General features: G+C 34.4%; 1 non-coding gene and 2 pseudogenes across 1 annotated transcript; 2 read left to right on the forward strand and 1 right to left on the reverse strand.

The window, feature by feature from the left end:
* Positions 1–20,979: 20,979 nt before the first annotated feature.
* Positions 20,980–23,203, forward strand: LOC139849514 (senescence-specific cysteine protease SAG39-like; annotated as a pseudogene).
* A 1,584-nt stretch (positions 23,204–24,787) lies between these two features.
* Positions 24,788–38,108, reverse strand: LOC139849515 (pentatricopeptide repeat-containing protein At3g12770-like; annotated as a pseudogene).
* A 15,058-nt stretch (positions 38,109–53,166) lies between these two features.
* LOC139850932 (small nucleolar RNA R71) lies at positions 53,167–53,273 on the forward strand. Its single transcript, XR_011760305.1, has one exon. It is a non-coding gene; the product is annotated as a small nucleolar RNA R71 (small nucleolar RNA).
* The last annotated feature ends 18,816 nt before the right edge of the window (positions 53,274–72,089 follow it).

A 72,089-nucleotide genomic window follows, 5' to 3' on the forward strand; every position in this document is an offset into this window, starting at 1 on the left:
ACATCTGTTTAAAAGTTGTCCCGATGGAATAATACGCCGATGTGTATTTGGAGATGAAGCTAGTAAAATTTTAAACCATTGTCACACAGGACTAACAGGAGGGCATTATGGGCCTCAACTAACAGCAAGAAAAGTTTATGATGCTGGATTCTATTGGCCTACAATTTACAAAGACGCACACCTTCTTTGCAAATCCTGTGATGCTTGTCAAAGGGCCGGAAAAATAAGTCAACGTGATGAAATGCCACAAAATGTCATCCAAGTATGTGAAGTATTTGACATTTGGGGTATTGATTTTATGGGTCCATTTCCAAAATCTCATAATAATCTATATATACTCGTAGCCATTGATTATGTATCTAAATGGGCGGAAGCACAAGCTCTCCCAACTAACGATGCACGAGTTGTAGTCAACTTTTTAAAACGTCTTTTTGCAAGGTTTGGAACACCGAAAGCTTTAATAAGTGATCGGGGTACTCATTTCTGTAATAATCAACTTGAGAAAGTTCTTAAAAGATATGGAGTAACACATAAAATCTCCACCGCATATCATCCACAAACAAGTGGACAAGTTGAAAATACCAACCGAGCTTTAAAACGTATTCTAGAGAAAACCGTAGGATCAAATCCGAAGGAATGGTCCATTAAATTGGAGGATGCACTATGGGCTTTTAGAACAGCCTACAAAACTCCAATTGGAACCACACCTTTTAGACTTGTTTATGGAAAAGCATGTCATCTTCCAGTAGAAATTGAACACAAAGCATTTTGGGCTTTGAAGACATGTAATCTTGATTTACATGAAGCCGGACGTCTACGGTTAAGTCAACTAAACGAATTAGAAGAATTAAGACATGAAGCATACGATAATTCGTTAATCTATAAGGAAAGAACGAAGAAATGGCATGATAAAAGAATCAGAAGTTCAAAAGAATTTAAGGAAGGAGACAGAGTTCTTCTTTTCAATTCACGATTCAAGCTATTTCCTGGAAAATTGAAATCAAGATGGTCCGGACCATTCATAGTCAAAAGAGTTTTCCCATACGGAACAGTAGAATTGATAAATTCAAATGGGATTGAATTTAAAGTTAATGGTCACAGAGTTAAACACTACATAGATAGTCCGATGGAAGTCGACAACGAAGTTAATCACAATTTCGACACCACAGCTAACTAAGTGTGGGGAGAATCAAGTCTTTAAAGGATAATATGTATTTCTGTTAGAGTTAGATTGTCTGTTTTCGTGTAGTTCTCGAAAATGGAACCCGAATGGTCTTTCCCTAGCAGACCCTAAAGAACTAGTCTTCTCCCCCCATTCTGAATTTTTATTTTTTTAGGAAATGAAGACTGCCTGTGAACTAAACCATGGTCTAATGCTACACGCTTTGATCACTAAACGTAATAATGACACACTACTTAGTGAAATAGTATCAGTAATCAGAGAAAGATTGGACGGAGTTAGAAAAGAATCCAGATGCGAAGATAATAAGTTACAATTTGGTAAAGGAAAATCAAAATCCGCAGCGAAAAGAAGAGCACGACACCTAGAAAGATGTCACAAATGCGGAAAATGGTCACATGGAGGTAAATGTTCAAATAATCAAACCTATTCAAATACCGAATTTGTTACTTTATGCAGAGACGTACCGTTCATATGTTTAGAAGAAAAGACACTGAATGCTCGAGGTTACGCCTATGTAGCCATGGAAAACCAATTAAACCGACTATCTTATGAATGGGATAGATCATATAACTAAGAAATCTATTTCACAGGTAAGTCTGTACAGTCTTTATTTTTATTTTTATTTTTAACCTTTTGATAATAAACGCTAATTTGTTCGCTATAAAGTATTAAATTGGTATTGAATAAAATTAGGTTTGGCGACCGAAATTATTGATATCATTCAAAAATTTATTACATCACTGCGAAATTTAACGTTTATTCTTAAGGTATAAATATCTTTAATCAATCAACCCAAAATATTTCAAAAATTCGTCATGAGTTAAATTAGGTCTTGGAACCGAAATTACTTTACCGAAAAGAGGGGCGCATATTTTTGATAATATTTGATTGATTAAAGTGGGATAAAAAGCCAAAAAGATTTTTAATTTTATTTTTACCATGTTTTTAAAATTAATATTTAAATCTTAAATTAATATTGTAAACTTTGTAAAAACAATATATTTAAAATTGTAAATATTTGAAAATTTTATATAAGTTTGGTGTGAATTTATAATATGAATTTTTAAATTAAGTTTGCTGTGAATCTTTAATTTTTAAAAATATGAATTTTTAATTTTTTTATGCATTTCAAATTTTAAAGTTTGGTGTGAATTTTTAATATTAATTTTGAATTTTATATTTAAATTGTGTGAATTTAAAAACAAAAATTTACTTTATTTCATTAAGTTAAAAATATGATTTTTAAACTTCGTCGTAAGTTGAAGACTAGGTCTTTGAACCGAAATTGCTTTACCCGAGGGAGGGACGAGAACTTTTATTATCATTATTTTTAATCTTATTGAATTAAAGTATGCCAAAAACATTAAAAAAACCCAAAAATCTTAGCTTTTAAAACAATCGCTACAAAAAGACAAATTTTAAAATTTTGTCGAAGGACGGACTAGGACATCGATCCGAAACGACCTCGTCCTAAATAACAAGGGAAACAAAATTTTAAAATTAATTACTTAATTGTTTTAATTAGTATAAGATGTTATAAAAAAAAAAAAAAAAAAACTTCGCGAGTCGCGGAGTTTGAAGGGTAATATACCGCGACTCGCGGAGTTCTAAAAATACCGAAAAAAAATAAAAGGAGCTGGAACAGCTCAGTTGCAACCCACAAACAAGAAAAATACTGCGAAAATACTCCGCAAAAACACCCCCAAAATCACAATTTTTAACCGTTAATCATCAAATCTTTTACTAAAATCATGTTGAGAAGGATGCTATCAAGGAATTACTCAAGAAAAACGGTAAATTTCTACACCTAAACACCATTTAATCCGAAAATTAGTGTTCTTGAGCAATTTTTTCCCCAATTTGATTTTGATGCTTTTTAGTGTAATTATGCTTAAATTGCTTATGTATTATACTTGTATAACCTAGATTGATGCTATTTAACATGATTAGAAGCCTTAAACTTCAAATTTTGAGTAATCTAGGGTTTGTGTTCTTGAGCAAATTTGGGGCTTTTTGATATAAACAGGTTATGGCCGATTTTTGTCATGAATTGTTGCTAAATTAAGTAGTGTAACATGTTTAGGTAGTTAAATGATCCAAACTTTGAGCCTAAACATGATTTTGAGAATTAAAGTGGACTTTTTCAAGTCTAAAATTCATGAACTTGATTTTTGAAAGATAATGCCATTTGAAACTTGTTTAATTGCTAGTAATGATTATTTTGACATGTTATTTGAGTTGAATGCTTATGAACTTGGCGAACATTTTCGTATATGCTTATTTGAAAAAGTGTAGATTTGATGAAAATATGAAAATGAGCTTAAGTTTGATATAAATTGATCATGTCATTGTAATTATTTTGATTGATGATTTTGCTGACACTAATGCATATTTGAATGCACAAAAATTGTGTTTGATGTGTTTTGCAGACTGAAAGGGGTGAATCTTCATCCCAAGCTCGCAATGCTCCTGCTGAGAATGTGGAACAACGGGAGGTGGATAACTACTACAAGCAAGATATACCTCATCCAGTCATGACATTTTCTGATATGCACTTGGAAGATTTGCACCTGAACCTGAGATTTGACAGACTTTGGATAGATTATCCAAAATACCAAAGGGGTTTGCATACTCTTCATTCTAAAGTTGTTGAGGTACCTAGGGTCATAGAATGGGGACCATTAGAAGCTGTAGAATTGGCCGGGCCAATTAGAGAATTACTTGCACAGAGGTATGGTAATTCTACTTTTAACGACTGGGTACGTTTATTCACCATGCGTAGACCTGTATATAAAGTATGGTGTGAAGAATTGTTGTGTAGTATAGAATTAAATGATCGGGTAGCTAGTTTAACCGATCGATCTTTTATTAGATTTTTGTTAGGAGGTTCGATGCGCCACATGTCTTTACTAGACATGGCTCAGGCTTTACGTATATATACGCCTGAGGAGTTAGCATCTGCCGATTGTAGAGGGTTGATACTAAATGGTAGAAAGATAGATGAAAATTTTGATACACATGGTGTATGGAGTCAAATGACAAGCCATCACCGATTCAAAGGGGGAAATTACTCTTATTTGGATATAGATAGAGCTGAATTAAGAGTGATTCATAGGTTTTTAGCTAATTCGATTACACAAAGAGGTAAGAACAAGGAAAAGGTAAATGAACAGGATTTGTTTTACCATATGTGTATTCGAGACCCACAAAGCGCTGTAAGTATACCTTATTGTGTGGGTTATTATTTATCAGCTATGGTTAGGGGGATGAGACCGCATAGCATAATAGGAGGTGGTATTTTTATTACTTTGATTGCTGAATATCTCGGTGTGGATATAAGTCGGGGGGGATTATTAGTCGAAGAACCAGAACCCCGCGATACTATAGGTTTAAATGTATACCATGGTGCGAAAATTTTGAAGAGGCAAAATAACGCCGCAGTACAATACCATGGTAGACATCCACAGGTTGAGAGAAACCAACAGCAAGGTAATGTAGGAGGGGGAAATGAAATGCAAGAAATGCAAAGGTTTATAGCTTCACAGGAGTACGAAAATGCTAGACAGAGAGCATTTGAAGATTGGCAAGTTCATCAAAACCAAATCATAGCTCATTGCCAACATATAGGTAGAAACTATATTCCTACTCCAAAACCCATATTCCCTCCCTGGTCTATAGAGATGCAACCACCGCATCCTACGTATAACCCTGCCGAAGCATTTTATAGCACCTATGGTTATGCATGGAACCCCTATTGGTATCAGTATCATCCCTAGTCTACTTAGTTTTATTTATTTTGTAATTTGTAATGTTGATACGTTTAATACTTATGTTAATATTGTAATAGTTTTTATAATTTTCTAACTTTTATTCTTAGATTTTAATAATTTTTGAATGTGGGGTAATATACCAAACTTCAAAAATATGTATATATGTTTGCAGTTTATCTTATGTACACAACAGGGTAAAACAACGCATTTTCAAAGACTGGCATTAAGTTCAGCAAAAGCAACTAATTTTGACGACAAGATGCAAAATATATGTGAAATAACAACAAGACGGAATGAACAAATGATGTGCACCATTTATCATTCAGCAAACAAACGCCAATATGTTTGGAAACTTTGGTAAAATTTAATCATTTTCACACAAATCACCCTCAATAATTTAAATTGTTACTGATTTCTTGCAAATGAGGGCATTGCAAGATCTTAAGTGTGGGAAGGGGTTAAATTCTTTCGGATTTTAAAATTTTTATCTTAAACACTGGGTTACCATTAAAAATACTAGTAAAGCAGTAGTTGTATTAGAATCTAGTGCTCTCTGATAATAAAGAACAACCCTAGTCTTATATACTGACTACCCAATTCTAGTAAAATTTTTCAAAATTTTCAATTAAATGAACTCAAAATCATGTTTATACATATTTATGAACGATAAAACTAGGTTTTAACACCGAAATTATTGTAACCTCGGAAAGGACATAAATTGAGAAACAAACCAAAATGTTAAAATTCATTTAAAATGGAATAAAGGACAATAGAAAGGAAAATAAAAGCCAAGTGTGGGAAAATTCTCCAAGTTATTCAAAACATATATCACATATTTTTGTACAAATAACTGAAAATACTTTTGCTTTGGACTAAACTAAAAAGTTTTACCTGATTTACTGTAAGAAAGATGGATCTACACGATGAATCAATTCCATCATTAAAAGGAAGTAAAGTCTTCCGAAAAAGACACGCGCTTCTTGATTTAGGTCAAGAAGTTGTCGTCCAGACCAGCTGTAGGTTGACGAAAAATCTAGAAAAGTCATCACTAAAATCAGCAGGAAATCCACGGACCTCAGCATTAAACAAGGTCGCCAAGTGGTCAGATTTATCCTAACCATGAGAAGGATTTATCTCGTACAATGGGGGGGCACCATGCAAATTAGCTGGATAAGACTAATGAATCAGATCCCCAGAGAGGATAATCTCCTTAAAAGATCAAAAATCAGCTTTTAAGCCTGATATTACTCAATCCTTGAGATTGACCTTAAAGATTGAGAATTACAAACTCATGGAATTCAATGATATCTAAACTCGAGCTTGAACGAGAAAATATTTTGATCAAAATTACAAACCGATTTGTTTTCTGAAAACCCTATTTTCAATGTGTTCATTACCATTGAACGTAAAATCCTAAGAATTCACCTGGAATTCATTAGGTCACCTGAACTAAATCGGGTGTCAACCGTAAGAACGGTGGTTGCATAGTGGTCAAAGACAGGACCTTGTGCCAGACCGAAAAATCATAAGGGTGAGCTTTACTATTGCTCCTACCAAGGATAGTAATTGCGTCCGACACGTTATAGACCATAATTAAAAGTATGTCAGGGGACATTGCCTTAACAGTTGCTTGTTCAACGCCTTCCTTTACAACCGGACGGTAGTTTACCGAAAGGTAATATACGGGACAAGTAAACTGGACGTGTTGCTTTCCAAATACAAGGTTAGCAAGTGGGTGACACAAAACCGCAAGTTTTGAGCTAAAATTTTCAAATCTGAAACCCACCAAACCCACAAAAATATTTTGCAAACACCGGTAAAGGGTTATTTCGGAAAACTTATCTAGGGTAAAAACTAGATTTAATTTTCAAAAGATCAAATATTTTCATAAAGATCCAATTTCCTTAATGGATCTAAATTTTTATAGTCATGTGGGACTGTAAACCATATCGTTACTACCATTGTTCATACCGCCGTATAGAAATCACTGATGTACAAAGTGTGAAGAATAAAGAAGTGATTCTAGTATTTCAAGACGATATTGCTTGAGGACAAGCAACGCTTAAGTGTGGGAATATTTGATAATGCTAAAAACGAACATATATTTCATAGCATTATTCCTCAAGAGAGACAAGCTTTTAGTTGCAACTGTTCTATTTAAAAGTGATATTCGTTTAAATAATAAAAGGTGAAGACAAAAGACAGATTCGACGAATTGAAGACGCAAACGACCAAAAAGCTCAAAAGTACAAAATACAATCAAAGAGGTTCCAATTATTGATAAGAAACGTCTCGAAATTACAAGAGTACAAGATTCAAAACGCAAAGTACAAGATATTAAATTGTACGCAAGGACGTTCGAAAATCCGGAACCGGGACATGAGTCAAATCTCAACGCTCGACGCAACGGACTAAAAATTACAAGTCAACTATGCACATAAATATAATATAATATTTAAATAATTTTTATAATTATTTATATATTATATAATATATTATAAACCGTCGGCAAGAAAGGCTCCAAACTTGTGTGAGCTGTAAAAGCAAACTCCGCGAGTTGCGGAGTTTGCAGTGCAAAAACTACGCAAGTCGCGGAGCCCCTAATTTTGAAACTGCCTATAAAGCTCGCGCATTCTGACCGTAAAAATCATCCAAGATATATCCATCCTCTCTATATCTATACGTAATATTTATATTTATAATTTATATTTTAATTTTAATTTTAATTATAATTCTAATAATAAGGGTATGTTAGCGAATGTTGTAAGGGTGTAAGTCGAAATTATGTCCGTGTAACGCTACGCTATTTTTAATCATTGTAAGTTATGTTCAACCTTTTTAATTTAATGTCTCGTAGCTAAGTTATTATTATGTTTATTTAATCCGAAGTAATCATGATGTTGGGCTAATTACTAAAATTGGGTAATTGGGCTTTGTACCATAATTGGGGTTTGGACAAAAGAACGACACTTGTGAAAATTAGACTATGGGCTATTAATGGGCTTTATATTTGTTTAACTAAATGATAGTTTGTTAATGTTAATATAAAGATTTACAATTGGGCGTCCCTATAAATTACCATATATACTCGATCGGACATGATGGGCGAGGTATTTATATGTACGAATAATCGTTCATTTAACCGGACACGGGAATGGATTAATAGCCACTAGAATAATTAAAACAGGGGTGAAATTATGTAAAAGGACACTTGGCATAATTGATAACAAAATATTAAAATCTTGGGTTACACTCAGTCGACATCCTGGTATAATTATTAAACAAAGTATTAAAATCTTGTTATAGTTTAAGTCCCCAATTAGTTGGAATATTTAACTTCGGGTATAAGGATAATTTGACGAGGATACTCGCACTTTATATTTATGACTGATGGACTGTTATGGACAAAAACCAGACGGACATATTAAATAATCCAGGACAAAGGACAATTAACCCATGGACATAAAACTAAAATCAACACGTCAAACATCATGATTACGGAAGTTTAAATAAGCATAATTCTTTTATTTCATATTTAATTTCCTTTATTTTATATTTAATTGCACTTCTAATTATCGCATTTTTATTGTTATTGTATTTAATTGCACTTTTAATTATCGTACTTTTTAATTATCGCAAGTTTATTTTATCGCACTTTTATTATTCGCAATTTCATTATCGTTATTTACGTTACGCTTTAATTTAAGTCTTGTATTTATTTTTAATATTTTACATTTGGTTTTAACTGCGACTAAAGTTTTAAAATCGACAAACCGGTCATTAAACGGTAAAAACCCCCCTTTATAATAATAATATTACTTATATATATATTTGTATTTTTATAAAAGTAAACTAATATAGCGTTAAGCTTTGTTTAAAGATTTTCCCTGTGGAAGAATAGAGTATAAGTGTTGTAGCAAGGTTTAAGTATATCCATTCTCTAAATAAATAAATATCTTGTGTAAAATTGTATCGTATTTAATAGTATTTCCTGCTAAAATTAATAGCTATTTTATATACACCTCACATAAACATCAAGTGTTCACATATTGAATCGGGCCTCGTCGATTGCAGGTTTTTCTGGTCACGAAACATGATTACTACAAAGCGTATGCATAATCTTCTTCCTCAAATATGGTTGAGCATAAAAAATGGTTACTGACCTAATTGCATATGAAACCTACATGCGATGATACAAAAAAAATGGTGAGATCATGGCAACAAACCGTAATATCTTAAATACTGAGCCAACCTTGTAAGTAGCAAACAAAAAAAATATGAAACTTCGATTAGAGCAAATTTGATTGCGTTTTGATCCATTTGCAATTAATAGATGATCCTTTCTGATGTTAATTTCGATTAATACACAACAAAATCAGAAAAAGAAAGATATACAAATTGAACTTACGATTAATGGATAAAAATCATATATACGACTGGTTGATTTCAAAACGATGTATAAAAAATGGAAAAAAAATATAGATAATGAAGTACCTAACATGAAATCCTAATTAACCAGCATATGTTCTCATTGTTAAAACCCTAATTATGAATCCATGAATATGTACGACCTGGTTACCGTTTGAAGACGTATGAAGCGATGTATGATTACCTGTTGGATCCCAAAAATTGAAACCCTAGTTGTGCAAGGTTGGCGAATTTGTGAATCGTTAAACAAATTGATATGTAGCATGATTAATTACTGTGTTAACTGTAATAAGGATAACTGAATTTTATGAAGAATAGGCGGATTTATAAATGGGGAGTTAAAAAATGAGAAGTTTGGAAGAGAAACCTCCCTACTCCGTGTGTGCTTTTGATGAACTTGTAAGGGTAAAATATGTTAGTTCAATTAATCTTAGCATGAAAGAGAGTAATCTAAGTTAAGACAAATCCTAGCCATTAGATCAAAAATTTTAAGGGAGGAGATTTAATTTAGAAGGAACTTTTTGAAAGTATTAACTAATTACATCTTTGTTTTAATATATAGAGAGGATTGAATATTTATTTATTTTAATTTTAATCTACGTCCCAAATTAGTACTTCGATTTCCTTTTTGGGTTGGCTGAAACTAATAATACGATTTCACAAATGACATATAGATAACAATAATGAGATAACATTATACCCTTAATTTTACGTAAAACAAAAAGGTATGTATAAAGTATGAATCAGGGTCGTGGATGAGTCGGTCAAGACGGGGACGCGGCGGGGGACGAGTCAGGAGTTGTCCAACGTTGACTTTTAAATATAAATGCATTAAATATACATACTATATTTCAGACATAAATACTTTAAATATGGATATATTAAAAATAAATAATTTACAAATAAGACGACGTGATTGTCATTTACGTAATATAGGATTTTTATCATGTTTTCTAGGATTATAATTTATCTATTAATTTAACTATAAGAGATACTATGTAATTTGGTGTCTTTCTCATCGAATTCTAAATGGGTTGGGATTTTTATTAAGACTAAGACAAGGCTCGACAAAAAGTTTACTTTTAACTGACGTTGGCATGACTTTTCCTGTGACTATTAGACCGACTTATTGGATGTTTTTCTTCGAGTCGGGACGGACTAGTCACAAAAATGTCGCACCGGCTGCCGCAACGGCTGAGGCGGCCGCCGTTTACAACACTGGACAAAGTTAGTGAAAGAAAAGTCCAACACTTTGACTAGCTATGGTAAAACGATATCCTCACTGCACAATAAGAACTTGAAAGATGGAGATACAGGGGAGTTCACACTAAGTTCAAATAGCACCAACATTTGTGAATACAGTAGTAGCCAGAGAAATCTCAATGGGTACATTGTTATTAACCGAACCCATGTGTCACAAGACATCATATGGCAAGCATCATATAGTAAAACGATGACCAAGTACAGCCGACAGACGTAATTATTATAAATGAGTTTATAATTGACTGCTTACAAAGAGAAGATAAAGGTTTTTTTTTTTTTTTTTTTTTTTTTTTTTTTGGCAAAAAGATTCATTTAAAAGCTTCACACATAGCCATCAAAGAGATGACTTGGCCCATTACAAAAAATAGCCCACTAACATAGAGGGAGCCAATAGAGTGGCCGAAGGTGGCAATGCCACCCTCAACAATTTAGTAAGCCCATTAACATATATAATAAATTTTGTATTTATACTATGTCCATTAAAACTAACAAGCCTTCCTCAATTGGCTCATCTTAATTTAAGTCTATATAAACCTTATCAACAAGTTAATTAAATAAAAAGTACCAAAATCCGATCCAGTTACTTAATTACAGAGTATAATTTAAATCCACATTCATTCAAACCTCACATTTATTAAATTAAATCGTCTAACGTCTCATGCGAATCTCAAGTGCACTGTGCAAGGTTAGATTTTATTTTTTATTTTCTTTAAAGTTTAAGTTCAACCCTATTTATCATATCAATATTAACTTTAACTATTACGGAGTATGATAATAACTAGTATAATTAAGATTGTATTTATCTTTCTGATTCATTTAGTTTTATGTGTTTAATACTACTATTTTGTAGTTATTATTATTTATAATATGATATGATATGATTGAGAATTTAAATTTTAATGAACGAATTGTTTTAATCCTTAATTATGTTGGATTGATTGATAATAAATTTTATTTTAATTAATCACCAATCACGATAGAAGGAGATAATATTATGGAAGACCTGGTTAATAATCCACAATCATATGTTGATGATGAAATTATGAAGGAATCCCCTAGAGTTGAAACTGAGAAAAATAATACATCAAATTCAAATTCAGGGGAGTTAAATGTGGATTCAATCATGGATTACCCTGTTAACCAACGTGACAAGATATGACGAAAATATATTAAACTCGGACCTTATCAACTTCGTAAGTCGAAGTATGTTCGAAATCCTAGTGGGTAAAAATGTCAAATAGTCGTAATCAAAGCTTTCAAGAAGATTGATTTGGTAATTTCTGGTGGTTAGAGTATTCTGAGAAAACAGATGTTGCATATTGTTTTCCATGTTACCTGTTTAATAAGAAGCCTATTGAGCGCATTGACTATGAAAAGTTTACCAGGTAAGGGTTTAGATTTTGGAAAAAAGTTTATTGTGGCAAAGATTATTCTTTCGTCAAATATGAAGATAAAACTCCGGCTTCAGGTCACAATTATTTTGTGAGATGTTATAAAGATTTTAAATGAAAATTTTTATTACTATATTTAAACTGTGACGACCCGAAAATCTTCGACCAAATTTAAACTTGAATCTTATATGGTTTCGACACGATAAGCAAAGTCTGTTATCATGAATCACAAAATTTTTGAACTGTTCATTTGACTTTCGACTATTCCCGACGATTCACGAACAATTGTTTGTAAACAAAAATGTATATATAAAATGTAAGTATATATAATAATTTGAAATAACAAAATACAAATTAATCATTAGAATTAAATATGTAATATTAATATATTAAATTTAAAACAAGTTAAAATATAGTTATTATATTAATGAATATTATTGTTATTATTAATATTGATATCCATATTATTAATATTATTAATTTAATATATAATATATAGATATGAGAGTTGATAAACAAAAGTTGTTATATCAATATTATTAGTATTACTTCCATTATTATTATTATTAATATTAATAATAATATCAATATCTGTATTATTAATATTTAATATTATATAATATATATCGACATAAAAATTTAAAAATGTAACTTGTTATATCCTAATTAGTATTTGTATTATCATTAGATATTATTACCATTAAAAATCATTATTTTTATTATTATCATTAATAATATTATCATTATCATTTTTATAATTATTATTATAATTATTATTAATATTAGTATTATTATTATTAATAAAATTATTAGTATTATTAGTATTATTGAAATTATTATTATTTCTATTATTATTATTATTAGTACTTTGATTATTCTAAACAAAATTAAAAGTATTATTATTATTAATATTAATATAATTATTAGATGTATTATTAAGATTAATATATCTATCAATTAGTAACAGTGATTTTATATGAAGACAATAACATCTAACAGAATTTGATTCTCTTTATCTATCTGTTTTATTTTAAATTTTTTCTGTCCTTCATGTCTGCCATCAATTACCAGTCGACTCCAATTCTCAGATACAAGCCAAAACCATTAGCTATCGATATCAACCTTTATTTTTTTTGTATTATTCTTCCTTGTCTGATTCAAAAATATTGTCGACCTCTTCCCTACTACTCCCTCCGTCCCGGATTAATTGTCCAGTATTCCTTTTTGAACGTCCCAAATTAATTGTCCACTTCCAAATATGAAAAGTAAATTTGATGATCTTTACAACATTGTCCCTATTGAATTAATTAAATTACAAAGGTGAGAGAGATTTCTAATTAATTAGTTGAGAGTAAAACAGTAAAGTAAGGAAAAAGTACAGAAAAAATACAGTGTAATGACATTTCTTAAACTGTGTATTTTTTGTCTGGAGACAATTGATCTGAGACGGAGGGAGTATAAACTAAACGAATCATTCACCATCTTATTGAATTACATTACATCTAGTTAATATTACTTGAGTGAATCAGAAAAGATAAAGAAACATTCTTCTCTCTCTGTTTCTTGTTCTTGACAACCAAAACAACACAAACCTTATGCAACTTTTCGGGTGATTGCTAATTGTTATTCAAGGAACACCACAACATAACTCACCATCTTCTCAAGTTTGTTTCGATTATTGCTTCCTTAGATTCACGGGTGATGTTCGACTGCAATTTCCTTCAACCTTCCTCCACCTTAATCCGTCACCCACAACCATTGATCACCTTCTAAATATTAATCTGCTTCGTTTTCTTTATGTTTCCGAAGACCATGTACCCTTTTGTTACTTGTTCGATTGTAACCCAAAACATAAAATCAAAACCAAATCGTTGGGAGGATATTCGGTCCCTACTACTGTTGTGACCACCTTTAAACGCCACACTATTCGAACCCAATTAACCACCCCAGCCGGTTGTTGTTACAACTGCTCGAAAGGCTCACATACAAACCATCGTCAACCCTAAACCACCTTTATACATTACGTTACTACTACTGCAGTTTCTGTTTACACTCATAACAACCACAATCGAGTAATTTTTCCTGTTTGCAAACCGTCAACCAAACACCAACCTTCAGCTCTCGATCAACGATTACTAAAATAGGTGAGCAAATTGTTGCCTTTCAGTTTATTTATATTACAACTTGAACAATTTTTTTTTAAAGTGAATGTGATGTTGCCATTAATAAAGTAGTACTACTTCACCTTTTCGGCCGAAAGTATCCATACATAGAACCCCACTTGTATTAAAGAAAAAGAAACTGTGAGTGATTGATGATTGTAGTAATTCGTGGGTGATGATAATGATGAGTAATGAAGAGGTTATAGTGTTAAAGATGGTACTTAAGATCATATTTAGCTATTTATTACTTATACAAAGTTCTATTAATTAAATTACGGTAATTAACCTGTCATGATTGGGGATAATGGAAAGTGACGAGGTGATGATCACATAAAAATAATGATGAACGAATTACAGCGAGGTAGTACTTTCTTCTGTTGGGCCGAGTCTTTTGTTTCGGTTAAGCCTTAACTCGTTTTAAGAATTGGGCTGAAAAGTTGTTTTAGCTATTGGGCCTAGCTGTTGTGGGCTTGTACATGATACTGTTTGCTCGCTTGCTGCTGCAGTCTTATCTTTCTGTATTTGTTTCCACTTCTACTAGAGAATGATGATGATGTACATAATAAAACGAGTATATTGATGATGATGGGATGATATAAGGATCTTGATGATTAGATAATGATTGATGATCATAACGATAGTTGATGAGGTGACAATTGTATTAATGGTAAACGTGATTTAGTGTGATAGTAAGAAGATAACGAATAAAGTTAGTAATGATACATAAAATTATGATTTCGATATGATATAAATAAAGATGATGATTAAGTCAATGTTAAGATGATGATGGCAAGGTTATGATATTAATGGTTAGCTGTAGAAATGATGTTGATTAGTGATGATAACCAGAAGATTAACAAGAATGATGAGGTGATTATATGAGATGTTGTGCTTAAGTTTCAATGATGATGAAGAGGAGAAAAAGTTTATTCATATTAAATAATTAAGAAGGCGAATTATTAACAATATAATCTAACAGTTCAATGGTGTGAGGGTGTTGGTTTGAACGAGAGAGGTCGCGGGTCCTAACCGGGACTTGTGCATTTTTCTTTTAAGAGCTATTTCTTTGAGGTAGTTTACTTATTATTATTATTATTATTATTATTATTATTAAGGTTACTAAAATCATTATTTTCAATATTAACATATAACTATTATTATAATTATTAAATGATAAGTATTAGTATTATTATTAAAAATTATTGTCATTTTTATTATTACTAGAATCATTATTATTATTATTATTATCAATAGTAATGTTTTTATAACAAACTATTGATTTTTGATATAATACTAATTACAATATATATATATATATATATATATATATATATATATATATATATATATATATATATATATATATATATATATATATATATATATATTTTAATATAACTAAATGTATGAATATTGATTATTTTACAAAATAACCATATATAAAATATAACTGAAGATATAAAACATAAATAAAGTATATATATTTATAACTACAACACTTAATATACATATATATTATATAGAAGGAATTATGTGATTATATGTGTTAATATATATACTTGATATAGGTTCGTGAATCCGAAGCCAACCTTGCATTGTTCAGTTCCGTCGTATGCATATTTTTACTACAAAATATCGTATTGTGAGTTCATTTGATTCCCTTTTACTCTTTACATTTTTGGAACTGAGAATACATGCGGTGCTTTATAACTGATTTACAAATGTTTTATTCGATGCTTTTACAATCTTTATTTTTGGAATACATGAGATGCTTTTATAAACGTTTGACGAGATAGACACAAGCAAAACATTCCTCGAATGAATTATTATGTAGACAGAAGTTCTGTGGATTATTATTGAAATAGTTGGGAGTGATAATTGCCACTAATTGTTGTGAATATTTTCCCCTGATTATTATTGCTTGGTAACCTAAGAATTAGAATCAGGTATGGCCCTAATTCACGCGAATCCTAAAGGTAGCTACCGGGTTTAACACCCCACCCAGAATGTTCACTAGACGAAAGATCTAGTGGGCGTGGTGTTTAGTACTTCGAAGTTTATATATTATACAGACGAGATGTTCTGTTTTGGGGATATTATTGATGCGCATTATATGTTAAGGTCGGTTACCATGTTGAGCAATGAAATCAAAGTGAATGTTATGTATCGAGAGAATGATTTTTATACACATGTTATGTGTATTAGTTTTGTGCACGAGATATGTGTACGATTATTAAAATCGCGAGGCAACCTACGGGGGAGAAAATGATACGAACCTACTCTGCCAAGCATTATGAAAAATGGTTTCATACACGAGATAGGTGTACTGTATTTAAAATCTTGCGGTCTATCAAAATGATGAATTTAATTGTTTATGATAAACCTATGAACTCACCAACCTTTTGGTTGACACTTTTAAGCATGTTTATTCTCAGGTATGAAAGAAATCTTTCGCTGTGCATTTGCTCATTTTAGAGATATTACTTGGAGTCATTCATGACATATTTCAAAAGACGTCGCATTCGAGTCATTGAGTTCATCAAGATTATTATTAAGTCAATTATAGTTGGATGTATTAGGAAATGGTATGCATGCCGTCAACTTTCGATGTGATCAAAGTTTGTCTTTTAAAAACGAATGCAATGTTTGTAAAATGTATCATTTAGAGGTCAAATACCTCGCAATGAAATCAACTATCGTGAATCGTTTATAATCGGTATGAACGGGTCCTTTCAAAAACCTGCAAATTGTCACCTTTAACGTTAAATCCAGGCTCCATCATTGACTATTAATCCATTATACATTTGGATGTGAGGCTAAAATACAAAGTACAAATTAAAATTTGTGCAACAAAACTTACAACTAAAATAGCAAAGCTAGAAGGTGTTTGGGAAGCTAGATACTTGAATGCTTATAGTAACAATAGTGGGTTTTAATCTCATATGTAAATTGATGAGAATAACATAAGTTCGCGTTTGTTGTCCATTCGAACGATTTAATTTTAACCTTCTTTAATATTGTCGACCAACATCTAAACTCATTAATAAAAAGGGCGTTGTTTCTTGCTAACCATATGAACGAAATTGTTACCGAGCCAATTAAACGCCATAATTTCCCCGCTTAGAAAACCATTCCCGAGCTCCATGCGTGTGGAAATGAGACAGGGAAGAAGGCATGACTCATGTAATGTTCTACCAACAAAAATGTCCGCCCAAATCAAAGTAGCCCAAGAACAATGTAAAAGCAAGTGATCGACCATTTCAGTCGAATTGAAACACCAAAAGCAATCCACACTTTGGCCTTCTTGAAGGATTCCTCTTCGGAAGAGGATGTTTTTAAGCGGTATGCTTTTTTGAATGGCGAGCCAATGAAAAATTAAAACTTTAGAAGGTATAGGGTTGTACCATAAGGAGATTGCCCATTTCGGAATAGAGTCTATGCTATCATTAACGAGTAAACGAACACCAAATAGGACCCGTCCAAAGAGAGTACCCACACCAATGAGTCTTCTTTATCTTCTACTAACGTGATATTGGACAAATCACTCAAAAGTAACTCGAACTCGGCTGCATAGAAGGCTTGAAGAGGGAAATCTAGTAACAAAATCCACCTATACCTACTGTTTGCATGATTAAAACATTCGCCAACGAAGGCATTTTTTGACTGGCATAAACGGAACAGAGACGAATACAAAAAGCTTAAAGTCGTCGATGATAACTAAAAATCATGCCAAAACAATATTTTTGACCTGTTACCAACCGAACATTATCCAACGATCATTGCCCAAAACCAATGACAAACTTTCATTATCCTTTACAGAAACAATATCTTTCCACATAGGGGACAAATTACGATAATTCAAATTAGCCGTGTCATACATTAACTAGCCTCTAAAAGAAGGACCAAAAGAATTAAGGACTTGGTCACCATACGGCCAACCATTTGACCTCGTTCCTTTGAACTGAGGCCTCTAGTGTTCCATGATGCCAATCTCATTGGCGCCTTTTGTGGGGTGGGTTGGAGGTTCACCGTATTGACTCATATTACTAAAAAATTCGGTATACTTTTTCATGTGAACCACTTCTCAGTGTTGTAAATCTCCCGAGATCTCCCCGAGATCTCACAGAGATCTCGTTTTTAAAAGGCAACCGAGACGAGATGTTCATCTCCTGAGATTTCTCGGTCAACAGGGTCAAACTTAGTCAAAGCCACGATTTCTCGAATTTTCTTGCTAATTTGTAAGATTTTCTTGTAAAATTCGTAATTTCTAAGATTTTCTTGCTCATTTCTCGGATATTTTTGTATAGTCTCGTAAAAACGTATATAAATATACATATATATATGTTTTTATGTATATTTTTATTAAAAAAATATAAAGTCAACGTAAGTCAACGTCCGAGATCTCCCCGAGATTATTCTGAGATGCCGAGATCTCCCTAAACAAGTCCAAACGAGATCTTCCCGAGATCCGAATTCTCCAACCTTGCCACTTCTTTATTAGGATTAACAAGTTTGGCATTTAGATTGGAATGACTAGTATGATTTGAAAGACTTCTTAGATTCGAGATTTCATCAGTGAGCCCATCTAACCCTTCGTCCTCGGAATATTTTTATAAGAAATGTCGAACGGTTCTTTATCTAAGTTTCCATCATTATTCTTCAATGCATTCTTTTTTCAGATTTTGACAGTTTGTTTTTGGACAGTTTGGTATAAATGACAGCTTCTTGAGCTTGCAAACCTTTGAATTTTTGAAAGTTGTCATTAAAATTAGAACAAGGTTTTTTACATTGTGGAGTGGGGCAAGGTAAATCTTTGTTGATTGATTTGGTAGGAAAAGGGGTATCAACTGGGGTACTCTTGTGTACTTGAGGAAGTGAAGTTTCTGTAGACGATGTTTCTATGGATCTTAGGCCGCTTGCAAACCGATCTAGTGGCGAAAATCACTCAACGATGTTAAATAGAGAATTGGGTCGTATCGGGGTCGAATTGGTCGAACCTAGGATTGAATCTAGATTAGAACGACTCCTAAACGTAGTAATTCGGTGGTATATGGTATTGGGGTCGACTGAGACGAAAGACAAACAGATTAGGGTTAATGGAATGTGTAACCTCATCAAGGTGTCTGCAGTTGTACTATTTTTTAAAGTGGCAACCCTTTTGTCCCCTTTAGAAACCTTAGTTGGAATTGAATCACAGTTTTGGAAGTTGTTGAAAATTTGGAATACATTGTTGTACAAATCATTTGTAAACTCCTCTTCATTTAAAGAAGCAGGTAAGAAGTCTTTCTTGTTCCCACCTTTTTCACAAAGCATGTTGCCATATTTCCATGCAATAGCTATAACAATATCGACCGTTCCACTTTCAAAAGGTAAACCTTGTAACATTAGCCAAGTGAATCTAGAAAAGGAGCCTTTTCTATCCTCCATCGATTGAACGGTTAAGAATTCATCATCACTCATACCCGGAACTTTCAAAGCAAAGCTTTAGTAAAACCATCGGCATCAAGACACTGTATAATACACCCATATATGCCCCACACACTGATTGAGGAAATAAGAATATTTCTGTTTTTCAACCACCGAAGGAACTTAACTTTGCATATGGGTTTTCGATCGATGAGCATAACGGATCTAGCCAAAGATTTGACTAGATCTTCATCATGCTCGTAAAACCTATCTGATTGTACCCTGTTTGCTTACCTTTTTTATTCTGTAAAGAAATGTTTGATAACCTCATTTCTGTTTTAGCGTAACCCACCATCAATCTTTACCATGAAACGCGCGACCATTCATTTCTATTTTAGCTTTGTCAGCTTAATCCGAGTTCATAAATCTGATGAACGCATAAGTTGTATTTCTCAACCATGAAATTCGTTGAATTGAGCCAAATTTACGAAAAGAAGATGATAGCAATGTCGGGTTAACTTTAGAAGTTAAACCACCGACGTAAATCGTCTTAATAATGTTGCCGGAAGCTTGACCTGAATTAGAAGGAGGAGGTGGAGGAAAGGGTTGGGAAGGTGGCGGTGGCAGTGGAGGTGGTGGTGGAGGAGGTGGAAGGGTTGAGGGTGAGGTTTAGGAAGGTGAACGGATTGGGAGCATGTTAGATGACGAAAAAACCCGGTGGTAAGTTGTTGGGTAGACTATGATTCTACGAAACGAGTCAAGTTGTTATACCGAATCAAAGATTCATAAAGGGGCCTCATTTTTATTCAAGATGAAAAAGGGTAGCAAGGAAAGTGCAATTTTGAAGCTACGTCGTTGCTTAGGCTATTCTAAGCTAAAGGTGATGATAAACATCTTGCAAACAAAAGTTAATATGTGCATATGTATCTGTATTTGGAACATTAAAGAACCAAACAAAAAGATGAATAAATACAAAACCTACAAATGAAATATTTTTTTTATCTTACGATAGCTTAGAAAATTTCTCAGATACAAGAGGAAACTAAATTCCAAAATAAGAGCACAATTATTCTTTCAAATATTGTCACATAGCCTACGTATATGCTTAAGATAAAACAAATTACGAGTACACAACAATTTTACTATTCAACAATAAGGGAAGCAACTTACATTAATTAATCAACAGTCTAAACAGCATCTACTCTACGTTAACTGATATATCATATTTAGAACATATTATCTTCCACGAACTTGAAGAGAACTATTCTAACTTCTATAACTATGACAAAACAAGTTCATCATATATATAAACTTGCTCTGGGTGAATGAAACAATTCAAATCATTCAATTCCATTGTTTTTTATACCTCCAACACTATGTCATCCATAACCCGAGCCACTTTCACTTGTCTGATTCTACTATTCCTCTCAGCTTATTTGGTTTCACAAGTTGTATGCCGGTTGTTACCTGAAACTACAATTTACGAGAACCATGAGCAATGGATGGCTCGTTATGGACGTGTATACCAGAACGCTACAGAAAAAGAACAACGATCTAAAATATATCAAGACAACGTTAAGTACATACAGTCATTCAACAATGACATCAACAAAACTTACAAACTAGCAGTCAACAAATTTTCAGACCTCACAAATGAAGAGTTCAGGACTGAAAGGAACCGATTCTTGGCACACGAATGCACCCCATTAAACTCTGGTTTCAGGTATGAAAATGTAACCGCAGTTCCATCATCAATGGATTGGAGAAAGAAAGGTGCAGTAACACCTATCAAAGACCAAGGCCAATGAGGTAATCAACATTAAGTATATAAATCAAACATGAAAATGTAAATGATTAATGATCGGACCGTTTACATTAATTTTTCATTATAATATGCAGGTTGCTGCTGGGCATTTTCAGCAGTGGCAGCAATGGAAGGAATAACCCAACTGAAAACAGGAAAATTAGTTTCTTTATCTGAACAAGAGCTTGTCGATTGTGACACTAGCGGCAAAGATCAGGGATGCGAGGGTGGTCTTATGGACAACGCCTTTGAATTCATAATAAGCAATAAAGGCCTTACTACGGAGAGTAACTACCAGTACAAAGGAGTTGACGGGACCTGCAACAACAACGAGGAATCTAACAACGCTGCAACAATCACCGGTTATGAAGATGTTCCTGCTAATAGTGAAAGTGCATTGTTGAAAGCTGTAGCCAGTCAGCCCGTATCTGTAGCCATTGATGCTAGTGGGTCCGACTTTCAGTTCTACTCGACTGGTGTATTTACTGGAGAGTGTGGTACGGAACTGGACCATGGTGTTACAGCAGTTGGTTATGGAACGAGTGCTGACGGGATTAAGTATTGGCTGGTGAAGAACTCATGGGGAACAAGTGTTGAGGTGTGGAGACATTTAAACAAAAGCTGGAAAAAAAAAGTGTCACTAAAAACTGTGTAAGGAGATATGTGTCAAATCCAAAGAGTTGTTGTTGTTTGTGTTTTATTTTCCCAAGCAAGTAACATGGTGATCAAATTATAGCTCAACGGAAGGAGGTGTAATTAGTAGGTCAAAGTTGTTATTGTGGGATAATAATGTTTGAAGTCTAACAAGTAGCATTGAAGACCTTTATATCGAAAGTCTACTCATCCGTGAGTTGAGGTGCGTGTTCTAAACGGTAATTGGAGGACCCAAATGGCGTTTGGCGGTGTGTAAATGGTATTTAATGTTCTTGGTTAGATTAGGCGAGTTTACGAAGATTGAGTTTGTTAAAAGTCTCCAAGTGGGAGATTTGTTGAGGTGTGGAGACATTTAAACAAAAGCTGAAAAAAAAAGTGTCACTAAAAACTGTTTAAACACTTGCACGGATTTTGCAGATTTCGGTAAGCGTGAAACAGAGCAAAACAGTGCAAAAACAGAGAAAAATGATGGTGCGCGGTGATGGTGCGCGGCGCGCACCCTGCGCGCACTAGGTGAAACTTGATCAGAAGGTTTGCTCGAAGAATCAAGAGTGCACGGCGCGCACGTTTAAGTGTGCACGGCGCGCATGTTGTCTGGCAGTGAGCTGTCAGCATGTTGATCAACTTTTGCACATGGGATCCGTATTTGGTTGTTCAAGTTGTCACTTTAGGTGCATGTGGGCTACTTTACACCTTGTTTTAGAGCTGTGATCATGCTAATACAAGGGTGTAAAGAGGATCAAGATGGCTAGTTGATGATTACTTGAAGCATGCTTATGTATTCTTGTTCTCCTATAAATGTTCCTGATTATAACTCATTGTAAACTCACCACCACGAAATTTAATCAATAAGAACACTCTTTGGTTGACCGTAGACTAAAGCAATCACAAACGATTGCATATAACCACGTTAAATTCCCGTGTTTTTATCATTCTTGCTTGTGTTACGATTATCACTATATTTTTCGTTTGTTGGAAGTGGGTTAGATAACTTGGGTTATCTTGTCTTGTTTGGGCTCATCTAATCGGGTTTCCTAACAACAAGTTGGGGTGAAGAGGGTTACATAATGATGCAAAGAGATGTTGATGCTAAAGAAGGCATATGTGGCATCGCTATGCAGGCTTCCTATCCTACTGCATAATTATATAAGACTGAAAGTAATTATTGTACAATATACATATTTATGATTATGTTAATACAAGGAAACTCGTATTGTAAATATTTGAAAAGTTAAATCTTTGCATGGGCTGCAATTATCATATTATATAAATGAAAAAAGTTGTGAGCTTAAGTCAATGCATATTAAGTAAATGTCCAGTCTTGAAAAAAGTTATAATTCTCTACCTCAGAATGAGATGGCTTTGTAAACACAGTATGGTCAGACAAAAAATTTACGAAAACAGTAAACCCGGGATCTTCCAGATCCCGGATGGTATGACGTGACAGAAAAAGCCCCAAAAAGTTTGATTTTTGCCAAAATGGCAAACACGTGGGGTTCCGGAACTGGCAAATCCGGGACCCTGTGTCCTTTCTAACGCGTCTGCAAAAAGTAGGGGGTTCGGGTGGGAAATCCGGGACCCTTTAACATACATATATATACACACATATATAATATTGAATAATTTAAACTGTTTAAATAGTTTAAAAGCACTTGAAACATTACCCACAAGTTTTAATACTTAACTGACTGCTTTCAATATGATAACAAAAACAATTGTATGCACTTAATAATACTATATATCTTTAAGTAAACTGATGCATGAGATTTTATGAATTAAAACTAGGATTTGGGAAATAAAATTCATTTGACCCATTCGCCATTTCACAAGTTTTTTATATCTGATCCAAATTAACCCAAAACAACTTGGTTGTTACTTAACGGGTCAAAATTGCTACCTATAGTTTATACTCTATTCTTCCTTTGTTTTTACATAAATAAGTCAAAACTGATCACTTTACTTTACTGATTGGATGTTGCAGGACCGGCTACTTAAGGTGGTATTTTTCATATTATCGTTACTAAATAACGTGAAAAAACCTATTTCAATCATAGTTGCTAATAATACTATATTTCATGGGGGGCCGAATTTATAAAATGGTCTAAGCTCACTAATTTCGTAATATACAAAAGGAGCAACGATACCTGGGCCAGCATTAGAGCAAACGAATTTTATACCGAAAATGGGTCTGTAAATTTTCAAGTGCTTTCAAACTATTTAAATATTATATATATGTATGTTAAGGGGTCCTGGATTTGCCAGTTCAGGAACCACCACGTGGCACCAACCAGCTCGCCAAATTGGTAAAAATTAAACTTTTTGGGACTTCTTTCTGCCACGTCATACAATCCCGGATCTGGAAGATTCGGGTTTAAGAATAATTTGACCATCTCATATACATACCTTCTCACCAAAATTTTCTAGTGCATGTCTAGTTGAAGGATAACACGAAAATGTACATATGGTAACAGTTTCCTACAATTACAATGCTTATGCTCAAGAAAATTAGATGAGAAGTAATCACCTAGCGAAAACCATTCAATCTATGCAATAATAAATCTAAATCAGTTCACACAGCAACTCAGATGAGTAGAAATCTTACTAACCTAAAACTGCAAAATTTGTAAGCAAAAATTGCCACCTAGGGTTTTGTAACATGGGTATATTTACCTTTGAAGCACCAAAAATGCATCAGATTAGCCATAATGCAGTCAACTGAATTGCATTCACCAGTAATCTCCACATGAACACTCTCCATCCATAAAATGATGAAACCTATTTGCATCTCTAACAATTATCTCCCTGTTTTCAATTCTTGATATCAGTTTTATCGTTAGCATGACAATTAACACACGCACGTAAATTCTTAGTTATCCTAAGCATAGTTCCCGAACGTGTACTTATAATCCCGTACGCAATCACCAGCCTTTCACTATGATTACATAAACTCTCCTCCTTATCTTCATAACTCAAATTATGTAAAGCAGACTCTATATCCACAACAAAACCAGCCACTTTTAACCTTAAATCCAACCTTTTATCTCATCCGATTTCGGGTGCGAAACGTCTCCCATTCGAAACATGTGAAGCTTACCATCGATCTCGATCATACTACACCCCATATCTTTAGCCAATCCTCTCTCTTTCATTAAAACCCGAACACGTGCCACACCACTCCACAGATAAACCGAAGCGTAAAGATTTGACAGCTGTACGTAATGCCCTGTATTGTAGGGGTCTAAAGTAAAAAGCTTTTGTGCAGAATATTCTCCTAGTGCCAAAGCTTCATTACAAAAACCATTTTTTGCAAAACCAGATATCATGACGTTCCACAAAATCACATTATTAAGCTCCATTTCATCAAATAGCGATTTCGCAATCATCACATGTCCAGATTTCACATATAATGTAGTTAAAGCAATACGCAAGTCGGGCGAAAAACTCAAGTCCCGTTTTAATCACACAAGAGTGAAAAGATCTCCCTTGTTCCAAATCTTCTATATCTGCATATGCACTTACAACACTAACCAAAGTAATCCAATCCAGTTTCAACCCACAGCTCCTCATCTTTTTAAAAATCCTTAAAGCTTCAATCGGATATCCATTTTGAGCATACCCTGAAATGATACTAGTCCAACACCAGTCCTCTCATTTAAACCCTCAAACACGACTCTAGCATTATCAATTCTACCACACTTAGCATACACCAAAACTAACCCGTTTTGCACAAATCTATCTGTTTCGAACCCGCGTCTAAAAATCTGACCGTGAACAGCTCGGCCAACTTCAAACGCAGCAGCTCCTCCACATGCCTCAAGTACATGAGGTAATGTGAAACAGTCTGGCCCAACGCCCACATTTTGCATTTGAATATACAACATAAATCGCTTCATTAAACATATTTAGTTTGGAGTAGCCACGTATAATAGCATTCCATAGAAACACATATGGTTGAGGAAATTCATCAAACTGTTTTAAATTGAAAAGTATAAGAATAATGATCGGTTGTATTGATAATCTTTTTGTTTATACAATCTGAATTGTTCTATTACAAATACAGAGTGTAAATATATACACTAAAGGGTTTAACAGCTAATTCTACTAAAAGAAGGATCCAATAAACACTTTGGAACCCCTTTGTACATAAATGGAAAACTGCAGTGTTTTGTGGATGTTAATCTTGGCAGTATTGGTTGACATGTGACTTCTCTAAAACGGGAAATGATGAAGGTCAATCCCTTCTGATCCTGAGTCAACTTTCTTAAACAGGTAACTTTCTTTTTGTCTTGTATTCTAACACTCCTCCTCAAGTTGAACAGTGGGGTTTCCAATATTCAACTTGCCGAGAACTTCGTTGAAGAGTCTTCCGTTAACTGATTTGGTGAGGATGTCGGCCAGTTGGTCTTCTGATCTTATATATGGTAAAGAAATTATTTCTGCATCCAACTTTTCTCTGATAAAGTGTCTATCCACTTCAACATGTTTTGTTCGATCATATTGAACTGGATTTTCTGAGATTGCGATTGCTACTTTATTATCGCGAATAATTTGGATAGCTTCTTCTTGTGGAAAGCCAATCTCTGTCCACAACTTCTTGATCCATAAGGCTTCAACTACTCCTTTTGCTATTCCTCTAAATTCTGACTCGGCACTTGAGAGTTATACAACCTTTTGTTTCTTACTCTTCCATGCAACTAGATTTCCTCCGACAAGTGTGAAGAATCCAGATGTAGATCTTCTATCCCCTTTTTCTCCAGCCCAGCTCGCATCTGTATATATCTGAAACAACCCAACCCGTATTCCATACAATAATTTTTTTTTTTTAAAAAATAATACACATTTACGCGCCAATTAAATATGTAAACCATTCCACACGTTTCGTTAAAACATACAACAAGTTTAGTGTTTACAAAAGGCACAAAGGCCATTAACGAATGTGATACAAGTTTGACCAACACAAAAATGATAGTTTTAAACCAAACAACACATCGAGCACGGTTTGGGACTAAACTACCCAAAACGCTAGGCCAACTTCCAAAAGCTCCAACATAACATCATCAAGGGACACCTAGTGCCCAACAACCCCCTTGCCCTTGTCCACATCTGCATCTAAAAAGATAAACAACGAGAGGGGTAAGCTAATGCTTAGTGAGTGCAACAATTATACGTTTACATATACAACCTACATACTTGCAATCTCTTACGCATTTACCGCATACATGCTAGCATTATAAGTAATCATACCATCACAAGTATAACACTAAACCTTCCACCATATGAGCTAGCATAACAATAGCATATATTTTAAACAATATAATATGCTACAATATGTGATGACCCGAAAATTTTTGACTTATTTAAACCAATTCTCTATACGATTTATTATTTTAACACGTTAAACAAAGTCTGTTAGATTGAGTCTCAAAATTTTAGAACTGTTACATATATACAATTAACTTTGACTACTCTCGACGATTCATGAACAATTATATGTATGTATATATATATGTACAAGTAAAAACGACTTTCCTACAGTAAAAATTACTTTGCTACAGTAAAACACAATTTGCTACAGTAAAACACTATTTGCTACAGTGAAACCGTATTTTGCTACAGTGCTACAGTGAAAACGAGTTTGCTACAGTGATTTGACTACTCTCGACGATTCATGAACAATTATATGTATGTATATATATATGTACAAGTAAAAACGACTTTCCTACAGTAAAAATTACTTTGCTACAGTAAAACACAATTTGCTACAGTAAAACACTATTGCTACAGTGAAACCGTATTTTGCTACAGTACTGCAGTGAAACCGTATTTTGCTACAGTGCTACAGTAAAACACTATTTGCTACAGTGAAACCGTATAAGGAAATATTGGATATTGTTCGGGGTATTGTTCTTGAATCCAAGACCAACCATACAGTCGTCTACCATCATTACGTCTACGCAATTTGCCTACAATATTGAATCGCAATATTGAACTGTGAGTTATAGTCTCCCTTTTTAAATACTTTACATATTTTTGGGCTGAGAATACATGCAATTTATTTTAAACGCAATAAGACACAAGTACATACAAAATTCTACATTGAGTTAAACCGAAAATCCCTTAGCTTTGGTAACTAGTAGCTGCCAGTACATAGGATATGGACTGGTGGGCGCGAATAATTGTATATGGATCCATAGGGCTTGACATCCCCGTCCGAGCTAGAGCGCTAGCCTTTTAACGGACGTATGTTATTTGAGTTTAAGACACGTTGGTTTGCGTGTATTAAAACGAATGGGGTAATTATCACTATAGTGTTAAGTTTAGTTACCAGGGTGCTCTGTTACGTAGAATCTATTGATAAACTTTTGATGAAATCTTGTGGTCTATTTTTATATATGTTTATGACTCGAGCAATTAAACCTATAACTCACCAACATTCGTGTTGACTTTTTAGCATGTTTTATTCTCAGGTCCTTAGAATGCTTCCGCTGTGATGTGCTTGTTGTCTGCATGGAGTCTCTCATGCTTTGTACAAAGTTTATTGCATTCAAAATAAAACTGCGTTGTGTAATAAATAATTGGACTGTGATGTCAACCTTTAAATTAAAGACTTATGTATTTTGGGGTTTTGCTTATACCTAAGCACTCGCCCACATGTTTATAACTTTCTATGTTTAGAAAGTCACTTATTTTAATGAATGCAATATTTTATCAAAACGTATCATATAGAGGTCAAAACCTCACTATGGAATCAATGATTAATGTGCCGCGTCAATAGCGATTTTGACGGGTCGTTACAGTTGGTATCCGAGCTTGAGGTCATAGGGAACCAGAAATTACATTATTGTGTTTAACTGGTAATTGTTAGGATGCATTAGTGAGTCTGGACTATGACCATATCTGTTTTTCCTGATTTTTGCTTATTATTTGGTCAAAAACATTATATGTGATATATTTATATGCTAACGTAATTGTTGTTTCAATTATGTGATAGATGACTTCCTCTAATCCTATCATTTTGTACGACTCGGAATCGGACACTGAATCTATTCTATCCACAACTGAAAAGGGCGTTCCAATACCTATTAAAGAAGAAATTGTGTTAGCCGGGGAATCTCAACTCCCGGTAAACCCAGAGGAGGTTCCAGCTCCACCCAGCTTTAGTTTTCCGGAGCCACAGTATCGTTGGCATGGACCCATGATCCCTGGAGTAAACGAGGATCGTCCATTTCTAAACAAATATGGACATTGGTCCAGATATACCGCCGACGGGCGGGTTGTGCCGATTACGCCTTGCAGATTTCGGTTCATGACCACCGGTACATATTCTTGCAGTTCGTCATCATATTCTCCTACACATGACTCAGACAGTTCGTCATCAGACGAGATCAGTAAGGAGGAGGATTTCGCTAATGAAATAAAAGAGATCACTAAGGAGAAATTCCAACTTGCTATAGATAATAAAAACAACCACAATAATAAAATGTCCTTAATTATTAAAAAAGAACAGGACCATTCGATCCGTAACCACCCTTATTGTATTAAACCCACTGAGGCAACGAGTACCTCAAAACCCCAACTAAAAATAAAATACACTGCCAGAATGTCTGTCGGACCATGTGCACACAAACAATTGGCAGAGAGAACCAAATGGGAAGAAGTTTCTGATAGTTCTGAATGAACGACCTCGCAACCATAAATCTTCCATGCGCTATTTTATTGCTTATGTGTGCTACTCTATCTTGTTATGTAAAATAAGCATATGTAAAATATCAGTATTGTATGGTATTGTATTATTTTGGTTTATTAATAATAAATGAATGGAATGATTATTTGTATTATTACTACTTCTTATTATTATTATTACATAATAATGTAGTAACTCGCTATAATTTTTCATAGTGGAATATTATTAGGATTTTAGTAGTTAATTCCTGGTACTAGCTATTATGTATGAACTTAACGGGTAGGTAATACCCTAGAAATAATTATAAAATGCTAATAAGAAGAAAAGGCTTTTATAATAATCGGTTCATATTATTAATATGCTACGATTAACTATTGACAACTCATTTTACCTATAATATTCTATATGATTAAATTATATCTGTTGTGTTTATTGAAGAAACATGTCTCAAATGTTGGATGCTGAGTTTGAGCAACTAGTCGAGAAACTTGTGAATGAAAGAATTGCTGCAACCGAAGCAGCAAAAGCAACAGCCGAAGCAGCAGCCAAAGCAGCAGCCGTAAACACAAACTCACGAAACGGATGCTCATACAAAACTTTTCAAGGATGCAAACCACAGACGTTTAGTGGAACCGAGGGACCAGTCGGTCTAACCCGATGGTTTGAAAAGATGGAGTCCGTTTTCAAAATCAGTAATTGTGCGAACGGAGACAAGTCAAGGTATGCTTCGTGCACGTTGCAAGACGGTGCACTTACTTGGTGGAACAATTATGCTAAAGCGGAAGGAATAGATACGGCATATGATATCTCTTGGGAAGAACTGAAAAAGATGCTAATCGAGGAGTACTGTCCTCGAAACGAGATCAGAAAAATGGAATCTGAGTTACGTAATCTGAAGGTTATCGGCGCGAATCTCAATAACTATGAAAAGCGTTTCATGGAACTAGCCTTGTTGTGTCCCGAATTGGTGCCAAACGAGAAACGAAAGATAGAAATGTATATTGACGGTTTATCGATCAATATCAAAGGAAATGTTACATCATCCAAACCAAATACGATGTGGGAAGCCATGACAATGGCACACCAACTCATGGACCAGATCACAGAGAGTTCGATTAAGGCACCAATTACCGAAGTCAAGACAACTGAAGGAAAGAGGAAATGGGAAGACTATAAGGGCAAAAGTACTCAACTGAAGAAACAAGAAACTTTTAAAGGTAAACAAGATGGGGCAACTGCAAGTCCAAACTATAAGGGACCCCATCCGTTCTGCAAAAGATGTTACACACATCATGCAGGTTATTGTCAAGTGGTCTGTGATAAGTGCAACAAGAAAGGACATGTGGCGAAAGATTGTTATGCCACCGTTTCTGAAGTAAAGACAAAACTGACCGATGTCAAGAAATGTTTTGGATGCGGGAAGTCTGGTCACTTTATAAATCAATGCCCTGATAAGGAGAAGAACAAAGAACCCGCACGTGGGAGGGCATTTAATGTTAGTGCCAGTAAAGCACGTGAGGATCCTAATCTTGTCACGGGTACGTTTACCGTTAATAATCAACTAGCTTTTATTATGTTTGATACGGGTGCTGATAGAAGTTATATGTGTAAAGACTTTAGTTTTAAACTAAAATGTGCATCATTACCTCTAGACGATAAATATACTATTGAATTAGCTAATGGTAAACTGATAAAAGCCGATAAAATTTGCCATGGTTGCGAAATGAATCTCGCTGGTGAAACCTTCAAAATCGATTTGATACCCGTAGAATTAGGAAGTTTTGACGTAATCGTTGGCATGGACTGGATGTCCAAAACAAGAGCGGAAGTTGTTTGCGCTGAGAAAGCAATCTGCATCCCTCGTAAGGATGAAACGTCATTAATGATTTATGGGGAGAAGAGCAACTCAAAGCTGAACTTTATCAGCTGTATGAAGGCCCAGAAACTTATAAGAAAAGGTTGTTATGCTATTCTGGCACATGTAAAGAAGATCGATACTGAAGAAAGAAGCATTAATGACATGCCGGTTGTAAGAGAATATCCCGGAGTATTTCCAGAAGAATTACCGGGGCTACCTCCACACAGATGTGTAGAATTCCAGATTGATCTCATACCAGGAGCTGCACCTGTAGCCCGATCTCCATATAGACTTGCACCTTCAGAAATGCAAGAATTACAAGACCAGTTGCAAGAATTATTGGACCGTGGATTTATTCGTCCTAGTTTTTCACCTTGGGGTGCTCCTATTCTGTTCGTCAAGAAGAAGGATGGATCTATGAGAATGTGCATAGATTACCGAGAATTAAACAAATTAACGATCAAGAATCGGTACCCATTACCGAGGATTGATGATTTGTTTGATCAATTGCAAGGATCAAGTATTTATTCTAAGATTGATCTACGCTCCGGATATCATCAACTGAGAGTGAAGGAAGAAGATGTTCCTAAAACCGCGTTCAGAACCCGTTACGGTCACTATGAGTTTCTAGTCATGCCTTTTGGATTAACTAATGCTCCAGCAGTATTCATGGATCTAATGAATCGCATCTATAGACCGTATTTAGACAAATTTGTCATTGTTTTTATCGACGACATATTGATTTACTCGAAGAACAAGGAAGAACATGAGCAACACTTAAGACTGGTACTGGAGATACTCAAGAAAGAAGAATTGTACGCAAAATTTTCGATGTGTGATTTCTGGTTACAAGAAGTACAATTTTTGGGCCATGTTGTCAGTAAACATGGAATTAAAGTTGACCCCGCCAAGATCGAAGCCATTAGTAAATGGGAAACCCCGAAGACTCGAACACAAATTCGCCAATTCTTAGGTCTTGCTGGTTACTACCAAAGATTCATTCAAGATTTCTCTAGAATCGCCAAACCCTTAACTGCATTGACTCAAAAGGGAAAGAAGTATGATTGGTCCACAAAACAGGAATCCTCATTCCAGTTATTAAAGAAGAAGTTAACGTCTGCACCCATTTTGTCATTACCGGAAGGAAATGATGATTTCGTGATCTATTGTGACGCTTCGCGCCAAGGTTTAGGATGTGTATTAATGCAACGCACAAAAGTTATCGCATATGCCTCACGACAACTAAAAATTCATGAAAAGAACTATACAACGCACGATTTGGAACTTGGAGCAGTAGTTTTTGCACTCAAAATATGGAGACACTACCTATATGGCACCAAGTGTACAGTGTACACTGACCATAAGAGTCTTCAGCATATTTTTGATCAAAAACAACTCAATATGAGGCAACGTCGCTGGGTAGAGTTGTTAAACGATTACGATTGTGAAATCCGTTACCACCCCGGAAAGGCTAATGTTGTAGCTGATGCCCTAAGTCGAAAAGAAAGAGTAAAACCTCTTAGGGTCCGAGCTTTGAATATTACAATTCATACTGATCTCACAAAGCAAATTCAAGCAGCACAGTTAGAGGCTTTAAAAGAAGAAAATGAAAAAGGCGAAATGAGCAGAGGGTTAGAAAAACAGCTTGAAGAAAAAGCCGATGGAACCCTGTATTTTGCTGATAGGATATGGGTACCAAAACATGGTAATCTAAGGATACTAGTACTGGATGAAGCACACAAAACGAGGTACTCAATTCACCCAGAAAATGGGAAAATGTACCACGATCTCAAGAAGTTTTATTGGTGGCCTAATATGAAGACAGAAATTGCTACTTATGTAAGCAAATGTTTGACGTGTGCAAAGGTCAAAGCTGAGCACCAAAAGCCGTCAGGATTACTGCAACAACCAGAAATTCTGCAGTGGAAATGGGAAAGAATAACCATGGATTTCATTACGAAATTGCCAAGGACTACAAGTAGTCATGATACTATTTGGGTGATAGTTGATCGTCTAACTAAATCAGCTCACTTTCTACCAATAAAGGAGACAGACAGTATGGAGAAATTAGCACGCCTATATTTGAAGGAAGTAGTTTCCAGGCATGGTGTACCTATCTCCATCATATCTGATTGTGACACCCGATTCACATCACGTTTCTGGCAGTCATTACAAAAAGCATTGGGAACTCGATTAGATATGAGCACCGCTTATCACCCACAGACAGATGGTCAAAGTGAAAGAACAATACAAACATTGGAAGACATGTTACGGGCATGCGTGATTGACTTTGGAACCAGTTGGGATCGACACTTACCGTTGGCAGAATTTTCATACAATAACAGCTATCATACGAGCATCAACGCAGCGCCATTTGAAGCACTTTACGGTAGAAAGTGCAGATCTCCTATCTGTTGGAGTGAAGTAGGAGAAAGACAACTTACTGGACCAGAAATTATTCACGAAACCACCGAAAAGATCATTCAAATACAACAGCGATTGAAAACGGCCATGAGTCGCCAAAAGAGTTATGCTGATGTAAGAAGAAAACCGCTAGAATTTCAAGTGGGCGACAAAGTCATGTTGAAAGTGTCACCCTGGAAAGGCGTTGTACGATTTGGTAAACGAGGAAAGTTAAGTCCTAGGTACGTAGGACACTTTGAAATCACCGAAAGAATTGGAACAGTTGCTTATCGATTAAAGCTACCGCAAGAACTTAGTAGTGTTCACAACACATTTCACGTGTCAAATTTGAATAAATGTTTAGCTGAAGAGGATGTCGTAATTCCTCTTGACGAAATACGAATCAATGATAAACTCCATTTTATCGAAGAACCTGTTGAAACCATGGACCGTGAGGTCAAACAATTAAAACAAAGCAAAATACCGATAGTTAGGGTTCGTTGGAACGCAAGACGAGGACCCGAGTTTACTTGGGAACGTGAAGATCAGATGAAGCAAAAGTATCCACATTTGTTCACTGATATCGCTCATGAAACAGGTACTACTCAAAATTTCGGGACGAAATTTTCTTTAACGGGGAGGTACTGTGATGACCCGAAAATTTTTGACTTATTTAAACCAATTCTCTATACGATTTATTATTTTAACACGTTAAACAAAGTCTGTTAGATTGAGTCTCAAAATTTTAGAACTGTTACATATATACAATTACCTTTGACTACTCTCGACGATTCATGAACAATTATATGTATGTATATATATATGTACAAGTAAAAACGACTTTCCTACAGTAAAAATTACTTTGCTACAGTAAAACACTATTTGCTACAGTAAAACACTATTGCTACAGTGAAACCGTATTTTGCTACAGTGCTACAGTGAAAACGAGTTTGCTACAGTGATTTGACTACTCTCGACGATTCAGTAAAACACTATTTGCTACAGTAAAACACTATTTGCTACAGTGAACACTATTTGCTACAGTAAACACTATTTGATGTCGACGAACTAGCAAACAAAAACAGAAAAGGCGGCCATGCGATCGCATGGCAAAAACACTGAAAACTCATGCGATCGCATGAGCTACAGTAAATCGAAAAGTACTATAAAAGGTCAGTTTTGCTCGACGAAATATTTCATAAATATATATGTACGTAAATTTTATAATTATAATTTTAATTTTAAGTTTAATAATAATAAAGTATATTCGAGGGTATTTTTAATTCGGGTTTCAAACCGTTTTAAAATAAGGAAATATTGGGTATTGTTCGGGGTATTGTTCTTGAATCCAAGACCAACCATACAGTAGTCTACCATCATTACGTCTACGCAATTTGCCTACAATATTGAATCGCAATATTGAACTGTGAGTTATAGTCTCCCTTTTTAAATACTTTAAATATTTTTGGGCTGAGAATACATGCAATTTATTTTAAACGCAATAAGACACAAGTACATACAAAATTCTACACTGAGTTAAACCGAAAATCCCTTAGCTTTGGTAACTAGTAGCTGCCAGTACATAGGATATGGACTGGTGGGCGCGAATAATTGTATATGGATCCATAGGGCTTGACATCCCTGTCCGAGCTAGAGCGCTAGCCTTTTAACGGACGTATGTTATTTGAGTTTAAGACACGTTGGTTTGCGTGTATTAAAATGAATGGGGTAATTATCACTATAGTGTTAAGTTTAGTTACCAGGGTGCTCTGTTACGTAGAATCTATTGATAAACTTTTGATGAAATCTTGTGGTCTATTTTTATATATGTTTATGACTCGAGCAATTAAACCTATAACTCACCAACATTCGTGTTGACTTTTTAGCATGTTTTATTCTCAGGTCCTTAGAATGCTTCCGCTGTGATGTGCTTGTTGCCTGCATGGAGTCTCTCATGCTTTGTACAAAGTTTATTGCATTCAAAATAAAACTGCGTTGTGTAATAAATAATTGGACTGTGATGTCAACCTGTAAATTAAAGACTTATGTATTTCGGGGTTTTGCTTATACCTAAGCACTCGCCCACATGTTTATAACTTTCTATGTTTAGAAAGTCACTTATTTTAATGAATGCAATATTTTATCAAAGCGTATCATATAGAGGTCAAAACCTCACTATGGAATCAATGATTAATGTGCCGCGTCAATAGCGATTTTGACGGGTCGTTACACAATCCACACACACACAACCATGGTTAACCAAACGAACAGGGGAACGATGGTTAAAGACTTCGTAACAACCATTAGTGCACTTAACACTTCGTACACTAACCCCACGGGTGGCATCTTAACACGTCGATACTTCACCCCGGGTGGTGCCTTAACACTTCGACACTTCACCCCGAGTGGTGTCTTAGCACATCGACACTTCACTCGTTACATCTCTCGGAGTGGCATCTTAACACATCGATACTTCACTCCCGAGTGGTGTCTTAACACATCGACACTTCACTCGCCACGTGAGGAGTGGTGTCTTAACACGTTGACACTTCACAACTCAACTACACAAATAAATACATCATATATGCACGCATATAATTATTCCACTCACCTTAACACTTCGGTGATGATTATGCCCTTCCGAAACTTCAAGGCAACGTACCTAATACATAAGTACACATTTAATTGCACAACTAGTGGAACTTACCACACTACATATCACTTGAGCATTTAATGACCCATTTGCATTAAATAGCTCACCTACCTCAAAACCGCCCATAAATGGCCAAGACTCATATTAAATCACTAAAGCTAGTGATTTAAGTCTACTAACATTAATTAATCGCAACTTAGGGTAATTCATACCCATTTCACCCAAACTAGGTCAACATTACCCCTTTTGACCCATTTTAACACTGTGTTTTAAAACTTAACAACACCATTAATACTTACAAATCTTAAATCATAAGGCCAAACTCTAGGTTATAGCTATTTAAGATTTCCTTTCACCCACATAACCCAAGTTCGCCCATTTTAACCCCAAATGGGTCATACAAGTATCTAGTAACCAAAACCCTAGCCATTAACCAATTAAAACTCAAAACTTAGAGTTAGAACTTACCGAGACTATCAACGGGTAGCTAGAGACACGAGGAACAACTTTAATTCTTGCTCCAAAGATCAACCCTCAATCCTTCACTCTCAAATCTCACCTTTAATTCAATTGGGTTTTAAGTTTTGGGAGAGAAAATAGAAAGAAAAGGGAAAAGAAATTCAATTAAATGAACAAGTGGATGAGATTTAATGCTCCCATCAGACTTACACATCAAATTACCAATTTGCCCCTTAAATTCCCTTAAAATGAGCTAAGTCCGGATTCTGTCCAGCAGGACTGCCGCGGCGCGGCCCAATTCTTCGCGGCACGACATTCAACATGAAAATCGACCCTTCTTAACCCTCATTCTGTTCCTGGTTTGCTTGTTATGCCGCGGCGCGGACCATTTTGTCGCGGCGCGGCCTAAGGCTGTAACTGAGCAGCTCGACCATCTTAAACAAATTTCAACATTAATTAATTTTGTACATTTCAAACCCGCTTCCTATTCTCACCTAACCTTTAACTATAGTCTCACAAGACTTAACGCTATCAAAAACCCACATATAGACTTGCTTATGCACACATTATCAAGTATACACATACATATATATATCTATACATATATTCATACATTTACACGTAAGCTAACGAGTTATAAACGTACAAATGATTAAGTATGTACCTTTCAATACGTACGGGAAAAACAGGATGTTACAATATCTGAGTTTTTAGGTGTCCATGTCTCTTAAAAATAACTCCATGATCCGCTGTTTTCTTCAAATATCTGATGATTCTCTTTACAGCTTCCATATGGTGAACCTGTGGTTGATGCATGAATTGACTCACAACTCTAACTGCATGTGCTATATCAGGTTCGGTGTAACCAAGATAGATGAGTTTCCCCACAATCCTTTGGTATTGCCCTTTATCAGCAAGATCAGCATCATCTTCCATATACAGTTTCTGGTTTAGAATCATTAGAGTATCATCTGGTTTGCAATCAATCATACCTGTTTCTGCAAGAAAATTGATCAATCCTAGATCCGTCTTCCTTACGGAATTGGATCAAGGATCGAGTGCAATGAGGAGGATTGGGGTGTTGTTGTTTGTTTTGGGCCCTGATGATCGTCTTTCACTTTTCAATCAAGTGATCAACCACCCCGACCCGGTCTTGATTGTTAATTAGCATGATTCGCCTTAACTCAATGTAAATGTTCCTTGGGCAAAGTCACAAGTGAAAATTACAAAGGTCTTGGCAAATGGTAGAGAATCAACAACCTATAAATGAGAGGCCAAGCTCCCTATTTATAGTATTCAGAATATTCGCGGATTCTTGCACTCCTGTGCAGATTCTTGCACTCTTGTGCGGATTCTTGCACTCTTGTGCGGATTTCAGCACACTTGTGCATTGCGGATTTCAGCACACTTGTGCATTGCGGATTTTAGCACACTTGTGCATTGCGGATTTCAGCACAAAGTGCTAAAACTTAGTGCAATCCTTGTGCAATGCGCAAGGTAATGCTATGCGCACTATCAAGTCCCCCAAGTTCGGTATTATATATATTAAATATATAATGTCGAATTTGTAAGTATGCAATCATAGGGAATATATCAATATATACACTATCAAGTCCCCCCAGTTCGATATTATAAACTGAAAGTATATGATGTAGAACTCTCAGTGTACAATATGCTTTGTTCGTGAAGTTATGCGCAACTCATGGCACTTTTTTATCAAAGAGAAAATCATGTTGCAACGTTTATTTATATAGCGCTTTTAATATATTCATAACATTAGACTTGTCCTTTGCAATTTCAATAATTTATTATTGTGCACATAACAAATATCTACTTTTGCGAAACAATCTTTTTGCGTTATGAATCCTCTAATTCTGCCGAAACGATCCTCAGGCAAAATATGTATTTTTCGCGAAGCATCTAAGCATGGCTAGATCAAATACTTAGGAAAAATGTCACAAGTTCCAACTTTTCGCAAAAACTTGTAATTTTATGTTATTCATCCAAGCGGGCTTTCTTCAACGCTTAGGCATTCATTGCGTATTTACACGCCAAGTGGTTTTCATTTGCAAAATCAAAGTACGCGTCCGCACTTGATAAAATTTGATCACGATTCATTTTTGGTCTCACGCATATTTAGTATTTTTTTGAGAAATTTGCTCGAAGCATATATGAAGCAAGTCAATTGAAGCTTATGTTAATGTAACATAAAGCACATGACATATTTTAAGCCTATCTTGTCAATGTGCATTTTTATTATAAGAACATATGGTTTTAGCCTTCATGGCCTCATGCATCGTGTGCAAAATCAATCAATAATTCGGCCATGCTTTTAAGCAATGTAACCACGTGCTTTTAGCACAAACAATAGTATTGCCACGGCCAAATACTCGCGGACTTAAATAATTTTGCAACGTGCGTATCGCACAAATGATGATATTGCCATGGCCATATGCTCATGGACTTAAGTAATGTTGCGCAAAAAATATCGCAGAAATTAGTGCCTTCAAGGCAATGCTCAAAAGTTTGCGCAACGTATTGCATGAAATTCAATTATGCAGCGCAAAGCTTGCATTAAGTCTTGCAATGTGCAGCCTTGCACAAAATTTTGTCATGTTGCATAAAATCTTGCAAACTTGCATAAAATCTTCCAATGTGCAAAAAATTATTATTGCACAAAAAATTTATTGTTGCACAAAATATTGCACTGTGTAGCATGCACAACATTTCATTTCGCAAAAACTTTATTTTTGCATAAAAACTTCATTGTGCAAAAATTTTATTTTTGCATAAAAACTTCATTGTGCAAAAACTTTATTTTTGCACAAAATCTTGTAATGTGCAGCGCTTAGCTTGCTTCCAATCTTCATTGTGCAGCGCTTAGCATGTGCAAAATCTTGCAATATGCAACTTTTAGGTTGCAAAAAATCATCTTTGTGCAGCGCATATCATGCACAAAATCTTGAATGTGCAAACTTTTAGTTTGCAAAAAACTTCATTGCACAACTTTTAATTTGTGCAATCTTCAATGTGCAGCGCTTAGCATGCACAAAATCTTGAATGTGCAAACTTTTAGTTTGCAAAAAACTTCATTGCACAACTTTTAATTTGTGCAATCTTCATTGTGCAGCGCTTAGCATGCACAAAATCTTGAATGTTCAAACTTTTAGTTTGCAAAAAACTTCGTTCTGCAAAAACTTTATTTTTGAACAAAATCTTGAATGTGCAGCGCTTAGCATGCACTAAATCTTCGTTGTGCAATCTTTTCTGATTGCACAAAATCTTAAATCCGCAAAAACTTCATTTTTGCAAAAAATCTTCATTTTGTGCAAACTTTATTTTTTGCATAAAATCTTGCAATGTGCAGCGCTTAGCATGCACTAAATCTTCGTTGTGCAATCTTTTCTGATTGCACAAAATCTTAAATCCGTAAAAACTTCATTTTTGAAAAAAATCTTCATTTTGTGCAAACTTTATTTTTTGTACAAAATCTTGCAATGTGCAGCGCTTAGCATGCACTAAATCTTCGTTGTGCAATCTTTTCTGATTGCACAAAATCATAAATCCGCAAAAACTTCATTTTTGCAAAAAATCTTCATTTTGTGCAAACTTTAGCATGCACAAATCGGCCTTTAGAATCAGAAATTATGTCGGAATCAAAAGTTAAATCTGAATTGGAAAAGACTTACGAATCCAATCAGTAGTTTAATTTGATTACCGATGTGTGACTTAATTCGTCCCACGGATGGCGCCAATTGGTCAATCCTAGATCCGTCTTTCTTACGGAATTAGATCAAGGATCGAGTGCAATGAGGAGGATTGGGGTGTTGTTGTTTGTTTTGGGCCCTGATGATCGTCTTTCACTTTTCAATCAAGTGATCAACCACCCCGACCCGGTCTTGATTGTTAATTAGCATGATTCGCCTTAACTCAATGTAAATGTTCCTTGGGCAAAGTCACAAGTGAAAATTACAAAGGTCTTGGCAAATGGTAGAGAATCAACAACCTATAAATGAGAGGCCAAGCTTATTTCCAGAAGATACGTCAACACCTCCAACTGCTTAAAATTTCGGGACGAAATTTATTTAACGGGTAGGTACTGTAGTGACCCGAACTTTTCCATGTTTATATATATTAAATGAAATTGTTATTTACATGATTAAATGTTTCCAACATGTTAAGCAATCAAACTTGTTAAGACTTGATTAATTGAAATAGGTTTCATATAGAAAATTGACCACCCAAGTTGACCGGTGATTCACGAACGTTAAAACTTGTAAAAACTATATGATGTCATATATATATATATATATATATATATATATATATATATATATATATATATATATATATATATATATATATATATATATATATATATATATATATATATATATATATATATATATATATATATATATATATATAGTTAACATGGTATTATGATAAGTAAACATATCATTAAGTATATTAAAACTGAACTACATATGTAAAAACAAGACTACTAACTTAAGGATTTCGAAACGAGGCATATATGTAACGATTATCGTTGTAACGACATTTAATTGTATATATATCATATTAAGATATATTAATACATCATAATATCATGATAATGTAATAATTTAACATCTCTTTAGAGATAATAAACGATGGGCTACCAACATTTAACAAGATCGTTAACCTAAAGGTTTCAAAACAACACTTACATGTAACGACTAACGATGACTTAACGACTCAGTTAAAATGTATATACATGTAGTGTTTTAATATGTATTCATACCCTTTTGAAAGACTTCAAGACACTTATCAAAGTACTTCTACTTAACAAAAATGCTTACAATTACATCCTCATTCATTTTCATCAACAATTCTACTCGTATGCACTCGTATTCGTACTCGTACAATACCCAGCTTCTAAATGTATTTACTATTGGTATATACATTCCAATGATCAGCTCTTAGCAGCCCTTGTGAGTCAACTAACACATGTGGGAACCATCATTTGGCAACTAGCATGAAATATCTCATAAAATTACAAAAATATTAGTAATCATTCATGACTTATTTACAAGTAAACAAAATTACACATCCTTTATATCTAATCCATATACCAACGACCAAAAATACCTACAAACACTTTCATTCTTCAATTTTCTTCATCTAATTGATCTCTCTCAAGTTCTATCTTCAAGTTCTAAGTGTTCTTCATAAATTCTATAAGTTCTAGTTTCATAAAATCAAGAATACTTCCAAGTTTGCTAGCTTACTTCCAATCTTGTAAAGTGATCATCCAACCTCAAGAAATCTTTCTTATTTATAGTAATATATCTTTCTAATACAAGGTAATACTCATATTCAAACTGTGATTCAATTTCTATAACTATAACAATCTTATTTCGAGTGGAAATCTTACTTGAACTTGTTTTCGTGTCATGATTCTGCTTCAAGAACTTTCAAGCCATCCAAGGATCCTTTAAAGCTAGATCTATTTTTCTCATTTCCAGTAGGTTTACCTACTAAAATTAATGAAGTAATGATGTTAATAACATCATTCGATTCATACATATAAAACTATCTTATTCGAAGATTTAAACTTGTAATCACTAGAACATAGTTTAGTTAAATCTAAACTTGTTCGTAAATAAAGTTAATCCTTCTAACTTGACTTTTAAAATCAACTAAACACATGTTCTATATCTATATGATATGCTAACTTAATGATTTAAAACCTGGAAACACGAAAAACACCGTAAAATCGGATATACACCGTCGTAGTAACACCGCGGGCTGTTTTGGGTTAGTTAATTAAAAACTATGATAAACTTTGATTTAAAAGTTGTTATTCTGGGAAAATGATTTTTCTTATGAACATGAAACTATATCCAAAAATCATGGTTAAACTCAAAGTGAAAGTATGTTTTCCAAAATGGTCATCTAGACGTCGTTCTTTCAACTGAAATGACTACCTTTACAAAAACGACTTGTAACCTGTATTTTTGACTATAAACTTATACTTTTTCTGTTTAGATTCATAAACTTAAGTTCAATATGAAACCATAGCAACTTGAAACACTCAAAACGGATTTAAAACGAAGAAGTTATCGGTAAAACAAGATTGGATAATTTTTCTTGTTGTAGCTACGTGAAAATTGGTAACAAATCTATATTAATCATATCCTAGCTAACTCATATTGTATTATACATGTATTCAAATATATTATGTAATCTTGGGATACCATAGACACGAATACAATGTTTTGACATATCATATCGACCCATCTATATATATATTTCGGAACAACCATAGACACTCTATATGCAGTAATGTTGGAGTTAGCCATACAGGGTTGAGGTTGATTCCAAAATACTATATATACTTTGAGTTGTGATCTATTCTGAGGCTTGTATACACGAGGTCGTGGATTGATTCAAGATAATATATATTGCTTTATTTTCTGTACATCTAATTGTGGACAACTAGTTGTAGGTTACTAACGAGGACAGCTGACTTAATAAACTTAAAACAGCAAAACGTATTAAAAATGTTGTAAATATATTTTAAACATACTTTGATATATATGTACATATTTGTTATAGGTTCGTGAATCGACCAGTGGCCAAGCCTTACTTCCCGATGAAGTAAAAATCTGTGAAAGTGAGTTATAGTCCCACTTTTAAAATCTAATATTTTGGGATGAGAATACATGCAGTTTTATAAATGTTTTACAAAATAGACACAAGTAAATGAAACTACATTCTATGACTGGATTTTTAAACCGAATATGCCCCCTTTTTAGTCTAGTAATCTAAGAATTAGGGAACAGACACCCTAATTGACGCGAATCCTAAAGATAGATCTATTGGGCCTAACGAACCCCATCCAAAGTACCGGATGCTTTAGTACTTCGAATTCATTTTTATCATGTCCGAAGGATTTCCCGGAATGATAGGGGATATTCTTATATGCATCTTGTTAATTTCGGTTACCAGGTGTTCACCATATGAATGATTTTTATCTCTATGTATGGGATGTATATTGAAATATGAAATCTTGTGGTCTATTATTATGATTTGATAATATATAGATTAAACCTATAACTCACCAACATTTTTTGTTGACGTTTTAAGCATGTTTATTCTCAGGTGATTATCAAGAGCTTCCGCTGTTGCATACTAAAATAAGGATAAGATTTGGAGTCCATGCTTATATGATATTATGTAAAAACTGCATTCAAGAAACTTATTTTTGATGTAATATATTCTTATTGTAAACCATTATGTAATGGTCGTGTGTAAACGGTATATTTTAGATTATCATTATTTGATAATCTATGTAATGCTTTTTAAACCTTTGTAGATAAAATAAAGGTTATGGTTGTTTTAAAAATGAATGCAGTCTTTGAAAAACGTCTCATATAGAGGCCAAAACCTCGCAACGAAATCAATTAATATGGAACGTTTATATTCAATATGTGAAATGTCCCGTTCTTATTGATTAAAAACATTCCATATTAATTGATTTCGTTGCGAGGTTTTGACCTCTATATGAGACGTTTTTCAAAGACTGTATTCATTTTTAAAACAAACCATAACCTTTATTTTATAAATGAAGGTTTAAAAAGCTTTACGTAGATTATCAAATAATGATAATCTAAAATATCCTGTTGACACACGACCATTACATAATGGTTTACAATACAAATATGTTACATCGAAATCAGTTTCTTGAATGCAGTTTTTACACAATATCATACAAACATGGACTCCAAATCTTGTCCTTATTTTAGTATGCAACAGCGGAAGCTCTTAATATTCACCTGAGAATAAACATGCTTTAAACGTCAACAAAAATGTTGGTGAGTTATAGGTTTAACCTATATATATCAAATCGTAACAATAGACCACAAGATTTCATATTTCAATACACATCCCATACATAGAGATAAAAATCATTCATATGGTGAACACCTGGTAACCGACATTAATAAGATGCATATATAAGAATATCCCCATCATTCCGGGACACCCTTCGGATATGATATAAATTTCGAAGTACTAAAGCATCCGGTACTTTGGATGGGATTTGTTAGGCCCAATAGATCTATCTTTAGGATTCGCGTCAATTAGGGTGTCTGTTCCCTAATTCTTAGATTACCAGACTTAAAAAAAAGGGGCATATTCGATTTCGATAATTCAACCATAGAATGTAGTTTCACGTACTTGTGTCTATTTTGTAAATCATTTATAAAACCTGCATGTATTCTCATCCCAAAAATATTAGATTTTAAAAGTGGGACTATAACTCACTTTCACAGATTTTTACTTCGTCGAGAAGAAAGACTTGGCCACTGTTGATTCACGAACCTATAACAATATATACATATATATTAAAGTATGTTCAAAATATATTTACAACACTTTTAATATATTTTGATGTTTTAAGTTTATTAAGTCAGCTGTCCTCGTTAGTAACCTACAACTAGTTGTCCACAGTTAGATGTACAGAAATAAATCGATAACTATTATCTTGAATCAATCCACGACCCAGTGTATACGTGTCTCAGTATTGATCACAACTCAAACTATATATATTTTGGAATCAACCTCAACCCTGTATAGCTAACTCCAACATTCACATATAGAGTGTCTATGGTTGTTCCGAAATATATATAGATGTGTCGACATGATAGGTCGAAACATTGTATACGTGTCTATGGTATCTCAAGATTACATAATATACAATACAAGTTGATTAAGTTATGGTTGGAATAGATTTGTTACCAATTTTCACGTAGCTAAAACGAGAAAAATTATTCAATCTTGTTTTACCCATAACTTCTTCATTTTAAATCCGTTTTGAGTGAATCAAATTGCTATGGTTTCATATTGAACTCTATTTTATGAATCTAAACAGAAAAAGTATAGGTTTATAGTCGGAAAAATAAGTTACAAGTCGTTTTTGTAAAGGTAGTCATTTCAGTCGAAAGAACGACGTCTAGATGACCATTTTAGAAAACATACTTCCACTTTGAGTTTAACCATAATTTTTGGATATAGTTTCATGTTCATAATAAAAATCATTTTCTCAGAATAACAACTTTTAAATCAAATTTTATCATAGTTTTTAATTAACTAACCCAAAACAGCCCGCGGTGTTACTACGACGGCGTAAATCCGGTTTTACGGTGTTTTTCGTGTTTCCAGGTTTTAAATCATTAAGTTAGCATATCATATAGATATAGAACATGTGTTTAGTTAATTTTAAAAGTCAAGTTAGAAGGATTAACTTTTGTTTGCGAACAAGTTTAGAATTAACTAAACTATGTTCTAGTGATTACGAGTTTAAACCTTCGAATAAGATAGTTTTATATATATGAATCGAATGATGTTATGAACATCATTACTACCTCAAGTTTAGTAGGTAAACCTACTGAAAGTGATAAGCAATGATCTAGCTTCAAAGGATCTTGGATGGCTTGAAAGTTCTTGAAGTAGGATCATGACACAAAAACAAGTTCAAGTAAGATTTTTACTCGAATTAAGATAGTTTATAGTTATAGAAATTGAATCAAAGTTTGAATATGAATATTACCTTGAATAAGAAAGATAACCTACTGTATATAACAAAGGTTTCTTGATCTTAGATGATTACTTGGAATGGATTAGAAAGCTTGGAAGTAAATTAGCAAACTTGAAGGGATTTTTGAAGTGTTCTTGAAGTGTTCTTCCTATGATGATTATAGCTTGATTCTTGAAGTGATTTTTGATGAAGATGATGATTAACTACTGGAAAAATACGTTCATAATAGTGTGTGTGTGTTGAGAGAGAATTAGAAAGAGAATTGGAAGTGAAATGGAGTGAATGATGAGTGGTAATTGGTGAGTGGTGAGTGGGGTTAAAAGGAGTTCTAGTTAGTTGACTAGCTCATGGTAGAAGTTAAAATTGATTAGTCATACATGACATATTCAAGAGTGAAATCCCATGCTAGTTCCTATTGGTATATACCCATAGTAAGTACGTGATGTTGTAGCGTGAGGGTACGAAATAGTATTAATTTTACTACGAAATACTACAAAATATTACACAAGTTTTAATTATTTTACGGATGGATATACCTAAACCTTGCTACAACACTTATAGGCAGTGTACCTAATCGTAGAGTAGTATAGTTTTTAGTAAGTCCGGTTCGTTCCACAGGGAGCTCGTGAAGTTTAACGCTATATTTTTACAAAAATATATAAATATAAGTAGTATTATTATTATTATAAAAGGGGGTTTTTACCGTTTAGTGACCGGTTTGTCGATTCTATATTTTAAGCGCAAAGATAAATGACGATAATTAAAGTGCGTAAAATAATGACAATAAATAAAATGACAGTAAATAAAATTGCGAGTAATAAAATGACAGTAAATAAAGATACGATGAGAAATACAATAAAAGAATTATGCTTATTTAAACTTCCGTAATCATGATGTTTGTCGTGTTGATTTTAATTTATTACCATGGGTTAATTGTCCTTTGTCCTGGTTTATTTGATACGTCTATCTGGTTTTTGTCCATAATAGTCCATCGGTCATAAATATAAAGTGCAAGTATCCTCGTCAAATTACCCTTATACCCGAAGTCAAATATTCCAACTGATTAAGAATTTAAACTGTGACGCAGTTATCACTTCTGTCAACAATTACACCAGTTATCACTGTATGTAATCCACCCCTGTTTTAATTAGTTTATGAATATTAATTCATCCACTTGATCAGAATGAATAATCAATTACCCAACCCAATTGATTAATTAAATGATTATAACAGATTCCATATGAACGTCACTAAATAGGACAACCATAATCATTATTAATTATTAGGTTAATTAATTTGAAGATAGGTTCGACAGACTCCAATGAGTTGTCACTCAATTAGACAATACCCCCCATCTATTAATAGTCAATAGTCCAATTTCCACAAGTGTCGGTCTTTTGCCCAAACCTTAATTATGGTACAAAGTTCAATAACCCCATCTTAATATTTTAGCCTAACATCACGATTACTTCGGCTCAAATAAGCATAATAATAACTTAGTTACGAGACATTAATTTAAAAAGGAAGAACATAACTTACAATGATTATTTATAGCGTAGCGTTACACGGACAGAGTTCCGACTTAAAACCCGTTAAACATTTGTTACACTACCCCAACATTATTATTAAACTTAAAATTAAAATTAATATTATAAATATAAATATATATGTTACAAAGAAAGAGAATTGAAAAGGTGTATCTAAATCATCGATTTAGATGGCCTTTTATAGGCAAATGATAAATTGAAATTTTCACTTATGACCCCTGAACTATGCTCAATTAACAACTTTTTAATATTTAATATTATTCTTATTATGAATTATTTAAATATTATATTATATTCTTGTGCATAGTTGACTTGTACTTTCAGATCCGTTGCGTTGAGCGTTGAAAGTTGGTTCATGTGTCGGTTCCGGATTTTCGAACGTCCTTTCGCACAATTTTATATCGTGTACTTTGCGTTTTGTAACTTGTACTCTTGTCATTTTTAGACGTTCCTCATCAATAATTTGAACCTTTTTAATTGTATCTTGTACTTTTTAGCTTTTTGGACCTTTGCGTCTTCAATTCGTCGTTTTCGCCTTTTGTCTTTGCACTTATTAAATATAAACGAATATTACTTGAAAATGGAACAATTGCAACTAAAATCTTGTCTTTCTTGGGGAATAATGCTATGAAATATATGTTCCTTTTTAGCCTTATCAATATCCCCACACTTGAGCGTTGCTTGTCCTTAAGCAATACAGTCTTGAAATAAAAACATACTAGAATCACTTCTTTATTCTTCACACTTTATACATCAGTGATTTTGATACGCTGTTATAAACAATGATAGTAACGATAGAACCATGGTTAAAGGTGGTTGTGCCATCCACAGTTGCCTTGGGTTTAGGTCAACGACACTTGCAATCAAATAGCCGATTTACTTTCGGTTTCCAAAGCAAAGTGCACATTTGAAAGGCGATTTACAGTCCCACATGACTATAAAAATTTAGATCCTTAAGGAAATTGGATCTTTATGAAAACATTTGATCTTTTGAAAATTCATTCTAGATTTTACCCTAGATAAGTTTTCTGATTTGATCCACCATCGGTGTTGCAAAATATATTTGTGGATCAATATTTTGGCTAAAAACTTTTAGGCTCGTGTAATCCACTGCTATCCCGGTATCGGAAAGCACACATCCAGTTTACTTGTTCCGTATATTACCTTTCAGCAAACTACCGTCCGGTTGTAAAGGAAAGCGATGAACAAGAAACTGTTAAGGCAATGTCTAATGACATGCTTTTGGTTATGGTCTTTTAACGTGTCGGATGCTAGTACTATCCTTGGTAGAAGCAATAGTAAAGATCATCCTATGATTTTTCGGTCTGGCACAAGGTCCTATCTCCGACCATGCTATGCAACCACCGTTCTTACGGTTGACACCCGATTTGGTTCAGGTGACCTAATGAATTCTGATGAATTCTCAGGATTTTACGTTCAATGGTAATGAACGCATTGAAAATGGGTTTTCAGAAAACAAATCGGTTTGTATTTTTGATCAAAATATTTTCTCGTTCAAGCCCGAGTTTAGATATCATTGAATTCCATGAGTTTGAATTCTCAATCTTTAAGGTCAATCTCAAGGATTGAGTAATATCAGTCTTAAAAGCTGATTTTTAATCTTTTAAGGAGATTATCCTTTCTGGAGATCTGATTCATTAGTCTTATCAAGCTAATTTGCACGGTGCCCCCCCATTGTACGAGATAAATCCTTCTCATGGTTAGGATAAATCTGACCACATGGCGACCCTGTTTGATGCTGAGGTCCGTGGATTTCCTGCTGATTTTAGAGATGACTTTTCTAGATTTTTCGTCAACCTACAGCTGGTCTGGACGACAACTTCTTGACCTAAATCAAGAAGCGCGTGTCTTTTTCGGAAGACTTTACTTCCTTTTAATGATGGAATTGATTCATCGTGTAGATCCATCTCTTCTTTCAAAAGTATTACAATAAATCGGGTAAAACAGTTAATTTAGTCCAAAACAAAAACACCTGCAATAAACTTTACACAAACATGTGATAGATAGTTTTTAATTGAATAACTTGGTACATTCTCCCCACACTTAGTTTCTTTCTTTGCCTTTTTATTCTCCTTTATTCCATTTTAAATGAATTCAAGCATTTTAGGTTGTTTCTCAATTTATGTCCTTTCCGAGGTAACGATAATTTCGGCATTAACACCTAGTTTTCATCGTTCATAAATATGTATAAACATGATTTTGACTTCATTTAATTGAAAATTTTTCAAATTTTCACAAAATTTGGCAAATAAACCAAGTATAAACCCGAGAGAATTTATAACCCTTCCCCACACTTGAGATCATGCAATGCCCTCATTTGCATGAAATCAGACTATAATTATAAATTCATGAGGGTGATTAGTGTAAAAAAGTGATTAAAAATACCGAATTTGTAATTACAAAGCTCGTTGAATGATTGATGGCGCCTCATCGTTCATTCCTTCATTTGTTATATCACATTTGTTGTTTTGTGTCTTGTCGTCAAAATTAGTACCTTTTGCTGAACTTAATGACAGTCTTTGAAAGTGCGCTGTTTTACCCTATTTTGTACATAACATAGAACACAAACATATATATACATATTTTTGAAGTTTGGTATATAACCCCACGTTCAAAAATGTATAAAATCTAAAATCTTTTTAGCATACTTTAGATCAATAAAATTAAAAATAATGATAACAAAATTTGTCGCCCCGTCCTCGGGTAAAGCAATTTCGGCTCTATGACCTAGTCTTCAACTTACGACGAATTTTATAAATCATTTTTTTTCAACTTAATGAAATAAAGTAAATTTTTTTTTTAAAAACACACAAAACTTAAATTTAAAAAGCATATTAATTTCATATAAAACCTACAAAGCAAAAATTCAGAATGGAGGGAGAAAACTAGTTCTTTAGTGTCTGCTAGCGGAAAAGACCAATCGGATTCCATTCTCGGAACTACACGAGAACAGAACAACTAGGTAGCTGTGGTGTCGTAATTGTGATTAACTTCATCTTCAATTTCTCTTGGTCCATAATCAACTTGCATATCTGTGACTTTTTCTTTAAGCCATTGACTAGCTTCTCCAGTAATATCCACAATTTCAACTAGTTTCGCCTTTTCTTTAGGTGACAGATTGGATACTAACCAGTTACATAACTTAAAGTTCCCCTTACTTCTAGCATCAATAGCCCGTTTAAAAAGTTTCTTCATTGAACTGTTAATAACGGGGTCATTTAATTTCGTATCAATAACGGGGTTCTTTGTTATCATGTCATCATTAGGTGTTACTTCATTTTTCCCACACTTAGGCGTTTTATTATTATTAAGCACTACCGTTGGAGTTGGTAAAACAACATGGTTCTTACCAATCGTTTTTTCTGGTTCAACGGTCTTGGTTGGTGGAGATTTAGACTTTCGAATCATAAAGGTGATAGATTTTTCACCACTTTTAAGTGTCATTCTTCCATTTCCTACATCAAATAACGCCCCGGTGGACGCAAAGAATGGTCGACCTAAAATTAGAGGAATGTTTGGGTCCTCTTCTATGTCAATGACAATGAATTCGACTAGAAAGGTTAAATTGCCTACTTGAACGGGTAGGTTGTCAGCAATTCCAACTGGGTGCTTAATGGTTTGATCAAAGAGTCGAACACTCATATCCGTTGGACTTAACTCACCTACCCCTAATCTCTTATATAATGAAAGAGACATAACACTCACACTTGCACCTAAATCTGCTAGTGCATCATACATGACACAATCACTAAGTAGACAAGGAACAATAAATTCACCCGGATCACCTACCCTAGGTGGAGGTTTTGGTGGAACTGTATTCACCGGGTTTACTTCTACGGCTTTTGTTTCTTGTACTTTCTTATTCTTTTTCTTCTTCTTTCCAGAAGTATCACAATCTTTATTACTTATTACTTGCTCATACTCAACTCCTTTTCTTGGAAACGGGATGGGTGGTTTGTATGGTGTCACCACTGGCTTTACATACTCGGGTGGTGGTGGTGATGTAACTTCTTCATTATTACTCACATCTAAAACCTTCCCATCTTCTGGAGCTGGTTTTTCAGAATTTGTTGACACCATATTAACATTCTCTTTCCGAGGATTTACTTCAGTATTACTCGGTAGCTTTCCTTGTTCCCTCTCACTCATCATGCTAGCAAGAGTACCTACGTGTTTTTCTAGATTCAAAATGGAAGCTTGTTGAGTTCTTAATGACTGATCAAACCTCTCGTTCGTTTGGGTTTGAGTTTCAATAAATTGTGTTTGAGATTCAACTAGCTTGAATACCACGTCTTCCATATTTGACTTTTTCTCTTCAGTTTGTTGTTGTGGTTTATATAAGCCAGGTCTTTGTTGATTGAAAGTGTTGTTTTGAGTTGGTTGGTTATTCGGACCTTGTTGGTTATACCAGTTATTTTCGGGTCCTTTTGGATTGTAAAGAATGTTTTGATTTCGATTGAAGTTTAGCTTTGGCGGTTGATAATTATTTTGATAATTATTTCCCGGCCTTTGGTTCATATAGAAAACATTCTCTCGTTGTTCCATGGTTGGTTCAATGTGACAATCTTTCAATACGTGTGGTCCACCGCATAGCTCACAACTGATTCGTATTGCGTGAATATCTTTATTCATCTTTTCCATTCGTCTTTCGAAAGCATCTATTTTTGCGGAAACAGAATCAAAGTCATGGCTAGAATCAGCTCTAGCTGCTTTAGATGATCGAAAGATATCTTTTTCTTGGTGCCACTCATGTGAGTGGGATGCTGTGTTATCAATAATTTTGTAAGCTTCAGTTGCGGTTTTCTTCATAATGGAACCACCGGCTGTTATGTCGATGTCTTTTCGTGTAGCAACGTTGACACCTTGGTAGAATATTTGTACTATTTGATAAGTATCTAAACCGTGTTGAGGACATCCTCTCAACATCCTTCCGAATCTTGTCCATGCCTCATATAATGTTTCATTTGGCTTTTGCGCGAACGTAACAATTTCTCCTTGAAGTCTCACGGCTTTGGATGCCGGAAAGAATCGTTTAAGAAATTTTTCAACTAAAACATCCCGTGTGTCAATCGCCCCTTCAGGTAACGATTCTAACCAATCTTTGGCTTCTCCCTTTAAAGTCCAGGGAAACAACATGAGATAGATCTGCTCATCTTCTCGGATTTTGAATAGTGTACAAATTCTTTTAAACGTACGAAGGTGTTCGTTAGGATCTTCATTCGGTGCACCACTGAATTGGCATTGGTTAGTTACCATGTGTAGAATTTGTCCTTTGATTTCATAATCTGGCGCATTAACTTCTGGCTTAATAATGGCGTGACCTTGGCCCGTGCGTGTGGCTCTCATTCGATCTTCCATACTTAGAGGTTCCGTTACTTCCATAATTGAATTTGTTGAATACGAATCACTAGAGGATTCTGATTTAATGGTTTGTGGCTCAGGAGGAATAATTAGTGGTTCAGGATCTTGGAATTGTCCTTGAATATCCTCCGGGTTCTTAGTTGTGAAGTCGGGTTCAAAAGATGGATTGTCGGAAATTTGAGTTGGAGTTCTTGGTCGACTAGATGACGATTCTAAAGAAAAATCAACGGCGGCAATATTGGCTAGATGTCTTGATCGAGTTACAGGTGGTGAACGTATGACAGGTGGTGAACGTTTTGCTCGGTGCATTCACAGAATATCCTAATAGTTATAAAAATAAGAAAAACTTATATAAGTTGTCCAATTAATAGACTTTTCTGATTTTGCCCACGTTTCGAATAGCCAAAATATGCAGCAGGAAGCCAGGACCCTTTAAATCGGAAGCCCACAACTTGCCACTAACAAATCCAACTATTACTACGAACCAGAAAAATGTCAACGTCTATTAACTTAACCGCTTAAATAATTTTTCTTTCCGTTTGAAGAATTAGATAAGAAGTAAAGAAAATTCTATATCCTATAACTAGAGCGTCGAGAAATAAGAAAGAAAAAGATTGTGCGTCGAAAAGTGTCGAAAAATAAAAAGGTCGAAAAATAAGCGTCGAAAAATAAAAATAAGAAGGTAGCACGAAAAATGGCGTCGCAAAATTCTAAAGCACCTAAATCTTAGTCTAAGGAATAAGCACTTAACGGATTTTACGGCAAAGCCTAAAAATCTAGAAATAAAAAAAAATAACTACGCCAAAAATAAACTTAATACTAAAAGTTGCGACTATAATCTAAAAATCTAAAGGTAATAAAACTTTAAAAAAAAAATATATTATTATTTATTATTTTTTTTTTAAATTTTTTTTTTTTTAAAAACGATTTTTTTTTTTACAATTTTTTTTTTTTTTTAAAACGAATTTTTTTTTCTTAAAAAAAACGCTTTTTTTTTACAATTTTTTTTTTATAAAAAACGAATTTTTTTTTCTTTAAAAAAAACGTTTTTTTTTACACAAAATTTTTTTTTAACTCATTTACTATTCATGAATAGTAAATGAAAAGAAATTAATTAATTTACTATTCACATGAAAGCGACATTATAGAAATTATTAATTATAAGTTACATAATATACCCCTGAAGTATTTAATAAATACGACTTTTTTAAAATTTACGTATCAAATTTTGATTCTAAAATATTATTATATTATTATATTCTATTTCAATATTATTATATTATTATATTTTATTTCAATATTATTATATTATTATATTTTATTTCAATATTATTATATTTAAAAATATAGCGTTTTAGCGCTCCCCGGCAGCGGCGTCAAAAACTTGATGTTGTAGCGTGAGGGTACGAAATAGTATTAATTTTACTACGAAATACTGCAAAATATTACACAAGTTTTAATTATTTTACGGATGGATATACCTAAACCTTGCTACAACACTTATAGGCAGTGTACCTAATCGTAGAGTAGTGTAGTTTTTAGTAAGTCCGGTTCGTTCCACAGGGAGCTCGTGAAGTTTAACGCTATATTTTTATAAAACTATATTTTTACAAAAATATATAAATATAAGTAGTATTATTATTATTATAAAAGGGGGTTTTTACCGTTTAGTGACCGGTTTGTCGATTCTATATTTTAAGCGCAAAGATAAATGACGATAATTAAAGTGCGTAAAATAATGACAATAAATAAATTGACAGTAAATAAAATTGCGAGTAATAAAATGACAGTAAATAAAGATACGATGAGAAATACAATAAAAGAATTATGCTTATTTAAACTTCCGTAATCATGATGTTTGACGTGTTGATTTTAATTTATTACCATGGGTTAATTGTCCTTTGTCCTGGTTTATTTGATACGTCTATCTGGTTTTTGTCCATAATAGTCCATCGGTCATAAATATAAAGTGCAAGTATCCTCGTCAAATTACCCTTATACCCGAAGTCAAATATTCCAACTGATTAAGAATTTAAACTGTGACGCAGTTATCACTTCTGTCAACAATTACACCAGTTATCACTGTATGTAATCCACCCCTGTTTTAATTAGTTTATGAATATTAATTCATCCACTTGATCAGAATGAATAATCAATTACCCAACCCAATTGATTAATTAAATGATTATAACAGATTCCATATGAACGTCACTAAATAGGACAACCATAATCATTATTAATTATTAGGTTAATTAATTTGAAGATAGGTTCGACAGACTCCAATGAGTTGTCACTCAATTAGACAATACCCCCCATCTATTAATAGTCAATAGTCCAATTTCCACAAGTGTCGGTCTTTTGCCCAAACCTTAATTATGGTCCAAAGTTCAATAACCCCATCTTAATATTTTAGCCTAACATCACGATTACTTCGGCTCAAATAAGCATAATAATAACTTAGTTACGAGACATTAATTTAAAAAGGAAGAACATAACTTACAATGATTATTTATAGCGTAGCGTTACACGGACAGAGTTCCGACTTAAAACCCGTTAAACATTTGTTACACTACCCCAACATTATTATTAAACTTAAAATTAAAATTAATATTATAAATATAAATATATATGTTACAAAGAAAGAGAATTGAAAAGGTGTATCTAAATCATCGATTTAGATGGCCTTTTATAGGCAAATGATAAATTGAAATTTTCACTTATGACCCCTGAACTATGCTCAATTAACAACTTTTTAATATTTAATATTATTCTTATTATGAATTATTTAAATATTATATTATATTCTTGTGCATAGTTGACTTGTACTTTCAGATCCGTTGCGTTGAGCGTTGAAAGTTGGTTCATGTGTCGGTTCCGGATTTTCGAACGTCCTTTCGCACAATTTTATATCGTGTACTTTACGTTTTGTAACTTGTACTCTTGTCATTTTTAGACGTTCCTCATCAATAATTTGAACCTTTTTAATTGTATCTTGTACTTTTTAGCTTTTTGGACCTTTGCGTCTTCAATTCGTCGTTTTCGCCTTTTGTCTTCGCACTTATTAAATATAAACGAATATTACTTGAAAATGGAACAATTGCAACTAAAATCTTGTCTTTCTTGGGGAATAATGCTATGAAATATATGTTCCTTTTTAGCCTTATCAGTACGTTTTGAAGCTGTGTATAATACGGGTAAGAATACGACTAGAATTCTTGATGAAAGAAAAGAATGGGAAAGTAACTGTAACCATTTTCGTTAAGTATGAGTGTTTTGATATATGTCTTGAAGTCTTCGAAAAGTATTTTAATACATCTAAATACACTACATGTATATACATTTTAACTGAGTCGTTAAGTCATCGTTAGTCGTTACATGTAAGTGTTGTTTTGAAACCTTTAAGTTAACGATCTCAATTAATGTTGTTAACCCATTGTTTATTATATCTAATGAGATGTTAAATTATTATATTATCATGATATTATGATATATTAATATATCTTAATATGATATATATACATTTAAATGTCATTACAACGATAATCGTTACATATATGTCTCGTTTCGAAATCCTTAAGTTAGTAGTCTTGTTTATATGTATATAACTCATTGTTAATATACTTATGGAGATACTTACTTATCATAATCTCATGTTAACCATATGTATATCCATATATATATATATCGTCATGTCATTTTTACAAGTTTTAACGTTCGTGAATCGCCGGTCAACTTGGGTGGTCAATTGTCTATATGAAACATATTTCAATTAATCAAGTCTTAACAAGTTTGATTGCTTAACATGTTGGAAACATTTAATCATGTAAATATCAATCTCAATTAATATATATAAACATGAAAAAGTTCGGGTCACTACAGTACCTACCCGTTAAATAAATTTCGTCCCGAAATTTTAAGCTGTTGAAGGTGTTGACGAATCTTCTGGAAATAGATGTGGGTATTTCTTCTTCATCTAATCTTCACGCTCCCAGGTGAACTCGGGTCCTCTACGAGCATTCCATCGAACCTTAACAATTGGTATCTTGTTTTGCTTAAGTCTTTTAACCTCACGATCCATTATTTCGACGGGTTCTTCGATGAATTGGAGTTTTTCGTTGATTTAGATTTCATCTAACGGAATAGTGAGATCTTCTTTAGCAAAACATTTCTTCAAATTCGAGACGTGGAAAGTGTTATGTATAGCTGCGAGTTGTTGAGGTAACTCAAGTCGGTAAGCTACTGGTCCGACACGATCAATAATCTTGAATGGTCCAATATACCTTGGATTTAATTTCCCTCGTTTACCAAATCGAACAACGCCTTTCCAAGGTGCAACTTTAAGCATGACCATCTCTCCAATTTCAAATTCTATATCTTTTCTTTTAATGTCAGCGTAGCTCTTTTGTCGACTTTGGGCGGTTTTCAACCGTTGTTGAATTTGGATGATCTTCTCGGTAGTTTCTTGTATAATCTCCGGACCCGTAATCTGTCTATCCCCCTCTTCACTCCAACAAATCGGAGACCTGCACTTTCTACCATAAAGTGCTTCAAACGGCGCCATCTCAATGCTTGAATGGTAGCTGTTGTTGTAGGAAAATTCTGCTAACGGTAGATGTCGATCCCAACTGTTTCCGAAATCAATAACACATGCTCGTAGCATGTCTTCAAGCGTTTGTATCGTCCTTTCGCTCTGCCCATCAGTTTATGGATGATAGGCAGTACTCATGTCTAGACGAGTTCCTAATGCTTGCTGTAATGTCTGCCAGAATCTTGAAATAAATCTGCCATCCCTATCAGAGATAATAGAGATTGGTATTCCATGTCTGGAGAAGACTTCCTTCAAATACAGTCGTGCTAACTTCTCCATCTTGTCATCTTCTCTTATTGGCAGGAAGTGTGCTGATTTGGTGAGACGGTCAACTATTACCCAAATAGTATCAAAACCACTTGCAGTCCTTGGCAATTTAGTGATGAAATCCATGGTAATGTTTTCCCATTTCCATTCTGGAATTTCGGGTTGTTGAAGTAGACCTGATGGTTTCTGATGCTCAGCTTTGACCTTAGAACACGTCAAACATTCTCCTACGTATTTAGCAACATCGGCTTTCATACCTGGCCACCAAAAATGTTTCTTGAGATCCTTGTACATCTTCCCCGTTCCAGGATGTATTGAGTATCTGGTTTTATGAGCTTCTCTAAGTACCATTTCTCTCATATCTCCAAATTTTGGTACCCAAATCCTTTCAGCCCTATACCGGATTCCGTCTTCCCGAATATTAAGATGCTGCTCCGATCCTTTGGGTATTTCATCCTTTAAATTTCCTTCTTTTAAAACTCCTTGTTGCGCCTCCTTTATTTGAGTAGTAAGGTTATTATGAATCATTATATTCATAGATTTTACTCGAATGGGTTCTCTGTCCTTCCTGCTCAAGGCATCGGCTACCACATTTGGCTTCCCCGGGTGGTAACGAATCTCAAAGTCGTAATCATTCAACAATTCAATCCACCTACGCTGCCTCATATTCAGTTGTTTCTGATTAAATATGTGTTGAAGACTTTTGTGGTCGGTATATATAATACTTTTGACCCCATATAAGTAGTGCCTCCAAGTCTTTAATGCAAAAACAACCGCGCCTAATTCCAAATCATGCATCGTATAATTTTGCTCGTGAATCTTCAATTGTCTAGACGCATAAGCAATCACCTTCGTTCGTTGCATTAATACACAACCGAGACCTTGCTTTGATGCGTCACAATAAATCACAAAATCATCATTCCCTTCAGGCAATGACAATATAGGTGCCGTAGTTAGCTTTTTCTTCAATAACTGAAACGCTTTCTCTTGTTCATCCTTCCATTCAAATTTCTTCCCTTTATGCGTTAATGCAGTCAAGGGTTTTGCTATTCTGGAAAAGTCTTGGATGAACCTTCTGTAGTAACCAGCTAGTCCTAAAAACTGGCGTATATGTTTCGGAGTTTTCGGGGTTTCCCACTTTTCAACAGTTTCTATCTTTGCCGGATCTACCTTAATACCTTTTTTGTTCACTATGTGACCGAGGAATTGAACTTCTTCCAACCAAAATGCACACTTTGAAAATTTAGCGTACAATTCTTCCTTCCTCAATACTTCTAACACTTTTCTCAAATGTTCACCGTGTTCTTGGACATTCTTTGAGTAAATAAGTATGTCATCAATGAAAACAATGACAAACTTGTCAAGGTATGGTCCACACACTCGGTTCATAAGGTCCATGAACACAGCTGGTGCATTAGTTAAACCAAATGGCATGACCATAAACTCGTAATGACCGTAACGTGTTCTGAAAGCAGTCTTTGGAATATCATCTTCTTTCACCCGCATTTGATGATACCCGGAACGTAAGTCAATCTTTGAATAAACAGACGAGCCTTGTAGTTGATCAAATAAGTCATCGATTCTCGGTAGTGGGTAGCGGTTCTTGATGGTAAGTTTGTTCAACTCTCGGTAGTCGATACACAACCTGAATGTACCATCTTTCTTCTTGACAAATAAACCAGGAGCTCCCCACGGTGATGTGCTTGGTCGAATGAAACCACGCTCTAAAAGTTCTTGTAATTGGCCTTGCAGTTCTTTCATCTCGCTGGGTGCGAGTCTGTAAGGAGCACGAGCTATTGGTGCAGCTCCTGGTACAAGATCTATTTGAAATTCAACGGATCGATGTGGGGGTAATCTCGGTAATTCTTTCGGAAATACATCGGGAAATTCTTTTGCGACGGGAACATCATTGATGCTCTTTTCTTCAGTTTGTACTTTCTCGACGTGTGCTAGAACAGCATAGCAACCTTTTCTTATTAGTTTTTGTGCCTTCAAATTACTAATAAGATGTAGCTTCGTGTTGCCCTTTTCTCCGTACACCATTAAGGGTTTTCCTTTTTCTCGTATAATGCGAATTGCATTTTTGTAACAAACGATCTCTGCTTTCACTTCTTTCAACCAGTCCATACCGATTATCATATCAAAACTCCCTAACTCTACTGGTATCAAGTCAATCTTAAATGTTTCGCTAACCAGTTTAATTTCTTGATTCCGACATATATTATCTGCTGAAATTAATTTACCATTTGCTAATTCGAGTAAAAATTTACTATCCAAAGGCATCAATGGACAACTTAATTTAGCACAAAAATCTCTACTCATATAGCTTCTATCCGCACCCGAATCAAATAAAACGTAAGCAGATTTATTGTCAATAAGAAACGTACCCGTAACAAGCTCCGGGTCTTCCTGTGCCTCTGCCGCATTAATATTGAAAACTCTTCCGCGGCCTTGTCCATTCGTGTTCTCCTGGTTCGGGCAATTTCTAATAATGTGGCCCGATTTTCCACATTTATAACAAACTACATTGGCATAACTTGCTCCGACACTACTTGCTCCGCCATTACTCGTTCCGACACCATTTGTTCCTTTTGTTCTATTAACCCCTGGTCCGTAGACCTCACACTTCGCCGTGCTATGACCGTTTCTTTTACACTTGTTGCAAAATTTGGTGCAGAACCCCGAGTGATACTTTTCACACCTTTGGCATAGCTGCTTCTGATTGTTGTTGTTGTTGCGGTTATTATTGTTGTTGGGATGATTGTTGTAGTTGCTGTTGTTGTTGTTGTTGTTGTTGTTGTTGTTGTTGTTGTTGTTGTTGTTGGACCGTTTGTTGTAGTTGCGATTGATGTTGCGATTGCTGGGATAATTGTTGCGATTATTGTTGTAATTGCTGTTGTTGTTGTATTGGTGATTCTTATCACCGTTTTCCTCCCACTTTCTTTTGACTTGCTTCACATTGGTCTCTTCAGCAGTCTGTTCTTTAATTCTTTCTTCAATCTGGTTCACTAGTTTATGAGCCATTCTACATGCCTGTTGTATGGAGGCGGGCTCGTGTGAACTTATATCTTCTTGGATTCTTTCCGGTAATCCTTTCACAAACGCGTCGATCTTCTCTTCCTCATCTTCGAATGCTCCCGGACACAATAGGCACAATTCTGTGAATCGTCTTTCGTACGTGGTAATATCAAATCCTTGGGTTCGTAACCCTCTAAGTTTTGTCTTGAGCTTATTGACCTCGGTTCTGCGACGGTACTTCTCGTTCATCAAGTGCTTGAATGCTGACCACGGTAGTGCGTACGCATCGTCTTGTCCCACTTGCTCTAGATAGGTATTCCACCATGTTAACGCAGAACCTGTGAAGGTATGCGTAGCGTACTTCACTTTGTCCTCTTCAGTACACTTACTTATGGCAAACACCGATTCGACCTTCTCGGTCCACCGTTTCAATCCGATCGGTCCTTCGGTTCCATCAAATTCCAAAGGTTTGCAGGCAGTGAATTCTTTGTAGGTGCATCCTACACGATTTCCTGTACTGCTAGATCCAAGGTTATTGTTGGTATGTAGCGCAGCCTGTACTGTGGCTATGTTTGAAGCTAGAAAAGTACGGAATTCCTCTTCATTCATATTCACGGTGTGTCGAGTAGTCGGTGCCATTTCCTTCAAAATAGTCAAATGGAACAAGTTAATCATACAGAATATTAAGAGTAGTTAATAGTATTTCGTAGCATAATATGAACTCATTTATAAAAGCTTTTTCTTCATATTAGCATTTTATAAGTTTAAATTCGGGTAGTACCTACCCGTTAAGTTCATACTTAGTAGCTAATATACAATTCAACTACTACAATTCTATATGAAAAACTGATTATAATAATATTTCGCGTTCAAACTTTTACACAATATTTTACAAACTTACAATACCGCTTATTTTACATATAGCATGAAATATAGCACACAATAAATTTGATACAAGATGGTTGTGAAGATAATTCTAGCTAGTACACAAGTCGTTCAGCAAAGGCAATAAAGACACATAATTCATACGTCCAGAAACAAGTCATGCATTCTGGTTTTACTAGGATTACTTCCCATCCTTGGTCTTGTGGAACATAACCGTTATGGCCGTTGATAAGACAGCGTGTTGTAACGTCGTCAAAGGGACGAGGGTTACGTAATGTCCAACAGTCCCGTAACAATCTAAAAACCTCATTTCTTACCCCAATTACCGACTCCGTCACTTGTGGGAACGTTTTGTTTAATAGTTGTAGCCCGATGTTCTTGTTCTCACTTTGGTGAGAAGCGAACATTACTAATCTGTAAGCATAACATGCTTCTTTATGTTGCATGTTAGCCGCTTTTTCTAAATCACGAAGTCCAATATTCGAATATATTGAGTCAAAATAATTTCTTAACCCAATGCGTAAAATAGCATTTGGGTTCCCCGCAATATATGCGTCAAAGTAAACACATCGTAACTTATGGATTTCCCAATGTGATATCCCCCATCTTTCGAACGAAAGCCTTTTATAAACCAAGGCATTCTTGGAACATTCTTCGAATGTCTTACAAACTGATCTCGCCTTAAATAGTTGTGCCGAAGAATTCTGACCGACTCTAGACAAGATTTCATCAATCATGTCTCCGGGTAGGTCTCTTAAAATATTGGGTTGTCTATCCATTTTGTGTTTTTATACTGTAAAATAGACAAGAGTTAGATTCATAAAAAAAAATACTTATTAATACAAGCAATTTTTACATATATCATAAAGCATAAGCACACTATATTACATATATTACACCACACGAATACAACTATCTTATTCCGACTCGCTTGTTTCTTCTTCTTCGGTTTTGGTTCGTTTTGCCAAGTTTCTAGGGATATATGATGTTCCCCTAATACGAGCCGTAATTTTCCACATTGGTTTAGAAAAACCTGGTGGTTTAGAGGTTCCCGGGTCATTGTTACAACTTAAGGACTTCGGGGGTTGACGATACATATAAAGTTCATCGGGGTTGGAATCAGATTTCTCTATTTTAATGCCCTTTCCCTTATTATTTTCTTTTTCCTTTTTAAATTCAGTTGGGGTAATTTCTATAACATCATCGGAATTCTCGTCGGAATCCGATTCATTGGAGAATTGGTAATCCTCCCAATATTTTGCTTCCTTGGCGGAAACACCATTGACCATAATTAATCTTGGTCGGTTGGTTGAGGATTTTCTTTTACTTAACCATTTTATTATTTCCCCCACCGGTTCTATTTCTTCATTCGGTTCCTCCTCTTCCGGTTCTGATTCTTCTTCCGGTTCCGACTCTTCTTCCGGTTCCTCTTCGGGAACTTGTGAATCAGTCCACGAATCATTCCAATTTACATTTGACTCTTCATTATTATTAGGTGAGTCAATGGGACTTGTTCTAGAGGTAGACATCTATCACATAATATCAAACGCGTTAAGAGATTAATATATCACATAATATTCACATGTTAAAAATATATAGTTTCCAACAAAATTTGTTAAGCAATCATTTTTCAAGTAAACACGGTCGAAGTCCAGACTCACTAATGCATCCTAACAAACTCGATAAGACACACTAATGCAAAATTCTGGTTCTCTAAGACCAACGCTCGGATACAAACTGAAATGTCCCGTTCTTATTGATTAAAAACGTTCCATATTAATTGATTTCGTTGCGAGGTTTTGATCTCTATATGAGACGTTTTTCAAAGACTGCATTCATTTTTAAAACAAACCATAACCTTTATTTTATAAATGAAGGTTTAAAAAGCTTTACGTAGATTATCAAATAATGATAATCTAAAATATCCTGTTTACACATGACCATTACATAATGGTTTACAATACAAATATGTTACATCGAAATCAGTTTCTTGAATGCAGTTTTTACACAATATCATACAAACATGGACTCCAAATCTTGTCCTTATTTTAGTATGCAACAGCGGAAGCTCTTAATATTCACCTGAGAATAAACATGCTTTAAACGTCAACAAAAATGTTGGTGAGTTATAGGTTTAACCTATATATATCAAATCGTAACAATAGACCACAAGATTTCATATTTCAATACACATCCCATACATAGAGATAAAAATCATTCATATGGTGAACACCTGGTAACCGACATTAACAAGATGCATATATAAGAATATCCCCATCATTCCGGGACACCCTTCGGATATGATATAAATTTCGAAGTACTAAAGCATCCGGTACTTTGGATGGGGTTTGTTAGGCCCAATAGATCTATCTTTAGGATTCGCGTCAATTAGGGTGTCTGTTCCCTAATTCTTAGATTACCAGACTTAATAAAAAGGGGCATATTCGATTTCGATAATTCAACCATAGAATGTAGTTTCACGTACTTGTGTCTATTTTGTAAATCATTTATAAAACATGCATGTATTCTCATCCCAAAAATATTAGATTTTAAAAGTGGGACTATAACTCACTTTCACAGATTTTTACTTCGTCGAGAAGTAAGACTTGGCCACTGTTGATTCACGAACCTATAACAATATATACATATATATTAAAGTATGTTCAAAATATATTTACAACACTTTTAATATATTTTTATGTTTTAAGTTTATTAAGTCAGCTGTCCTCGTTAGTAACCTACAACTAGTTGTCCACAGTTAGATGTACAGAAATAAATCGATAACTATTATCTTGAATCAATCCACAACCCAGTGTATACGTATCTCAGTATTGATCACAACTCAAACTATTGATCACAACTCAAACTATATATATTTTGGAATCAACCTCAACCCTGTATAGCTAACTCCAACATTCACATATAGAGTGTCTATGGTTGTTCCGAAATATATATAGATGTGTCGACATGATAGGTCGAAACATTGTATACGTGTCTATGGTATCTCAAGATTACATAATATACAATACAAGTTGATTAAGTTATGGTTGGAATAGATTTGTTACCAATTTTCACGTAGCTAAAATGAGAAAAATTATCCAATCTTGTTTTACCCATAACTTCTTCATTTTAAATCCGTTTTGAGTGAATCAAATTGCTATGGTTTCATATTGAACTCTATTTTATGAATCTAAACAGAAAAAGTATAGGTTTATAGTCGGAAAAATAAGTTACAAGTCGTTTTTGTAAAGGTAGTCATTTCAGTTGAAAGAACGACGTCTAGATGACCATTTTAGAAAACATACTTCCACTTTGAGTTTAACCATAATTTTTGGATATAGTTTCATGTTCATAATAAAAATAATTTTCTCAGAATAAGAACTTTTAAATCAAAGTTTATCATAGTTTTTAATTAACTAACCCAAAACAGCCTGCGGTGTTACTACGACGGCGTAAATTCGGTTTTACGGTGTTTTTCGTGTTTCCAGGTTTTAAATCATTAAGTTAGCATATCATATAGATATAGAACATGTGTTTAGTTAATTTTAAAAGTCAAGTTAGAAGGATTAACTTTTGTTTGCGAACAAGTTTAGAATTAACTAAACTATGTTCTAGTGATTACGAGTTTAAACCTTCGAATAAGATAGTTTTATATATATGAATCGAATGATGTTATGAACATCATTACTACCTCAAGTTTAGTAGGTAAACCTACTAGAAGTGATAAGAAATTATCTTGCTTCAAAGGATCTTGGATGGCTTGAAAGTTCTTGAAGTAGGATCATGACACAAAAACAAGTTCAAGTAAGATTTTTACTCGAATTAAGATAGTTTATAGTTATAGAAATTGAATCAAAGTTTGAATATGAATATTAACTTGAATAAGAAAGATAACCTACTGTATATAACAAAGGTTTCTTGATCTTAGATGATTACTTGGAATGGATTAGAAAGCTTGGAAGTAAATTAGTAAACTTGAAGGGATTTTTGAAGTGTTCTTGAAGTGTTCTTCCTATGATGATTATAGCTTGATTCTTGAAGTGATTTTTGATGAAGATGATGATTAACTACTGGAAAAATACGTTCATAATAGTGTGTGTGTGTTGAGAGAGAATTAGAAAGAGAATTGGAAGTGAAATGGAGTGAATGATGAGTGGTAATTGGTGAGTGGTGAGTGGGGTTAAAAGGAGTTCTAGTTAGTTGACTAGCTCATGGTAGAAGTTAAAATTGATTAGTCATACATGACATATTCAAGAGTGGAATCCCATGCTAGTTCCTATTGGTATATACCCATAGTAAGTACGTTTTGAAGCTGTGTATAATACGGGTAAGAAAACGACTAGAATTCTTGATGAAAGAAAAGAATGGGATAGTAACTGTAACCATTTTCGTTAAGTATGAGTGTTTTGATATATGTCTTGAAGTCTTCCAAAAGTATTTTAATACATCTAAATACACTACATGTATATACATTTTAACTGAGTCGTTAAGTCATCGTTAGTCGTTACATGTAAGTGTTGTTTTGAAACCTTTAAGTTAACGATCTCAATTAATGTTGTTAACCCATTGTTTATTATATCTAATGAGATGTTAAATTATTATATTATCATGATATTATGATATATTAATATATCTTAATATGATATATATACATTTAAATGTCGTTACAACGATAATCGTTACATATATGTCTCGTTTCGAAATCCTTAAGTTAGTAGTCTTGTTTATATGTATATAACTCATTGTTAATATACTTATGGAGATACTTACTTATCATAATCTCATGTTAACCATATGTATATCCATATATATATCGTCATGTCGTTTTTACAAGTTTTAACGTTCGTGAATCGTCGGTCAACTTGGGTGGTCAATTGTCTATATGAAACATATTTCAATTAATCAAGTCTTAACAAGTTTGATTGCTTAACATGTTGGAAACATTTAATCATGTAAATATCAATCTCAATTAATATATATAAACATGGAAAAGTTCGGGTCACTACAATATGAACGGGACATTTCAGTTGGTATCCGAGCGTTGGTCTTAGAGAACCAGAAATTTGCATTAGTGTGTCTTATCGAGTTTGTTAGGGTACATTAGTTAGTCTGGACTTCGACCGTGTTTTCTTTAAAAATGATTGCTTAACACTTTTGTTGGAAACTATATATTATTAACATGTAAATATTATGTGATATATTAACCTCTTAATGTGTTTGATATTGTGTGATAGATGTCTACCATTAGTACAAATCCCATAGATTCACCTAATAATAATGAAGAGTCGACAAATTCCCAAAGAGGAACCGGAAGAAGAGGAACCGGAAGAGGAGGAACCGGAAGAGGAGGAACCAGAAGAAGAGGAACCGGAAGAGGAGGAACTGGAAGAGGAGGAACCGGAAGAAGAAGAGGTTCCGGAGGAAGAAATATTGATACCTATAGTAAATCGATTAAGTAAAAGAAAATCCTCAACCAACAGACCAAAGTTAATAATGGTCAATGGTGTTTCCGCCGAGGAAGCAAAATATTGGGAAGATTACCAATTTTCCGATGAATCGGATCCCGATGAGGATTCCGATGATGTTATAGAAATTACCTCGACCCAATTTAATAAATCGAAAGAAAATAATAAGGGAAAAGGTATAAAAATAGAGAAACCCGATTCCAACCCCGATGAACTTTATATGTATCGGCAACATCCGTATTTCCTAAAATGTAACAATGACCCGGGAACCTCTAAACCACCAGGTTTTTCTAAACCATTGTGGAAAACGACGGCTCGTATTAGAGGAACACCATATATTCCTAGAAAATTAGGAAAACGAACCAAGTCCGAAGAAGAAGAAACCAGTGATTCAGATTAGAGGGTTGTAATCATGTTGTGTTTTATATGTACTGTAGTGTGCTTGTACTTTTATGTTCTATGTAAAAATTGCTTGTATTGTTTGTTAATTATCTTTTACGAATCTAATCCTTGTCTATTTTACAGTATAAAAACAAAATGGACGTTAAGGGTAGACAACCGAATATTTTAGAAGATCTACCAGAGGATATGATTGAGGAAATCTTGTCTAGAGTCGGTCAGAATTCATCAGCACAATTAATTATGGCAAAATTAACTTGTCAAACATTTGAAAGACTTTCCTGAAATGCCTTAGTTTATAAAAAGGCTTTCCTTTGATAGGTGGGGTATATCACATTGGGGAGACCGTAAGTTACGCCGTGTTTTCTTTAAAGCGTTAAATGCGGGGAACCCAAATGCAATTTTACGCTACGAGTTAAGAACCTATTTTGACTCAACATATCCCAACATAGGATTTCGTGAATTAGAAAGAGCTTCTAACATGCAACATAAAGAAGCATGTTATGCTTACGGGTTAGTGATGTTCGCTTCTTACCAAAGTGAGAAAAAGAACATCGGATTGCAGCTTTTAAATAAAACCTTCCCACAAGTGATGGATTCAGTAGTTGGGGTGAGAAACAAGGTTTTTAGATTATTACGGGGCTGTTGGACATTACGAAACCCTCATCCTTTTGACGACATTACAACATGCTGTCTAGTCAATGGTCATAATGGTTATTTTCCACAAGACCAAGGATGGGAAGTCGTCTTAGTAAAACCAGAATGCATGACTTATTTCTGGACTTATGAATTACGTGTCTTTATTTCCTTTGCTAAACAACTTGCGTATTAACTAGATTTATCTTCAAAACTATCATGTATCAAAGTGTAATATATTTCATGTTATATGTAATATAACGATGTTGTAAGTTTGAAGAATATTTATATGTGATATATTATTATAATCAGTTTTTCATATGGAATTGTAGTAGTTGAATTGTATATTAGCTACTAAGTATGAACTTAACGGGTAGGTAGTACCCGAATTTAAACTCATAAAACGCTAATATGAAGAAAAAGCTTTTATAAATGAGTTCATATTATGCTACGAAATACTATTGACTACTCTTAAAATTCTATATAATTAACTCAATTCTTTAGGGCTATTTTTGAAGGAAATTGCACCGGTGACTCGTCAGAATTTGAACATGAGCGAGGATGACTTCCGTGTTTTCCTTGCAGCAAACATAGCCGCAGTACAGGCTGCGATGCAAAATAACAATAACTCTGGATCTAGCAGTGGAACTAATTCCACAAGAAATCATGTAGGATGCTCCTACAAAGAATTCACTGCCTGTAAACCTTTGGAATTTGATGGAACCGAAGGACCAATTGGATTGAAACGGTGGACCGAGAAGGTCGAATCGGTGTTTTCCATAAGTAAGTGTACTGAAGAGGACAAAGTTAAGTATGCTACGCATACCTTCACAGGTACTGCGTTAACGTGGTGGAACACCTATCTTGAACAGGTAGGACAAAATGCTGCTTACGCACTACCATGGTCGGCATTCAAGCAATTGATGAACGAGCAGTACCGTCCTAGAAACGAAGTCAATAAGCTCAAGGTAGAACTTAGAGAGTTACGAACACATGGATTCGACATTAGCACATATGAACGACGATTCACAGAGTTGTGCCTATTATGTCCGGGAGCGTTCGAAGATGAAGAAGAGAAGATCGACGCATTTGTAAAAGGGTTACCAGTAAGGATTCAAGAGGGTGTGAGTTCACACGAGCCCGCTTCCATACAGAAGGCAAGTCGAATGGATCATAAACTCATAAATCAGATTGAGGGGAGAATTAAAGAACAGGCGGCCGAAGAAGCCAACACGAAACAACTCAAGAGGAAGTGGGAGGAAAACGGTGACAAGAGTCACCAGTACAACAACAATAACAATTACAACCACAACCGCAACAACAATTGCAACAATAACCGCAATCCTAACAATAACTACAACAAATGTCCCAACAACAACTATAACAACCGTTTCAACAATAATAACAATCCCAACAACAACCTCAATAACAACAAACAACAGAAACAACCATGCTTCAGGTGTGCAGAGTACTATCCGAATATGTTTTGCACAACAGTTTGCACCAAGTGTAAGAGAAGTGGTCATGGCGCGGCAAAATGTGAGATTTACAGACCAAAGAACAACAAAAATAAAGAAACAAATAAGGTCGGAACAAATAATGCCGACATAGTTTATTATAAATGTGGAAAACCGGGCCACATTATTAGAAATTTCCCAAACCAAGGGAATACTAATGGGCAAGGCCGCAGAAGAGTTTTCAATATTAATGCGGCAGAAGCGCAGGAAGACCCGGAGCTTGTTACTAGTACGTTTCTTATTGACAATACATCTGCTTATGTTTTATTTGATTCGGGTGTGGATAGAAGCTATATGAGTAGAGATTTTTTTGCTAAATTAAGTTGCCCATTGACGCCTTTGGATAGTAAATTTTTACTCGAATTAGCAAACGGTAAATTAATTTCATCAGATAATATATGTCGGGATAGAGAAATTAAACTGGGGGATGAAACGTTTAAAATTGATTTAATACCAGTTGAGTTAGGGAGTTTTGATGTAATAATTGCCATGGACTGGTTGAAAAAGGTGAGAGCAGAGGTCGTTCGTTACAAAAATGCGATTCGCATTATGCGTGAAAAGGGAAAACCTTTAATGGTGTACGGAGAAAAGAAAAATGAGAAATTAAATCTTATTAGTAGTTTGAAGGCACAAAAACTAATAAGAAAAGGTTGTTACGTCATTTTAGCACACATCAAGGAAGTTAAACCTGAAGAAAAGAACATCAGTGATGTTTCCGTCGCAAAAGAATTTCCCGATGTATTTCCGAAAGAATTACCGGGATTACCCCCACATCGATCCGTTGAATTTCAAATAGATCTTGTACCAGGAGCTGCACCAATAGCTCGTGCTCCATACAGACTCGCACCCAGCAAAATGAAAGAATTACAAAGTCAGTTACAAGAACTTTTAGAGTGTGGTTTCATTCGACCAAGTACATCACCATGGGGAGCTCCTGTTTTGTTTTTCAAGAAGAAGGATGGTACATTTAGGTTGTGTATCGACTACCGAGAGTTGAACAAACTTACCATCAAGAACCGCTACCCACTACCGAGAATCGACGACTTATTTGATCAACTACAAGGCTCGTCGGTTTATTCGAAGAATGATTTACGTTCTGGGTATCATCAAATGCGGGTGAAGGAGGATGATATTCCAAAGAATGCTTTTAGGACGCGTTACGGTCATTACGAGTTTATGGTTATGCCGTTTGGGTTGACCAACACACCAGTTGTGTTCATGGACCTCATGAACCGAGTGTGTGGACCATACCTTGACAAGTTTGTCATTGTTTTCATCGATGACATACTTATTTACTCAAAGAATGACCAAGAGCATGAAGAACGTTTGAGAAAAGTGCTAGAGTTGTTAAGGAAGGAAAAACTGTACGCTAAGTTTTCAAAGTGTGCATTTTGGTTAGAAGAAGTTCAATTTCTCGGTCACATAGTGAACAAAGAAGGTATTCAGGTGGATCCAGCAAAGATTGAAACCGTTAAAAAGTGGGAAACCCCGAAAACTCCGAAGCATATACGCCAATTTTTAGGACTGGCTGGTTACTACAGAAGGTTCATCCAAGACTTTTCTAGAATAGCAAAACTCTTGACTGCATTAACGCATAAAGGGAAGAAATTTGAATGGAAAGATGAACAAGAAAAAATGTTTCAATTGTTAAAGAAAAAGTTAACTACGGCACCAATATTGTCAT

Source organism: Rutidosis leptorrhynchoides, chromosome 5 (genome assembly GCF_046630445.1).
Source record: "Rutidosis leptorrhynchoides isolate AG116_Rl617_1_P2 chromosome 5, CSIRO_AGI_Rlap_v1, whole genome shotgun sequence".
NCBI classification, from domain to species: Eukaryota; Viridiplantae; Streptophyta; class Magnoliopsida; order Asterales; family Asteraceae; genus Rutidosis; species Rutidosis leptorrhynchoides.